The following is a 71,637-nucleotide window of genomic DNA, read 5'->3' as shown; positions in this document are numbered from 1 at the left end:
CCCGGCCAACCCGCGAGCGCCACGTGGCCGCCTCCGGCCTCGCCCCGCCGCCGGCCCGCGGGGCCCGACTCCGGCCCCCGCGGCCCACGCCCGCCGCCGCGCGCCTGCCCCGCCGCCGGGCGCCGCCTCCGCCGTGCGCCTGCCCCGCCGCCGGGCGCCGCCTCCGCCGCCGCCGGCCATCGCCATCGCCACCGGTCGCCGCCGCCACGAGCTTCCCCGCCGGTCCCGCGCGCTCGCCGCCCGCCGCCGGCCACCTTCCCCGCCGGAGCAGCCCCGCCGGCCTCGTCCTCCCCCACCGGCGCCGCCGCTCCCTCTGCCTTCCTTCCTCCTCCCGCCGGCGACGAGCTCGGGATCGAGCAAGCCTCCTCGATCCGATCTGGTATAGCACTGTTCCCGTTGACTTTCCCCGAGCTCCGTTTTTTTCCCAAGTCTGTGAATTCCATCAGCAAGTGCTTGTGTTCCCGATGCGATAACTTTGTGCATGTAGCTCCGATTCGCGCGTATAATATGTCAAATTGTTCGTCTAGTGATGCTCTTCATTTTGTTGAATTGCTGAATTTTCATTAGAGGTCATCTTGATGCCCAAATCTTCGTTGGAAGAGGGCTGGTTGCTGTTAATCTCTGGTTCTTAACAGAACTTGGAGATTTGTCATTTTTGTATCATTTATTCTGTGCACCTTTTGAGCATGAGCTCTACATGTGTTTTGAATTATGCCATGCCATCTTTCCAGTGGTATAGTCCATCTATTTTTGTGATCTATATGGTGACTAGCACAAGCATGCAAAGTAGGTCCCGTAATATTTCTGATTTCAGGGACTTAGTGATTTCTCTAAGTCCTAGTCTGCTGTAATTTTGTTGCCATGAAAGCTTGATGCTACAGAGAGATCCATGCATATTTTGGAGATGTTAAGTAGGGATGTTTTGTAGCTATAGTTGTAATTGATCCATTCCTGCAATGTTTTGCAATTTTACAGTACCATATCATGACTCAATCTTGCTCTACTTTTGCTATAAAATATTTCTGACAGATTCTTAACATGACATGCATTTTTGCCAAGCTTATTGTAGTTGATCCATACATGCTATGCAATTGTTCTTGCCATGGATAGCTTCATAAACATGCCATCTTTCTGTAGGTATGCTTGGGTTGTCATGCATTTCTCTGTAGTGAGTGCATCAAGCTCACAAAGAGTCCTACATATTAATATTTCTGCCATGCTCTGTTTTCTGCTAAGTCTGAAACCTGATAACGAAACTTGCTATGTTTACATGCTTGCCATCATATCTTCTGGCCCTTTTTGGCTTATCGTCAGTAAGGGACTTTTGTAATGTGCATTTAGTATAACACTACCATGCCTTGTTTTGCTATGTTAAGTTCCTGTAGCATGTTGATTTCGTGCTCTGAACATTGCTACCTGATGCTGTTTTCTGCCATGTCCAGTTTTCCACCAAGTCTGTGAACCTGTAATCTTTTACACTTTTGCCATGCTTGTTTGAGCTTGATATGTTATGAACTAGCAGTAGCTCAGTGTTCATCTTTTGTCAAGCATCTCCTGTAGATTACTGCCATGTGCTTTGTTGCTATGTTGGGGTGCTGTAGCATTGTTACTTGTTGTATTTTAAGTGCTATCTTGCTGTTTATCGCAGATTAGTGTCATTCTTGTTTTGCTCGCCATTTGCAAACCGTGCATCCGATTCCGGTGATCTTTATATCGATTTCGACCGAAATCATCTCATCTTTCCAGTGGCATGCTTGGTTTGCCAAGTTACTGCCATGTTCATCATTTTCCTTCCGGAGCACGCATACGCATCGCATACCATATCTTGCATATCATACATGTCTTGCATCATGTTGCTTGTGCATTTCTCGTTGTTGATTGTGGTTCCGTTTGTTTGTGTTCTTGTCTTGGGTAGAGCCGGGAGACGAGTTCGTGAACGAGGAACCTGTCGAGTACGCTTACGAGGATCAAGCTTTCGACAATTCTGAGAATCTTGCAGGCAAGATGACCACCCCTCGAAATCACTTCTATCTTTGCTATGCTAGTTGTTCGCTCTATTGCCATGCTCGCTACCTATCACTTGCTATATCATGTCTCCTATTTCAGCCATGTCAGCCCCTAACCATCTTTTCCTAGCAAACCGTTGTTTGGCTATGTTACCGCTTTTGCTCAGCCCCTCTTATAGCGTTGCTAGTTGCAGGTGAAGTTGAAGTTTGTTCTATGTCGGAACATGGATATGTTGGGATATCACAATATCTATTATTTAATTAATGCATCTATATATTTGGTAAAGGGTGGAAGGCTCGGCCTTATGCCTGGTGTTTTGTTCCACTCTTGCCGCCCTAGTTACTGTTATACCGGGATTATGTTCCTTGAGTTTGCGTTCCTTACACGGTCGGGTGATTTATGGGACCCCCTTGACAGTTCGCCTTGAATAAAACTCCTCCAGCAAGGCCCAACCTTGGTTTTACCATTTGCGACCTATACCTTTTTCCCCCGGGTTTTCTAGAGCCCGAGGGTCATCTTTATTTTAAACCCCCGGGCCAGTGCTCCTCTGAGTATTGGTCCAAACTGTCAGTCGCCGGTGGCCACCAGGGGCAACTCTGGTCTGGCCTATCGGAAGCTTGGACAATCCGGTGTGCCCTGAGAACGAGATATGTGCAGCTCCTATCGGGATTTGTCGGCACATTCGGGAGGCTTTGCTGGTCTTGTTTTACCATTGTCGAGATGTCTTGTAAACCGGGATTCCGAGACTGATCGGGTCTTTCCGGGAGAAGGTTTATCCTTCGTTGACCATGAGAGCTTATGATGGGCTAAGTTGGGACACCCCTGCAGGGTATTAACTTTCGAAAGCCGTGCCCGCGGTTATGTGGCAGATGGGAATTTGTTAATGTCCGGTTGTAGATAACTTGTCACTTGACCCAATTTAAAATACACCAAGTGCGTGTGTAGCCGTGATGGTCTCTTCTCGGCGGAGTCCCGGGAAGTGAACACGGTCTGTGTTATGTATGACGTAAGTAGGTGTTCAGGACCTCTTCTTGGTCATTGCTAGATGACGTCCGCTCCATTGCTTCTCTTCTCGCTCTCATTTGCGCAAGTTAGCCACCATATATGCTTTTGTCGCTGCAGCTCCACCTCTTTGCACCACCTTTTCCTACAAGCTTAAATAGTCTTGATCTCGCGGGTGTGAGATTGCTGAGTCCCCGTGACTCACAGATACTTCCAACACCAGTTGCAGGTGCCGACGATGCCAGTGCAGACGATGGCGTCGATCTCAAGTGGGAGTTCGACGAGGAACGTGGTCGTTATTATGTGTCTTTTCCTGATGATCAGTAGTGGAGCCCAGTTGGGACGATCGGGGATCTAGCATTTGGGGTTGTCTTATTTTCATCTGGATTTTGACCGTACTCGGTCTATATGATTGTATTTTGGATGATGTATGAATGATATTTATGTATTGTGTGAAGTGGCGATTGTAAGCCAACTCTTTATCCCATTCTTGTTCATTACATGGGATTGTGTGAAGATGACCCTTCTTGCGACAAAACCACTATGCGGTTATGCCTCTAAGTCGTGCCTCGACACGTGGGAGATATAGCCGCATCGTGGGCGTTACAAGTTGGTAATCAGAGCCATCCCCGACTTAGGAGCCCCCTGCTTGATCGAATCGCTGGCGTTGTTGAGTCTAGATTAAAAAATGTTTTGAGTCTTAGGATTATATATATCGGAGAGTAGGATTCTTTTACTCCTCAGTCCCTTCGTCGCTCTGGTGAGGTCTCCTGGCGTAGAAGTTTTGACTACTCTCTCCTCAAATTTCACTAAAAATTTTTTTTAGGATCACGCGGGTATCTTGGAATCGTTCCGATCGATTTGTAACGAGAACATTGTTCTTGGTGCCTCCTGTCATTTAGGGGTTGTGGCAGTGTCCCGGGGAGTTGAGCTCCGAGGTGTTGTCGTCACAATTTTATCGTTGCAGTTCTGAAATACCTGAGTTTCGCCGACATCGAAATCTCTTTTATGCAGTTGTTGGTGAGATCACCTCGACGCCACCCAGTACTGGGGCGGGAGTTCGGGAGTATTGCCATAACTTGCATAACGGATGTTTTTCGAAGGTTGAGGTAAACGATTTCCGAAGGGTTCTTGGTTATGTGTTGACGGATGGATACAGCTGGATCTAGGGATTGCTAGTTTGGGTGATATATATTTGTGTCCCCTGTATCCCCTACACCAGATTGCATAACCAGAAAGTTTCGGGAGTTTATAAGTGGGAATTCAAGTAGCCTTAGGATTTCTTTTCGACAGATGCATGATATGAGATTGGGGTTCGACGTCTAGTGGTCCGCCTGTATACGGTTGATTTTACAGTGGTCTCGTTGTGTCTTAAAGAGTCCATGGCTTTGCCGACTCGGGGACGCTTCGTATGTCATGTGCACAGCCTTGTACATGATGGTGCTGTACGATTGAGCCCGTGTGGGCCCCACCACGAAAACTTCGGACGAAATTTCTATCATATGTTTGTTCCGGCTTATTCTGCAAGCCAATACTTTGTTTTATTTTGTGTTTTGGTATTCGAGTTGCTTCGAATTCAGATGCTCATTCCATATCTTTTTCAAGTGGCTTCTCTACTTATGGAAATGTGACGATTTACTACAGAACTCATTCGTTCATCTTCGTGCGAATGTTATTATGAAGACTATATGTTGCAATTTCTATCCGTTTGATTCTACTTATCTTTTGTCTATCAAGATGCTAACGGATGTCACCCTCTTCAGGATGGCTCCGCCAACGCGTCAGAATCCGGATCGAAATGAAGGGAGTCAAGCGATCCCTCCGCCACCACCTCCACCTCCGGAGGCATGGCAATCAATCATGGCAGCCACCAACGCCAATGCTCAGATGATTCTGCAACTCTTGCAAGAACGTACTCAAGGGCAAGGCAATCAAGGCAATCAAGGTCAAGGCAACAATCAGTTTCGAAAGTGTTCTCCCTGAGTATGCACCGTTGCGAAAGTTCTTCGTGCTAAGACACCACGTGATGATCGGGTGTGATAGGCTCTACGTTCAAATACAACGGGTGCAAAACAGTTGCACACGCGGAATACTCAGGTTAAACTTGACGAGCCTAGCATATAACAGATATGGCCTCGGAACACGGAGACTGAAAGGTCGAGCGTGAATCATATAGTAGATATGATCAACATAGTGATGTTCACCATTGAAACTACTCCATCTCACGTGATGATCGGACATGGCTTAGTTGATATGGATCACGTGATCACTTAGAGGATTAGAGGGATGTCTATCTAAGTGGGATTCTTAAGTAATATGATTAATTGAACTTGAATTTATCATGAACTTAGTACCTGATAGTATTTTGCTTGTCTATGTTAATTGTAGATAGATGGCCCGTGCTGTTGTTCCGTTGAATTTTAATGCGTTCCTTGAGAAAGCAAAGTTGAAAGATGATGGTAGCAATTACACGGACTGGGTCCGTAACTTGAGGATTATCCTCATTGCTGCACAGAAGAATTACGTCCTGGAAGCACCGCTGGGTGCCAGGCCTGCTGCAGATGCAACTGATAACGTTAAGAACGTCTGGCAGAGCAAAGCTGATGACTACTCAATAGTTCAGTGTGCCATGTTTTATGGCTTAGAACCAGGACTTCAACGACGTTTTGAACGTCATGGAGCATATGAGATGTTCCAGGAGTTGGAGTTAATATTTCAAGCAAATGCCCGGATTGAGAGATATGAAGTCCCCAATAAGTTCTACGGCTACAAGATGGAGGAGAATAGTTTTGTCAGTGAACATATACTCAAAATGTCTGGGTATAACAATCACTTGATTCAACTGGGAGTTAATCTTCCGGATGATAGTGTCATTGACATAATTCTTCAATCACTGCCACCAAGCTACAAGAGCTTCGTGATGAACTATAATATGCAAGGGATGGATAAGACAATTCCTGAGCTCTTCGCAATGCTAAAGGCTGCGGAGGTAGAAATAAAAAAGGAGCATCAAGTGTTGATGGTCAACAAGACCACCAGTTTCAAGAAAAGGGGCAAAGGGAATAAGAAGGGGAACTTCAAGAAGAACATCAAACAAGTTGCTGCTCAAGAGAAGAAACCCAAGTCTGGACCTAAGCCTGAGACTGAGTGCTTCTACTGCAAGTAGACTGGACACTAGAAGCGGAACTGCCCCAAGTATTTGGCGGATAAGAAGGATGGCAAGGTGAACAAAGGTATATGTGATATACATGTTATTGATGTGTACCTTACTAGAGCTCGCAGTAGCACCTGGGTATTTGATACTGGTTCTGTTGCTAATATTTGCAACTCGAAACAGGGACTACGGATTAAGCGAAGACTGGCTAAGGACGAGGTGACGATGCGCGTGGGAAATGGTTCCAAACTCGATGTGATCGCCGTCGGCACGCTACCTCTACATCTACCTTCGGGATTAGTTTTAGACCTGAATAATTGTTATTTGGTGCCAGCGTTGAGCATGAACATTATATCTGGATCTTGTTTGATGCGAGACGGTTATTCATTTAAATATGAGAATAATGGTTGTTCTATTTATATGAGTAGTATCTTTTATGGTCATGCACCCTTGAAGAATGGTCTATTTTTGTTTAATCTCGATAGTAGTGATACACATATTCATAATGTTGAAGCCAAAAGATGCAGAGTTGATAATGATAGTGCAACTTGTTTGTGGCACTGCCGTTTGGGTCATATTGGTCTAAAGCTCATGAAGAAACTCCATACTGATGGACTTTTGGAATCACTTGATTATGAATCACTTGGTACTTGCGAACCATGCCTCATGGGCAAGATGACTAAAACGTCGTTCTACGGAACTATGGAGCGAGCAACTGATTTGTTGGAGATCATACATACTGATGTATGTGGTCCAATGAATGTTGAGGCTCGCAGCGGGTATCGTTATTTTCTCACCTTCACAGATGATTTGATCAGATATGGGTATATCTACTTAGTGAAACATAAGTCTGAAATATTTGAAAAGTTCAAAGAATTTCAGAGTGAAGTGGAAAATCATCGTAACAAGAAAATAAAGTTTCTACGATCTGATCATGGAGGAGAATATATGAGTTACGAGTTTGGTCTACATTTGAAACAATGTGGATAGTATCGCAACTCACTCCACCCGGAAAACCACAGCGTAATGGTGTGTCCGAACGTCGTAATCGTACTTTACTAGATATGGTGCGATCTATGATGTCTCTTACTGATTTACCGCTATCGTTTGGGGTTATGCTTTAGAGATGGCTGCATTCACGTTAAATAGGGCACCATCGAAATCCGTTGAGACCACGCCTTATGAAGTGTGGTTTGGCAAGAAACCAAAGTTGTCATTTCTTAAAGTTTGGGGCTGCGATGCTTATGTGAAAAAGCTTCAACCTGATAAGCTCGAACCCAAATCGGAGAAATGTGTCTTCATAGGATACCCAAAGGAAACTGTTGGGTACACCTTCTATCACAGATCCGAAGGCAAGACATTCGTTGCCAAGCATGGATCCTTTCTAGAGAAGGAGTTTCTCTCGAAAGAAGTGAGTGGGAGGAAAGTAGAACTTGATGAGGTAACTGTACCTGCTCCCTTATTGGAAAGTAGTTCATCACAGAAACCGCTTCCTGTGACACCTACACCAATTAGTGAGGAATCTAATGATATCGATTGTCGGGTGGTTGGTGCGACATATGCCAAGGGATGGCTTATCATTGTGGGAGCCAATAAAACGTCGCCGGTGCCTGGAAACGGGATGAGGCGAAGACATGCACGCCGGCGGATCTTACCCAGGTTCGGGGCTCTCCGAGGAGATAACACCCCTAGTCCTGCTCTGCGGGGTCTCCGCATGATCACTAGATCGATAAAAGGTAGCTACAATCGCTCCTAGAGCTGTTGAGATCAAGGGAGAAGAAGAACAAGGCTAGCTCTTTCTTCTCTCTATCTATGGTGTGTGCTATGCTTAGAAGGCAACTCTATGCTCAGAGGCCAACCCTTTGCATGGGTGCTCCGGGGGGTTTATATAGGCCTACCCCCCGGGGGTACAATGGTAATCCGGCTGGGCTCTGGTCCCAGCCGTCAGTGTCTACGCTCGCCGGCCTCTCCGCCGGCTGGTGGGTCCCGCCGGCTGCCGGCTACTTGGTCAACAGGCCGGCCCCACCGCCTAGGGTCTTGTTGGCGGCTGCTTACTGTAGCTGCGCCTCTGATGACGAGGGCTTTGTCGAGGTAAGCGTGGCTACAGTGGGCCGCCTCGGGGGCTCTCACTGTAGCCTTACCTCGTCTTGTCTCCTTAATGGGGCTCCTGCTTCGAGGAAGGGAGTAGCCGGCTTCTGGAGGCCGGGTACGCTCTTGGCCGACTAGGAAAGGCCGGGCCGCCTTCGCGCCTCTCTCTGGCTGAAGGGGCCCGCCTCCCGCGGGCCGTACGGGAGTCGGTCGTGGGTGACATCGAGGCCAGCATGGCTACAGTGCCGAGCCGCACGGGAGACGTCCGTCCCGTACGGCCTCCTGTAGCCACGCCCGCCTCGGGCTTCGGGGGTAGTGGGCGGCACTGTGGCCACACCCCGTCATGTCGCCGTTATGTGGGAACAGCTTTGGTGGTTGTGGTCTCGACCGGCAGCTAGGAGCCGGCGTCCTTCTTGGCCGGCTTCTTGGAGTCGGCCACCCCGTAGTCGTCCTGGGGAGGAGTTAGTGAGGCTGGGTCTCCTTCCGGGAGTCGGCTTCAGAGGTAGCCGGCCAGGGAAGGCGGCCCAATGCTCGGAGTGCTTGGAGGCCCGAAGGCCTGGTAATTTTTCTGAAGAACCAGGGGTAGTCGGTTGGGCTATCCGTGGCCATTTACTCCGACAGTAGTCCCCGAAGCTGATTGGGCTTCGAGGTGGAGCGGGGATTTGAGAAGCTCGATCAGCTTCCTATCGTGACAAGCCGGCAGCTGGGAGCCGGCCTTGGTCAGGCGCGCCGCCTGAGTCGAAATCTTCTGGAGTCGGAGGGCGGGAACCCGCTGGCACGTGCACCGGGCCGCGGGCCGGCCACGGGCCGTCAGCGAACCACGTGGCCGGAAAGCCTGCCAGCCCACGCGCGTGACGGGACGTCGCTGCAGGGAGGGGGCCCGCCACGTCCGCGCCCCGGCCCAGACGCGGATCCTTTTTATCCCGAAACCGCCCGCACGTTCCGTGCGGCAGTTTCGGCTCGCATTTACGCGCAATAATCGCGAGACGTGGGGGGAGTGGGCGTAGTTAATCCCAAGTCTCCCCCCACGTCTGGCCTCTTCGGCCTCGTGAGGCTATAAGTAGGGGGAGGTGGAGGGCGGCAGGCCCTCGCACGCTCCTCCTACTTCCACCGTCTTCTTCCTCTTGCCAGTTCCTGCTACAGCGCCTCGCCGCCGCGCTCTTCCACCGCACGCTCCTCCGCCGCCGTGCTAGCTTTCGCCATGCCTCCCACCGTAGAGCAGCTTGGCGGGGATTGGGACGGCTCCAACGTCCATGACGACCACGTCGACTTCCTCCGCGACACGCGGCGGCTGCCCAGCGCGGACAAAGTGGAGGTCCGCCTCGCGCCGGCGGAGGAAATCAGGCCGGCGCCGCAGGAGGGCGAGCGGGTGGTCTTCCGCTCACACTTCTTGCGCGGCTTCAGCCTGCCAGTGAGCGCCTTCTTCCACTCCTGGCTCGAATTTTATCAGCTCCAGCCGCACCATCTCACCCCCAACGCGGTGGTGCTGCTGTCCGCCTTCGTCACCCTGTGCGAGGGCTATCTCGGCGTCCTCCCCACCCTTGAGCTCTGGGGGGAGTTCTTCCAGTCGAAGCTGGGCACGCGCACTAAGGGCGTGCCGGCTCATACTGGCGCCTTCATCGCGTCGCGGAGATCGGCTGCCGACAACCCCTTCCCCGTCATCACGCTGATCCAATCGGTGAAGAAGTGGCAGAAGTCGTACTTCTACGTGCGGAACATCGCTCCACGGGGCGACTACATCAACCTGCCGGCTTACGTAGCCGGCCCACCGACGGGCAGGCTGCCCCAGTGGTCCTTCCGGGCGGTGACGCTATCGCTGGCTGGAAACGCCGCCATCGCCCGACTGCGGGTGATGGTCCAGTCGAAGGGCCTAACGGGGCCTGATCTTCTGGCTGCGTTCGTCACGCGCCGGGTTCTTCCGCTCCAGAGCCGGCCTCATCTGATCTGTCAGATGAGCGGCCAGCTCGATCCGAGCCGAATGTGCACCAAGGAGATGCCGCGCCATGAGGTCGCCTACATGGTGAACTACCTTGCAAACTGCCAACTCACTGAAGAGTGGCAGTTCGGCAAGGAGCCATATAGCCGTGCCAATCCTCTGCCTACGGTATGCTCCCCTTGTCTCTTTTTCTCTCTCTCTCAGCCTTGTTGCCGAGCATCTCTTGGCCGACTCTGACTTAGTCGGCTTGTTCTTGACAGAGCCCTCTGCTTCGGCCGGCCGGCGGGTCAGACGCGAAGCGCCGCTTCGTCCCTGACCGGACCGAACACGACCTGGAGGACCCCGACCTGGGGGCGGTCCATATGGACGACGCCGTCGAGCCGGGCGGTGGCCAAGCCGGCGGCGAAGCAGGCAGCTCCGGGTTCACTGCTACCTTTGACGACTGGCCGGACGACGATGAAGCCGAAGCCGTCCCGCGCCGCCAGCCGGCATCTGGACGCGGCGCGGGCTCCTCCGCCGTGCAGCCTGCTCGGGGCGGCAGGCAGAAACGTCGCGCCGCCCAGGGTCTGTTCGGTAGCCGAACGAAGAAACCCAGGGGCGGGGCGGCGGCCACCAGGCGGGAGGAGGCGGCCGCGAAGGCGGCTCGCTTCCGCAAGGCGGTGAAGCAACCGCAGACCGTGTCGGCGTAAGTTCTCTTTCTCTGTGTACTCTCTTTCTTTCTCTTCTTTGGTGGTTCTTGAAACCTCTCGTCTTTTTCTTCAACGATCAGAGCTCCGTTGTCACTTGAGCGGGCGGCTGCCGGCTCCGTCGTCGAGTCACCAAGGGGCTCTGAGAGCACCACCCGCCGCGTGGACCCCCGCGCCGACCTCCAGGAGGCGACGGAAAGGAACGCGCGGGAGGTGCGGGAGGAGCAGGAGGCACGGGAGGCGGAGGCATGGAAGGCAGCCGCCGCCCAGGCGGCTCGGGAGGAGGAGGCGGCGAAGGCACTCGCCGAGGCCGCAGCCAGGGCCCAGGCAGAGGCTGAGGCCGCGGCCGCGGCAGGGGAGGTTTTGATGGTCACCCCCCTGCGCGCCATGGCGCCTGGGGACACGGAGCCCTCGCCAGGGGGAGCCAGCGGCGACCAGCCAGGGCTGGGGGGAAGCGGCGACGACGTCATCATCTTGGAGAAGGCGCCGGAGCCGACCCCGCCAACTGGGGCGGCCCAAGGCGGCCGGCCTGATCCGCCGCCCGCACAGTTGGTGGAGGGCGAGCCGGCCGCGAGGGCTGAGGTGGCGGTCCGGATTCCGCCAAGCCGGCGTGCGGGGAAGGCCGCGTCAGAGCCGCAGAAGGCCGCGTCGGAGCCGCAGCCGGCCGTAGGCTCCAGCTCGTCGGCCCGAGATGCGGAGGCGGCCAGCGCTACCTCGGGGTGGACACCAGGCGGAGGGACGGCCGTTGTGAACGTGGCTGCACAAGACATCCGGACCCGTCTCCAAAGCCAAGCCGCGGCGCTGAGGCAGTTCACCGACGAGTTCCTCGCAACGCGGGCGGCCATCCGGGTTAGTATTTCCGTCTTGTTTCTTCTTGATCTTGATTTCTCCTCTTGATCTTGATTTCTTCCGTGGGGGCGCGTCAGCGCACCCACTGGGTGTAGTCCCCGAGTTCCGAGTCGGCTGCTGAGCAGGCGGCTTGGAACTTCTTGGAGGTTTTGTCTTTGCTGTTTTTGTTCTTACTTCGGTCTTCTGTCCGTCTTGCAGGACTACCACAACCTTCGAGCGGCCGCCTTCAACTCCCAAACTTGGGAGCTGACTCAGAAGACCGCCGACCTTACTGAGAGCCGAGGTACGTGATTTGTTCTTTATCTCATGTGGGGGCGCGTCAGCGCACCCACTGGGTGTAGTCCCTGAGATTCGGGCCGACTGCTGAGCAGTCGGGTCGGATCTTCCTTGACGATTTCTTACTGTTCTTCTTCTTCTTCCGACTTTGCAGCGGCCAATGCCAGTCTGAGGGCACAGCTGGGGGAGTCCCAGACTGCTCTTCGTGCCAAGGATGCCGAGCTCGCCGCCTTGGTGCAGGAGCGCGACCGCCTGGTCAAGAAGCTGGCCGACCAGGAGGAAGGCCACAAGGCGGCGCTGAAGGCTGTGCAGGATCGCGAAGCCGCTCTCTAGGCCGAGTTTGAGACGGAGGCGGCTGGCTGGGCTGAGGCCAGGCAGACTCTGGTCTCTGGCTACGGCCAGATCGAAGATCTGGTTGACGGTAAGCCGCCTACCTCTCCGTCCTTTCTTGCCGTCTACCACTTTGGCTTGCTTTCTGATTTTGGTGTTCTTCTCTTCCTTTCTTCTTCTTCGCGCAGAGTATTTCCCTGGCTATTCGACTGCCGCCAACCAATCGAGGCCCGTCGCCAGGCGCGGAGGCAAGCCGGCTTTGAAATCTCGCCAACCGCCGGCCGCTCGCTGGAGGAACAGCTTCTGGCGATCCAGGCTCGCATCCAGCTGGCTCACCGGCTGCTCCGCCGGCTTCAGCGTGCCGGGGCGCAGGTCTTGGCCGCCCTCTGGCCCGGCCAAGCGGTCCCTCGTACCCCCAGTCGGACCGCCGACTGGCTGGAGGTGGCAGTCGGCCGCTTCGAGGCTTGGAAGGCCTCGGCGGCTCGCTCCGGCGCCAGGCGGGCGCTGGAGTTCGTCAATGCCTGGTATCCCGGCCTGAACCTGGACCAGCTGGCTACCTGGCGGCAGCAAGCCGACACGGAGCTGGAGCCGGCGCGGCCGGCCATCATTCGGCGGGCTTCGGCGATCGCCGACTACACCGACACCAGCGTCTTCGCCCCCGAGGTGGACGACAATGGAGTTGCCCAGCCGGAGGAGTGGTTCGGGCTGGACCCGGCGTACGGCGAAGACTCGGCGGAGGAGATCGACTCCAGCGACGAGGGTGAAGAAGAGGAGGAGGAAGGTAAAGACGCCGAGCCGGCTGGTGGAGCAGCCGGCCAGCCTCAGCCTGACCGCACCTCCAGCACCACGCCGCGTGCGAGTGCGTCGCCTGCCGTAGGTGGTGGCCAGGCCGAGACCCACTAGGCGGCCACTCCTTCAGCCGGCGAGGCCGCCTTCACCGTCCAGCTCGGCCTCCATGTCGTGTCCTAGTCCGCCATTTTTTGCTTTTGCTGTCTTGTTACTCTTTAGAACAATGTTTGGTTAAGTTCTGCACAATTCCACCCACTGGGTGTATTTAAACTTATGTCTGTTGCCGCCTGTTGGGGGCTTTATGTATATATAACTTATGCATTTGGTCTTTCCTTGTACTTCTGCTTTTTGTCCTTCTGCTTTTTCCTTTGCCGCCCTCCCTTGGTTGCCGCCTCCCCAGTCAAACAGTTGCTCTGCAATCTATAGCCGGGGGAGTGCCTGGCCGATTGGGGAGGGGGAAGTACTTTAGCTCTGCTGGACTAAAGCTAAGTTTTTCAGGAAGCCGGCCAGCCGGCTGTTCTGGCAGCCGACAGGCATGTTTGGAGGCCGTCTCTTTGCTATATAGGTTCGTTGTTCCTTAGCCATTTTTCGTGTGGGCGTCCTTTCTGTCTTGCCTCTTGTTAGTCGGACAGTCAGTTCTTTGAGCTGCGACTTTCAACAAGAGAGGACTCGGGAGCCGGCGCACTACTTTTCTGACTTTAGGAAGAACTTTCGATATAGCTCAAGGCGGCCAGTCCCCGGGCCGACTAGTCGAACCCGGTGCCGGACAAAAATTCGAAATGTAATAATACATTCATGGATATGACACTCGTCATTCATAGATAAATAAAAGGCAGTCCCCGAGTACTGTTCGGGGGGCCTGTTGGTTTGTACTTAATACAAAAGAGGAGCGTGATACATACTGCTTTTCAGCTGTAAAATCGTCTTAGGAGGTTTCCATTCCATGGTCGCTCCGACTCCTTGCCGGAGTCGTCTCTCTTGCGTGCTCTTGGTTTTTGCGCGTCGATCAAGTAGTAGGAGTCGTTGCCGAGTGCCTTGCTGACGACGAAGGGGCCTTCCCAAGGGGCCGAGAGCTTGTGCTGGCCGGCTGTTCATTGGATCAGCCGGAGCACAAGGTCGCCCTCTTGGAAGGATCTTGGCTTGACCTTGCGGTTGTAGTAGCGGCGCAGCCCTTGCTGGTAGATGGCGGACCGGCTGAGGGCTAACAGCCGGCCTTCTTCCAGTAGGTCGATGTCGTCTTCTCTTGCTTCTTTGGCTTCCTCCTCCGTGTACATGGTGATCCGAGGCGGGTCGAACTCGATGTCTGTTGGGATGACAGCCTCGGCACCGTACACGAGGAAGAATGGAGTGAAGCCGGTTGACTTGTTGGGTGTAGTGCGCAGACTCCAGAGGACCGCCGGCAGCTCTTCGAGCCAGCAGCCGGCCGATCGCTCCAGTGGTACAACCAGTCGGGGCTTGATGCCGGAGAGGATGAGTCCATTTGCTCGCTCGACCTGGCCGTTTGACTGCGGGTGGGCAACGGACGCTAAGTCCAGTCGGATGCCCTGCATCGCGCAGAAACGTGCCAGTGCTCCTTTGGCGAAGTTCGTGCCGTTGTCGGTGATGATGTTGTGCGGCACGCCGTACCGAGTAGTGATGTCGGTGATGAATGTCACGGCAGTCGGCCCGTTCAGTTTCTTGATTGGCTTTGCTTCAATCCACTTTGTGAACTTGTCCACAGCAACAAGTAGATGTGTCAGGCCGCCGCGGGCTGTCTTGAAAGGGCCCACCATGTCCAGTCCCCAGACGGCAAAGGGCCAGGTGAGGGGAATGGTCTTGAGTGCAGAAGCCGGCAGGTGTTGCTTGGAACTAAAAACTTGGCATCCTCTGCAACTCTTGACTATTTCTTTAGCATCCTCCAAGGCAGTCGGCCAGAAGAAACCGTGGCGGAAAGCCTTGACCACGAGGGATCTTGAGGCTGCGTGATGGCCGCATTCGCCTTGGTGGATGTCTTTGAGGATTGCCACTCCTTTTTCTGGCTCGACGCAACGCTGGAAGACTCCAGTGACGCTGCGCTTCACAAGCTCTCTGTTGATTATTGCGTATGCTGCGGCTCGTCGTTGCACTAGTCTTGCTGAGATCTCGTGAGCCGGCAGCTCTCTGCTGACTAGGAACTTGAGGATGGGCTGGGCCCATGAGGGAGCTATGACTTCTTCTTCTGTTAATGTGGCCACCATGACTCGGGTGGGTGGGTTGGGTGTTGCATTGGAGTCGGCCACCGCTTCTTGTGTCGTTGCAGTCCCCGGGCCGACTGCTGCAGTCCCCGAGCCGGGTTCTGAAGTCCCCGGGCCGGGTGCGACTACGGCAGACCCCGGGCCAGTCGTCGAAGTCCCCGTGCCGCCTGCGAGATTTCTCCAGTCGGATCCGGCTGTTTCTGGCGCAGGCGGTACGAAGATGGAATCCGACTCTGTAGACGGCTTGATGGATGGCTTGAGGAGGCGCTGGAGGGAGACGCCAGTCGGTATGGCTTGTCGGGTGGAGCCGATCCGTGCTAGGGCATCTGCTTGGTCGTTGTCGGCCCTTGGCACGTGAAGGAACTCGCACCCTTCGAAGTACCCACTTATCTGCTGGACGAGGAAACGGTAGCTCGCCATGTTCGCGTCCTTGGCGTCCCAGTGGCCAGATGATTGCTGGACCACCAAGTCTGAGTCGCCGTAGCACAGGATCCAGCGTATGCCGAGTTCTTTGGCTAGCCGGAGCCCGTGTACGAGCGCCTCATACTCGGCGACGTTGTTGGAGGCGGCGAAGTGGATCTGCAGCGTGTACTTGAGCTTGTCGCCTTTGGGAGAGGTGAGGACGATGCCGGCTCCCAAGCCGGTGCGCATCTTGGACCCGTCAAAGTGCATCCGCCAATGGGTAGAGTCGGGAGCCGGCGGTAAGTACTGGGTCTCGGCCCAGTCGACGAGGAAGTCGGCCAATGCTTGCGACTTGATGGCGGTGCGGGGTTGATAGAAGATCGTGTAGGGCGCCAATGCAATGGCCCATTTGGCCACCCGGCCGGATGCATCCCGGCTGCCTATGATCTCGGCGAGCGGGGCAGTGCACACGACCGTGATGGGGTGCTCTTGGAAGTAGGGCTTCAATTTCTTGGCAGCGAAGTACACCCCATAGCACATCTTTTGGTAGTGCGGGTAGTTTTGCTTTGAGCTGGATAGTACTTCGCTGAGATAGTAGACCGGCCTCTGGACCAGCTGGGCTCGGCCTTCCTCCGGGCGCTGGACCACAACAACAGTGTTGACGACTCGGCTAGTCGCGGCGATGTAGAGGAGCATGGGCTCCTTCTCAGTCGGCGCTGCCAGGACAGGCGGAGTGGTCAACATTTTCTTCAACTCATGGAAGGCTTGGTCGGCTTGATCATTCCACTCAAAGTGAGTGGACTTCTTCATGAGTCGGTACAAGGGGAGAGCCTTTTCTCCTAGTCGGCTGATAAAACGATTCAGGGAGGCTAAGCAGCCAGTGAACTTCTGCACTGCACATCTCGCAGCTTGGTAGGAATCTCCATCCTCTCGATGGCCTTGATCTTGACGGGGTTGCACTCAATGCCGCGTTCGGAGACCAGGAAGCCTAGCAGCTGGCCGGCTGGTACTCCGAACACGCACTTCTCGGGGTTGAGCTTGATTTGGAATCGGCGCAAGTTGGCAAATGTTTCTTTCAGGTCTTCCAGCAAGGTACCGCGCTTCTCTATCTTCACCACAATGTCGTCTACGTAGACGTGGGCATTTCTGCCAAGTTGTTTCAAGAGACATTTCTGCATGCAACGCTGAAAAGTGGCACCGGCATTTCTCAGGCCGAATGTCATTGTCAGGTAGCAGAAAGCTCCAAAGGGTGTGATGAAGGCAGTCTTCAGGCGGTCAGCCGGGTCCAACTTGATCTGATGATACCCTGAGTATGCATCCAAAAAACTTAACAGATCGCATCCGGCTGTGGAGTCTATCACTTGGTCAATCCGTGGCAGAGCAAACGGATCCTTTGGGCAGGCCTTGTTCAAACTCGTGTAGTCTATACACATACGCCACTTGTTATTCTTCTTCAGAACCAGAACTGGGTTGGCAAGCCACTCTGGAAAGAACACTTCCATGATAAAGCCGGCTGCAAGGAGCCGGGCTATCTCTTCTCCCACAATTCTTCGCTTCTCTTCTGACAGTCAGCGGAGGGGTTGCTTGACCGGCTTCGCGTCAGCTCGGACATGTAACTTGTGCTCGGCGAAATCCTTCGGGACACCCGGCATGTCCTTTGGGGACCATGCAAAGATGTCTCGATTCTCACGGAGGAAGTCGACGAGCTCGCCTTCCTATTTGCTGTCCAAGTTCGCCCCAATCACAGCGAACCTCTCCGGGTGCTCCGGGTGCAGAGGTATCTTCTTCGTCTCTTTTGCAGGCTGGAAGGAGCCCTGCGCATCACAATCCTTGGGGTTGGGGGGCAAGGCCGGCTGCTTGCCGGCCATGGCCACAACCCGTTCCAACATCTTCTTCTCTTCTGCCACCACGAGGGACTCGGCCAGCCGGCTACTGGCCATGGCGCACTCGGTGGACTTCTTGTAGTCGCCGGCTACCGTGATGATCCCCTTCGAGCTCGGCATCTTCATCTTCAGGTAGGCGTAGTGGGGCACAGCCATGAACTTGGCCAGAGCAGGTCGGCCAAGCAGTGCATGATAGGGGCTCTCCAAATCCACTACCTCAAACCATATTGCTTCCCGGCGAAAATGATCCTTGTCTCCGAAGAGAACATCCATTTTGATCTTGCCGATTGGAGAGCAAGATAGGCCGGGTACGATACCATGGAAGACGGTGCGGCTCGGCATGAGCTGCTTCGCTTTGATGTTCAGTTTCTCCATGGTATCGCGGTACAGTATGTTGATACTGCTTCCGCCGTCTATCAGGACGCGGGAAAATCTGGCAGCTCGCCTCTCCGTCGCGAGGGTGACGTCCAAGACCATTGCATAGGAGCCGGGCGAAGGCATCACCTCTGGGTGGTCGGCCTGGCTCCAGCTGATTGGCTTTTCTGACCAGTGCATGAACTCGGCGGTGCTAGAGGCGACTGCATTCACTTCTTGGTGTTGTCGGCGTCGGCTGCGCTTGTCGTCGGCTTGACTAGTGAAGACTACGTAGGCGGCGTGCTCTTCGGGGAATTCGTCTTGGATGGCGCTGACTGCCGGCCGAGCCGCCGGCTGCTGGGGGGCTGGAGGCGGCTGGCCGGGAGGCGGAGGCGGCAACATTCCCTCACCCTTGGTGATGCGGGTGAGCCAGTGGCATTTCCGGGTTGTGTGGTTGGACGGCTTCGCGCCGCTGTGGAACTTGCAAGGGGCATCGAATGCTTGTTCGTAGGAGAAAGACGGCTGCCAAGCCGGCCTTCCACCCTTCTTCTTGGGAGCGGGCCGTTCTTCAGGTTGCTCGTCTTCAACTGTGGCCACCTGCCGACTGGAGGAAGTCGGCATGGGGCCCTTGCGCTTGTGGTCGTTCTGGTAGGGGCGCCGATTAGGGTCGCCAGCCGGCGTTTTGGGAGCTGGAGCAAGTACTTTCCCTGAGGCGTCCACTCGGAGCTCGGTCTTCATTGAGGAATCGGCGGTGGCATATTTGTCGGCGATGACCAGCAATTCATCGAGGGTAGCCGGCTCGTCGCAGAGGAGTCGGTGCTTGAGGAGGGTGCCCTCTCGGCACCCGGCGGTGAAGTACTCGATGGCCTGGACCTCGTGCACTCCCTCGCAGGAGTTGCGGAGCTCGGCCCATCGCGTGAGGTAGTCGCGGGTCGACTCCTTGGGCCCCTGGATGTAGAGGGAGAGCTGGCGAGGCTTGGGAGGCCGCTTGTAGGTGCTGGTGAAGTTGCGGACGAAGACTTCGGTGAAGTCCAGCCAACTGTTGATGCTGTAGGGCTTGAGGCTGTTGAGCCATGTGCGCGCCGTGCCTTGCAGCATCAGGGGGACGTACTTCACGGCGACGCGCCGATTGCCGTTGGCTATGCTGACGGCCGTGGAGTAGTCGATGAGCCAATCTTCCGGCTTCACCGAGCCGTTGTACTTGGGCGTGTCTCTGGGAGCGAGAACCCTTTGGGGAAGGGCTCGTCGCGGATGCGGGGGCCAAAGCATGGCAGGCCGACATCGTCTTCTTCTTCTAACGCCAAGGATCGAGCAAGGCGGTCGATCCTGTGGCGGGCGTCGTTCTCGCCGACTCCTTCTCGGCGGCCGAGTCGGTCGCCAAGAGTCGGGTGTGTAATAGGCGGCGGAGTGAGGCGTCTTTCTCTTCGAGGCGGGGGAGGAGGCAGATTTCCTTGGTGCTCTACAGCTCGAGGGCGGCCATCCGCGTCGCGCTCGATGGTGATACGAGTCCGGCTGCGGCTGGCAGCCGGCTCCTTGTCTTTCTTCTGGCACGCGCCGCTCGCAGTCGGCGAGCGGGACGTCGCGGCGTGCTCCCGGCGCGGGGGATGACTATCAGCACGGGCGCCGGCTTCGTGCCGTTCTGCAGCCGCGTCGAGCAGCTGTTGGATCCGTCTCGTCATGTAGGGGAGCTCATCGGCTCCCAGCCCATTGAGCTCTTCTGCAGCCGCCTGAGCGGCTCGCAGATTCTCGAGCAGGTGGGCGTAGACGGGGCGATCTGCGCCCAGCATGCTGGCGACGGCTGCGTCGCGCTTCTGGACGAAGCCGGCTTGGCTCGGGCCGCTAGGCGGCGGCGTGCCGAAGGCGGCGCGGTCGACTTCGCGCTGGTGGGCCTTGGTGAGGCGTCTCATCGAGGCTATCTTCTGGCCCTCCGCGATGAGGGCAAGGCGGCGTGCCTCCAGGGTCTCGGCGTCGGCGTCGGCGTCGGCCGGGATGGGGACGGAGAGGTCGTGCATCGCCGCTTGTTGAACGTCGCGGGCATTCTCGCCCGAGTTGGAGACGTGGCTGATGACCAGCACTTCGGTGACAGCGCTGCTGCCGCTGTCAGCTCGAGGGAGGGGGTCGTCGAAGACCACCACGTCGGAGGGCTAGGCGTCAAGCGATGCGGTGTCGGAGTCGATGAGCATCGGGTCGGTGGAGCCGACAGACTCCATGTCCGCAGCAGGCTCGCTGGAGACGTGAAGTTGGTCGAGGAGGCTGACGAGGCAGCTCACGGGGTAGTCGGTGCCTGCGTCGGACGCAGGCTCGTCGGAGATGCGAGTCTCGCCGAGCAGATCGGCGAGGCGGCTCGCTGCGCAAGCGTCGTCGACGCCTTGCAGCGCGTCGAGGCAAACGCCATCGGGCGCAGCAGGCTGGCTGCGCTCGCGGGGGAGGAAGAGGGTTCCCGTCCAGAACAGGTCTCCAGACGACGGTGCACCTGGCCCCACGGTGGGCGCCAAATGTCGGGTGGTTGGTGCGACATATGCCAAGGGATGGCTTATCATTGTGGGAGCCAATAAAACGTCGCCGGTGCCTGGAAACGGGATGAGGCGAAGACATGCACGCCGGCGGATCTTACCCAGGTTTGGGGCTCTCCGAGGAGATAACACCCCTAGTCCTGCTCTCCGGGGTCTCCGCATGATCACTAGATCGATAGAAGGTAGCTACAATCGCTCCTAGAGCTGTTGAGATCAAGGGAGAAGAAGAACAAGGCTAGCTCTTGCTTCTCTCTATCTATGGTGTGTGCTATGCTTAGAAGGCAACTCTATGCTCAGAGGCCAACCCTTTGCATGGGTGCTCCGGGGGGTTTATATAGGCCTACCCCCCGGGGGTACAATGGTAATCCGGCTGGGCTCTGGTCCCAGCCGTCAGTGTCTACGCTCGCCGGCCTCTCCGCCGGCTGGTGGGTCCCGCCGGCTGCCGGCTACTTGGTCGACAGGCCGGCCCCACCGCCTAGGGTCTTGTCGGCGGCTGCTTACTGTAGCCGTGCCTCTGATGACGAGGGCTTTGTCGAGGTAAGCGTGGCTACAGTGGGCCGCCTCGGGGGCTCTCACTGTAGCCTTACCTCGTCTTGTCTCCTTAATGGGGCTCCTGCTTCGAGGAAGGGAGTAGCCGGCTTCTGGAGGCCGGGTACGCTCTTGGCCGACTGGGAAAGGCCGGGCCGCCTTCGCGCCTCTCTCTGGCTGAAGGGGCCCGCCGCCCGCGGGCCATACGGGAGTCGGTCGTGGGTGACGTCGAGGCCAGCATGGCTACAGTGCCGAGCCGCACGGGAGACGTCCGTCCCGTACGGCCTCCTGTAGCCACGCTCGCCTCGGGCTTCGGGGGTAGTGGGCGGCACTGTGGCCACACCCCGTCATGTCGCCGTTATGTGGGAACAGCTTTGGTGGTTGTGGTCTCGGCCGGCAGCTAGGAGCCGGCGTCCTTCTTGGCCGGCTTCTTGGAGTCGGCCACCCCGTAGTCGTCCTGGGGAGGAGTTAGTGAGGCTGGGTCGCCTTCCGGGAGTCGGCTTCAGACGTAGCTGGCCAGGGAAGGCGGCCCAATGCTCGGAGTGCTTGGAGGCCCGAAGGCCTGATAATTTTTTTGAAGAACCAGGGGTAGTCGGTTGGGTTACCCGTGGCCATTTACTCCGACATCGATCATGAAACTTCAGATCAAGTTACTACTAAACCTCGTAGGTCAACCAGAGTAAGATCCGCACCAGAGTGGTACGGTAATCTTATTCTGGAGGTCATGTTACTTGACCAAGGTGAACCTACGAACTATGAAGAAGCGATGGTGAGCCCAGATTCCGCAAAATGGCTTGAGGCCATGAAATCTGAGATGGGATCCATGTATGAGAACAAAGTGTGGACTTTGGTTGACTTGCCCGATGATCGGCAAGCCATTGAGAATAAATGGATCTTCAAGAAGAAGATGACGCTGACGGTAATGTTAATGTCTATAAAGCTCGACTTGTTGCAAAAGGTTTTCGACAAGTTCAAGGGATTGACTACGATGAGACTTTCTCACCCGTAGCGATGCTTAAGTCTGTCCGAATCATGTTAGCAATTGTTGCATTTTATGATTATGAAATTTGGCAAATGGATGTCAAAACTGCATTCCTGAATGGATTTCTGGAAGAACAGTTGTATATGATGCAACCATAAGGTTTTGTAGATCCAAAGGGAGCTAACAAAGTGTGCAAGCTCCAGCGATCCATTTATGGACTGGTGCAAGCCTCTCGGAGTTGGAATAAAGGTTTTGATAATGTGATCAAAGCATATGGTTTTATACAGAGTTTTGGAGAAGCCTGTATTTACAAGAAAGTGACTGGAGCTCTGTAGCATTTCTGATATTATATATGGATGACATATTACTGACTGGAAATGATATAGAATTTCTGGATAGCATAAAAGGATAATTGAATAAAAGTATTTCAATGAAAGGCCTCGGTGAAGCTACTTACATATTAGGCATCAAGATCTATAGAGATAGATCAAGACGCTTGATAGGACTTTCTCAAAGCACATACCTTGACAAAGTTTTGAAAAAGTTCAAAATGAATCAAGCAAAGAAAGGGTTCTTGCCTGTGTTACAAGGTGTGAAGTTGAGTCAGACTTAATGCCCGACCACTGCAGAAGATAGAGAGAAAATGAAAGATGTTCCCTATGCTTCAGCCATAGGCTCTATCATGTATGCAATGTTGTGTACCAGACCTGATGTGTGTCTTGCTATTAGCCTAGCAGGGAGGTACCAAAGTAATCCAGGAGTGGATCACTGGACAGCGGTCAAGAACATCCTGAAATACCTGAAAAGGACTAAGGATATGTTGCTCGTTTATGGAGGTGACAAAGAGCTAGTCGTAAATGGTTACTTCGATGCAAGCTTTGACATTGATCCGGACGATTCTAGATCGCAAACCGGATACGTGTTTAGATTGAACGATGGAGCTATCAGTTGGTGCAGTTCTAAACAAAGTGTTGTGGCGGGATCTACGTGTGAAGCGGAGTACATAGCTGCTTCAGAAGCAGCAAATGAAGGAGTCTGGATGAAGGAGTTCATATCCGATCTAGGTGTCATACCTAGTGCATCGGGTCCAATGAAAATCTTTTGTGACAATACTGGTGCAATTGCCTTGGCAAAGGAATCCAGATTTCACAAGAGGACCAAGCACATCAAGAGACGCTTCAACTCCATCCAGGACCAAGTCCAGGTGGGAGACAAAGAGATTTGCAATATACATATGGATCTGAATGTTGCAGGCCCGTTGACTAAGCCTCTTCCACGAGCAAAACATGATCGGCACCAAAACTCCATGGGTGTTAGAATCATTACTGTGTAATCTAGATTATTGACTCTAGTGTAAGTGGGAGACTGAAGGAAATATGCCCTAGAGGCAATAATAAAGTTATTATTTATTTCCTCATATCATGATAAATGTTTATTATTCATGCTATAATTGTATTAACCAGAAACATAATACATGTGTGAATACATAGACAAACATAGTGTCACTAGTATGCCTCTACTTGACTAGCTCGTTAATCGAAGATGGTTAAGTTTCCTAGCCATGGACATGAGTTGTCATTTGATTAACGGGATCACATTATTAGGAGAATGATGTGATTGACTTGACCCATTACGTTAGGTTAGCACTTGATTGTTTAGTATGTTGCTATTGTTTTCTTCATGACTTATACATGTTCCTATGACTATGAGATTATGCAACTCCCGTTTACCGGAGGAACACTTTGTGTGCTACCAAACGTCACAACGTAACTGGGTGATTATAAAGGTGCTCTACCGGTGTCTCCGAAGGTACTTGTTGGGTGGGCGTATTTTGAGATTAGGATTTGTCACTCCGATTGTCGGAGAGGTATCTCTGGGCCCTCTCGGTAATGCACATCACTATAAGCCTTGCAAGCATTGTGACTAATGAGTTAGTTGTGAGATGATGTATTACGGAACGAGTAAAGAGACTTGCCGGTAACGAGATTGAACTAGGTATTGAGATATCGACGATCGGATCTCGGGCAAGTAACATACCGATGACAAAGGGAACAACGTATGTTGTTATGCGGTTTGACCGATAAAGATCTCCGTAGAATATGTAGGAGCCAATATGAGCATCCAAGTTCCGCTATTGGTTATTGACCGGAGACGTGTCTCGGTCATGTCTACATAGTTCTCGAACCCTTAGGGTCCGCACGCTTAAAGTTAGATGACGATCGGTATTATGAGTTTTGTCTTTTGATGTACCGAAGGTAGTTCGGAGTCCCGGATATGATCACGGACATGACGAGGAGTCTCGAAATGATCAAGACATAAAGATTGATATATTGGACGACTATGTTCGGACACCGGAATGGTTTCGGGGAGTTTCGGACACATACCGGAGTACCGGGGGGTTACCGGAACCCCCCGGGGAGTTTAATGGGCCAAGATGGGCCTTAGTGGAGAAGAGGAGGGGCGGCTAGGGCTGGCCGCGCGCCCCCTCCCCCTCTAGTCCGAATTGGACAAGGAGGGGGGCGGCGCCCCCTTTCCTCCCCCCTCTTTCCTTCCCGTCCTTTCCCCCTCCTACTCCAACTAGGAAAAGAGGGAGTCCTACTCCCGGTGGGAGTAGGACTCCTCCCTGGCGCGCCCTCCTCCTGGCCGGCCGCCCCCTCCCCCTGGTCCTTTATATACGGGCGCAGGGGGCACCTCTAGACACAACAATTGATCTCTTGATCTCTTAGCCGTGTGCGGTGCCCCCCTCCACCATATTCCACCTCGATCATATCGTAGCGGTGTTTAGGCGAAGCCTTGCGTCGGTAGCATCATCATCACCATCACCACGCCGTTGTGCTGACGGAACTCTCCCTCAAAGCTCGGCGGGATCGGAGTTTGAGGGACGTCATCGAGCTGAACGTGTGCTGAACTCGGAGGTGCCGTACGTTCGGTACTCGGATCGGTCGGATCGTGAAGACGTACGACTACATCAACCGCGTTGTGCTAACACTTCCGCGTTCGGTCTATGAGGGTACGTGGACACACTCTCCCCTCTCATTGCTATGCATCACCATGATCCTGTGTGTGCGTAGCAATTTTTTTGAAATTACTATGTTCCCCAACACAAAGTACAGAACAGTCCGAGTACCAGCCGCATTAGTCCTCAGTCCCATCGTGGACGGGTTTCGACTTACCAAGGTCCTCATGGACGGCGGCTGCAGACTAAACCTCATTTATGAGGACACACTCCATAAAATGGAAATAGACAGGAGCCGAGTCAAGCAAAGTAACACAACCTTCCGAGGAATTATTCCCAGTCGGGAGGCACGGTGCGCGGGCAGAATCACACTTGACGTAGTATTCGGCATGCCGGAGAACTATCGGTCCGAAGAAATAACTTTCCAAGTGGCCCCTTTCAGCAGCGGATACCACGCCCTGTTGGGGCGGGATGCTTTTACACGCTTCCAAGATATACCTAATTACGGGTATATGAAGCTCAAAATGCCCGGACCAAATGGTATAATCACTCTCGTCAGTGATCCGGACATAGCACTCCGCGCTGAAAACAAAACCGCATCCCTGGACCTGGAGGCGCTATCTGAAGCCCTCGCGGCCGAAGAATTAACCGCACTATGCTCCACGGTGGACAGGGACGATGTGATCCTCGACAAACGCCCCAAATCCACCTCCTTTAAACCAGCAGAAGAAATAGTCAAATTCCAGGTCCACCCAACGGACCCCAAGAAGACGGTATCTATCAGAGCACAACTGAACTCAACAGTTGACGCTGCACTACAAGAATTCCTGCGCGGAAACTGGGACATATTTGCCTGGCACCCTTCGGATATGCCAAGGATCCCACACATGTTGGCCGAACATAGCCTCAATATATTAAAGGGATTTAAACCGGTCAAGCAAACACTGCGGCGCTTTTCCGAACCCAAGTGAAAAGCTATGGGGGAGGAGCTGGCCAAGCTTATCGAGGCCGGATTCATTAGAGAAATCAAACATCCGGACTGGCTGGCAAACCTGGTGATGGTACCAAAGAAGGATAAATCCTGGCGCCTGTGTGTCGATTTCAAGGACCTCAACAAGGCTTGCCCTAAGGATCCCTTCCCCCTTCCCCGCATTGATCAAATCATTGACGCCACCGCAGGACACGACTCACTGTGTTTCCTCGATGCATATTCCGGATACCATCAAATCAAAATGAACGAGTCCGATCAAGCTGCAACAGCATTTATTACCCCATACGGGCCATTCTGCTTCAACACCATGCCCTTCGGGCTCAAGAATGCCGGCGTGACATACCAACGCATGATTCAAACATGCCTGGAGAAGCAGATCGGTAAGACAGTAGAGGCCTACGTCGATGACGTCGTCATTAAAACTAGGCACGTCGAAACACTAATAGACGACTTACGTCTCACATTCGACAATCTCCGCTCGTATGACATTAAACTCAACCCGGAAAAGTGTGTCTTCGGCGTCCCCGCTGGAAAGTTGTTGGGCTTCATCGTTTCCAACAGAGGAATAGAAGCAAACCCAGCTAAAATTCGAGCTCTGTCACAGTTGGCTACACCAACAGACCTCAAACAAGTCCAGAAACTAGCTGGTTGCGTGGCAGCGTTAAGTCGCTTTATCTCCAGATTAGGAGAAAAGGCGCTACCACTCTATCGCCTCTTACGGCGCACCGATAACTTTGAATGGACAGACGCGGCGACCATCGGACTGGAGGAAATAAAGACCCTCCTAGCGAGCAACCCAATCCTGGCCGCACCAAACGCCGGCGAACCCATGTTGCTATACATATCGGCAACACATCAGGTGCTGAGCACCATACTCGTCGTCGAACGAGAACAGGACGGACACAAATTCCCACTTCAAAAACCAGTATACTATGTATCTACTGTCCTCACACCGTGCAAATCCCGGTACCCCCACTACCAAAAGATAGCATACGCGGTCTTCATGGCATCCCGCAAGCTATGACACTACTTCCAGGAGTGTTCAATCACGGTGGCTTATGAGGTCCCACTCAATGACATAATAAACAATCGCGATGCCATGGGACAGATCACCAAATGGTCCATAGAGCTACTTCCATTCGACATAACATACAAGCCACGTCGAGCCATCAAATCCCAAGTACTGGCCGACTTCGTTGCCGAATGGACAGAAGCTGAACTCCCTAAAGAGTACGGCGCATATTCCAATTGGGTTATGTATTTTGATGGCTCCAAAATGTTGGCAGGGCTGGGAGCGGGAGTCGTGTTAACATCCCCCATTGGAGACGTCATCCAGTATGTACTCCAGATATTATACACAGACTCCAACAACGCAGCCGAATACGAGGCCCTACTGCATGGTCTTCGGATGGCCGTATCCATGGGCATACAACGCCTGGAGGTGCGCGGGGACTCGAACCTCGCCATATCTCAAATAAACGGCGACTTTGACGCCAAATATCCAAAGATGGTAGCTTATCGCAATGTCGTATTAAAAATCTCGGCTTGATTCGAGGGGCTTGAATTACATCACGTGACCCGAGAAAGTAATCAAGCGGCGGACGTCCTTGCTTGCATCGGCGCTAAGCGCGACCCCGTCCCACCTAACATCTTCCTGGAAAGGCTTTTTAAGCCATCCGTGGTGTGGCAAGGGGAGGGCAGCAACAATAGTCCAGATCTGAATACAACTCCAAATCCCGAACACACCGATAGTATCGGGGGCTCATCCACCGAAGTAACACCGTCGGCCCATCTCATTATGGCAGTCATTGCCCCATGGACCGAACCTTTCTTCGCCTACCTTAATAGGAAGGAGCTTCCCGAAGACCAGAATGAGGCTCGCCGCATTGTCCGGCGTTCGAAGGCCTACAAGGTTCACGACGGAGAACTCTACAAGAAAAGTACTACCGGAGTACTTCAAAGATGTATCTCCGAAGAAGAGGGGCGGCAGCTTTTAGCGGAAATTCACGCCGGTCTCGGTGGACACCATGCCGCAGCTCGGGCCCTTGTTAGCAAGGCCTTCCGTACTGGGTTTTATTGGCCGACAGCCCGAGCAGACGCACAGGACCTCGTCCAACGCTGCGTCGGATGCCAACTCTTCGCCAACCAAAGCCACATGCCCCCAACTGCCTTACAAACTATCCCCATTACTTGGCCTTTCGCGGTCTGGGGACTAGACATGGTCGGACCTCTTAAAGGGGGAAGCCATAAGAAAAAATATCTACTGGTCATGGTGGACAAATTCACTAAGTGGATAGAGGCTAAGCCGGTCAAAATGGCTGAGTCCGGCCCGGTGATAGAATTCATATCTGGTGTGGTGCACCGTTATGGTGTTCCACACATCATCATCACCGACAACGGCTCTAATTTCACAGCCGACGAGGTAAAAACCTGGTGTACTAATCTTGGCATTAAACTCGGTTACGCCTCCGTCTACCACCCGCAAACCAACGGTCAAGTCGAACGGGCCAATGGTCTTATTATGAGCGGCATCAAACCTAGACTAGTGCGGTCTTTAAAAGAATCAGACAAGCACTGGATTGAGGAGCTCGACTCCGTACTCTGGGGGTTGTGGACCACGCCCAAACGTACTACCGGATACACACCTTTCTTCATGGTGTATGGTGCAGAGGCTGTGTTGCCCTGCGATATTATACATGACTCACCTCGAGTGCGTATGTACGAAGAGAAAGAGGCCGAGTTGGATCGGCAGGACAGCCTAGATGCCCTGGAGGAGGAGCGCGACGTCGCCAAAGCCCGTTCAGCATTTTATCAACAGCAGGCTCGAAGATATCAAAGCAGAGAAGTACGGGCCAAGACTTACAACGTTGGCGAACTCGTTCTACGCTTGCCGGAGAAGAAAAAGGACAAACTCAAGCCCAAATGGGAGGGTCCCTTCATAATTGACGAAGTTCTTACCTGAGGAGCATACCATCTTCGTGATGCCTCAGACAATCGCCTAGAGCCGAACCCCTATAACGCGGCCAGACTCCGAAGGTTCTATGCCTAGCGCCGAATTCTTTGTTCGTCTCCTTCTCCTCTATAGTTTCCATTACTTTTTCTCTCTTTTCCACCTTTATTTTTTCACTTTAAAGCTCTCATACGGCTCGACCGTGCAACGCTGACGTACACATCTTCAAATTTGTACGCCCACCATACCTGGGGGCTTCTTGGATAAGCTTTTTTATTATTCCTTGAGCATCAAGCTCTTTGCATATGCGTTTTCTTCCATATGCAACTTTTCTTCGCCATTATATGCATCGATATGACTTAAGTTTTGGCCAAGCTGGGTTGCCTGGCTCCTGTGCTTATGCCCTACGTTCCCGTTAGTTCGGCTAGGGCATAAAGGGAGCACCTCTGCGATTGTTACTGCCGGGTCATCCGAATGTGTACCTCAGACTGGGTGAAGCCGAAAGCTAGTGTTCTTAAGGGAATATTCGGTCGATGAATTAAAGACGTTTTTCATTCCATTACGAACCCCCAGAAGTTACATACACTGTGATTTTCCCATCACAATTCGGACATGTACATTAAATGCATGCATACCCAGGGAAAGGAACCCTTAACGGAACTATTCTCTCTCGAAGATGTTTCTTACAATCTCAATGTAATATAACATAGCTAGCCGGATACAACTTGTCTGTTCAAGCAACTATGACCCCTACGCCTAGTTTTCCATGCATACCCCGGCCTATTCGGCCGCGATGGTATTCGGAAACACTCCGCACCTTCGGGTCCGGAGGTTGAAGCGAAAAGGTCTGCCATGACAAATGATATACAATTCAGCTAGAGTTCCACATGATGAGGCAAGTACATAGTCACTTGGACTCAAACACTTCCTCCTCTACACCGTCCAACAGGCAGTCTAACTTACAATCCTGTTGGGAATATTTGGCGGCCACCTCTACTTGGTCATATACTAAACTAACGGGAATTTCTTCCCCATTTGACCGTAGCGGTCCAACCCAGTCCATGTGATTCGGATCCATCTTCGTATATCGCGTTTTCACCATGGCCCAAGCCTCTCGCGCACCCTCTCGGCAGGCCGATATCTTCCATAGTCGAATACGCCGCCGCGCTCCCTTGAACAGCTCTACAAGCTCCTCCATACTTCCTAGAGGGGAGGCGGATGGCCATAAGGCCTAGAGGGCATGCTCGTGCACTTGCGACAGTCTTTGCAGCAGATCACTTGATGATCCGGACACCTCCTCTTCGGGACGGCCCATCAATATACCTGCAAATATAACTATACCAGTTCCATTTATCTCTGAGCTACTTTAAAAATAGTTCAGACACATACTGAATATGCCGCCCCGCAGCTTCTTGTTCTCCTTCAAGGAATTGGCTAGCTGGGCTCGAACATCTTTCAATTCTTCACCCAATGTAGTGTTGGAATCCTGTAGCTTGTTTTTCTCATCTCTGACGCGGGTCAGCACACGCTCGCCTGCGGCGTGTTGCCTTTTCGCCTCTTTTTCTCCCTCTTGGGCGATCTTCAACTTCTCTTCAAGATGATCAGGCGACCCTATTATGCGATCAGCAGCAGAATTAGCACAGTTGGTATACAATTATTGTTCCTCGATGGAGGGGAACGTTACCAGAAGACGACTTCTTGAAGTTTTCCAGTTCGGCAGTAGCAGCATTTAGCTGCGCCCGGCACTGCTCCAGCTCTTGGGCTAGCAAACCATTCTTCTCTGTAAGGACCTGGTCGTACAACGATCCTTAAATCAGTTGTGCCAACTGCTTTCAGTCTCGAGGGCTACGGGCATATGGTTATCCTTTTTTGGACAAAGAAAACTTACCTACACATCTGTCAGATATTGCTTCGTGGCTCTTCTAAGCCCATCTCGAGCAGCTCGGATGTATGCGTCGCCCGAGCTAAAGGCATTAAATGCCTCATCCGAGAACTTGGGGTCTCACAAGACAGCTCTGCAGCGCCGATGGTTCATGGCGCTCTCTACCTCCGAGTTGGTGACGGACATATTCTCCGAACCCTCGGCCGAAGAGCAGTCTGGCATTGTTCTTACACCGGCCCCAGTCTCCCCGATTGGATCTAAATCCCGGTTGTCGGGAGCACGACCGACCGGGCCCCCGGACACAGTTCGGCGAACCTTTTTCCTGTAACCAAACAAACACACAAGTCACAGTCGGATGCGGCCGCTGAAAGGCATATTTATCCGTACCTCCTCGATGAAGGCCTGGCTGTGTCTTCACCGGCCTTCCTCTTTAAAGCCTTGCCCGGCGCAGGAGCCGATCTCTTCGGAATCACCGAACGTCTCTCCTGTGGAGCACAATACAGTGCGGTGGGTGAGGCAGAATAAGAGCACTCTTTTAGAGAAGGTTGTTTCTTGATTATTTACATGTGAAGCAGGAAGAAGGCCGGGGTAGTCGGCGGTGATGGCCACTTCTGTGCCGTCATAGGTTTGTCTGGTAAAACACTCCCTCCGCGAGCACCACGGATATATCCGATCCTCTTCAAATCTAGGATCTAGCTCCTGGTTGTGGTTCTCCGGCTGTGGGGAGGACTATGTAGTCCTTTGGTGACCTTCCACCAGTGTTGTCATAACAAACAGACTTGAAATCTATCAAAAGTAATCCGGAAGTGGAATGAGTGAAGTAGAGGGGTTGAGGCTTACCCAACTGGGAGGATCATACATAGAATACCCATCTCTGCGCTTAATGCAAAGAAACTCCTCTTCCTCCCCTTTAAACAGCTCGGCCAATATTTTGGCCAGAGCGGCGGGGGTATTCGGACCCTTCTGGCCACAGCGGGAGGCATCATCCTCTCCATTATAGTGCCACATTGGCAGCCCTCTGTATTGTAGCGGCTGAACCCCTCGCACTATGGAAGTCGCCATTACCTCGATTATTGTGAGTCCGGACTGAGCGAGCGTCTTTATCTTGCTCATGAGCTGACGAACTTCTGCGCTGTCATCCTCTTCAAGACTCCGGGGACGCCAACTGTGGTGTTTCTTCAACGGAACGCTCACAAATTCAGGAAGACCCTTTTGAACTGGGTCAGGAAGCCCAACGTCCTCGATATAGAACCACTCGGAAGGCCATTCTTCGGATGCCTTCCATGGTGTGCCGAACAGATATCCGGTATCGGCGATACGCCATACTTCGGCTCCGCCCACTTCAAATATTGACCCCTCATGATTACGCAGGACAAGACAGAACAACTTCCTCCACAGCTCGAAATGAGCCTCGATGCCCAAAAATAGTTCGCATAAAGCGACATAACCTGCAATGTGCAGAAGGGAGGCAGGGGTGAAGTTGTGCAGCTGGAGGCCATAGTATTCCAAAAGCCCTCAGAGGAACGGATGGATTGGAAATCCGACGCCTCTTAGTAGGTAGGGGACGAAACACACTCGCTCCCCCCGGATGGATTGGGGGAGGCCTCTGCTTGGGTCTCACCGTTGAAGGAGTCTAGCCCCGCTCGAACAGGGACTAGATCTACGGGGGGAAGAAATCCCTATGTCTGCAGCTTCGCTAATTGACTATGGGGCACAGAACACCTCTCCCAATCGCCTTTCTCTGGGACGGAACGGGAGGAGGAGCTGGGAACGCTGGCCATGGTGGAATGGTCTCTCCTAGCAGTCTTCGGGGATTTTCTCTGCATGGTGCCGAATGGATCTAGGATCTAATCTCTTTAAATAGGCGCTCTTCCCTGCATGGACGGGGTGTTATTCGCAAAAATGCCCTGACCTTCCACATTCGCCCGACACGTGGAAGACGAAGTTATTTGACGCGCAGAAGCCGAGGGGAGCGACGTGGGGTCAATAGCTGGATACATTACTTGGAAATCATTAAAGGAGGAACCCGCCTTGCAATGCCGAAGACAATTTGTGTGCCGAACACCTCGCTATTGAAGACTGTTCGGGGGCTACCGAGGGAGTCCTGGACTAAGGGGTCCTCGGGCGTCTGGCCTGTTATCCATGGGCCGGACTGATGGGCTGTCAAGATGTGAAGGCCGAAGACTGTACCCGTGTCCGGATTGGACTCTCCTTGGCATGGAAGGCAAGCTTGGCAACCGACTATGAAGATTCCTTCTTATGTAACCGACTCTATGTAAACCCTAGATCCTCCCGGTGTCTATATAAACCGGAGGAGTTAGTCCGGAAAGGATATACACATTACCATAGTCATACAGGCTAGGCCTCTAGGGTTTAGTCATTACGATCTCGTGGTAGATCAACTCTTGTAATACTCATATTCATCAAGATCAATCAAGCAGGAAGTAGGGTATTACCTCCATAGAGAGGGCCCGAACCTGGGTAAACATCGTGTCCCCCGTCTCCTGTTACCATCGATCCTAGACGCATAGTTCGGGACCCCCTACCCGAGATCCGCCGGTTTTGACACCGACACTGGCACCGAAGTCAATGTCGATGCAGGGCATCGGCGTGATGCGGTAAAGGCGTGGCAAAGCATGAATTCATAGGTCAGTCCGAGTTCCGGATGCGGCGTTCACCGAACTATGTACGGAAACTGATCGAACCACCACGCGACCATCGTTAATGCGGCCACCATTTGATAGACCTGTGTGCAGATGATGGAACAAACCAGAGTACTAATTCCTTGGGAAAAATAAACCCAAACAAGCAAACATTGCTGGGATTAATAACACCTGGTTTATTTGTTGTAGCAGAACGAAGAAAAGTGACTCCCAAAATTGGGACTCGATCCGCACACCCATTGCCTGATGGGCGGTGAAGCGATGGCATGGTGATGCTGGTAAAGGTTGGCTCACCGAGGCAAAGCCCCCGGTCCAACTAACGTGGCGAAGCTGGTCAGCTGACGACGCCGAAGTCTCCAGAGTAGGTTGATGAAGAGATGGTGAAGCCCACGGTCTAGTCGAGGTGACGGAGCGGGTCGGTAAGAAGACGTTGCAGCTGCCATGTCAGACGAGGTGTTGAAGCAGTTCGGTGTGATGGACATCGGCTTGAAGAAGCAACAGTGCGGTCATGCCGACGCTGTTCATAACTTGTGACGTGGTCAAAGTCGGATTGATGAAGTTCCGAACGGCGATGCCGGTCTGCCCGTTCCGTGTAATCCATGGGGCGGCGTTGTTGGTGATGATTTATCCTTCGCGATGCCGAACTCTTTTTCGGCTCGCCGAGATGATGATCCGAAGAAGATGAGCTCGGCTCAACAAAGCGACGGCGTGTCTAGCGCAGGTCGGCAGCCGTGGAGCAATGTTACCGGACTGGTTTGACACCAGCGCGATGGTGAAGAGTACCTCAAAGAAGGCTTGAAATTTTATGGGCACGTGTTAATAACAACGCACAATACCCTAGAAGAAAATTCTTTTAAAAAGTTTGTCCAATATCACGTTCATAAAGAAACATGAATTCGGGTCGGATCCGTATTCGCGCACAAAACAGATCAGAAAATTGGTCCACTCATCGGAAGGTTCCCGGACTTTGAACCGTCGGATCGAGCTGAAATTTTGAGGGGTGGTAGATATGTGAATTCCGCAGCAGATGAACGGTTAGATCTTCCAAAGGACCTCCGAGCTTGGCTCTGGAGACCACGCCCTAAACTCGTCCAGATTCCTGTCCAGATTTGACGGGGCTCCAGTATATCGTAGATTGCCGGAGATTCCTCCATCGGAACTCGATGAAATTTTTCATGATTGTTGTAGACTTAATTCCGCACAATTCCATCGAAGCAATCGTTAAAACGACACTCGAGGAGGTGGTGGCGGCGGATACAAGTTCGCTGTCCAGAAAAACAGCACGGTCGCTCAAGGGCAATGTTGACGTTGAGCCCCCGAGCTCCATGGATGATTCCTCCATGATCTTGATAGAGATCAGAGTTGATGTTGATGAAGGCCCTCGTTCGAACATGATGATTGGAGGTAGGGCACAGTCCTCAGTCAAGCCAAGGTGACCAGTCGAGGCGGCGACGAAGACGCCGACATCGCAGTTGATCTGAAGGCGAGCCATTGATCCTATTGCCGACCACGCAGCAGAACTCTCAATGAAAGCACCATTGTCGGTGTCAAAACCGGCAGATCTCAGGTAGGGGTCCCAAGCTGTGTGTCATGGATCGATGGGTAACAGGAGACAGGGGACATGATGTTTACCCAGGTTCGGGCCCTCTCTATGGAGGTAGTACCCTACTTCCTGCTTGATTGATCTTGATGAATATGAGTATTACAAGAGTTGATCTACCACGAGATCATGATGGCTAAAACCCTGAAGTCTAGCCTGTATGACTATGATTAATGTCATAATGATCTATCGACTAGCCTGGCCTTGGCTTATATAATGCATCAGAGGCCTAGGATAACAAGAGTCCTAGCTGAATACGTTGGTGGAGAGGAGTCCTTGTCTTGATCACCAAGTCTTGTGGAATACTCCTTGTATGCGGCATGGACTGCCCGAAGTGGCCCATGAGTGAACCGCCATGGGGGTCCTCGGCCTGATCCACCTGATCGGGAGACGATGTGGTGAGTCCCCCCTAGTCCAGGACACCGTCACCAACCACTGTTCAAGGCGGTGTGTACGCGGTTGGAGCAGTTGGCTATGGAGATTTTTACCCAATATGGGTGGCAGCATAACCTCCGGATCGGTCCATCTCACCTTTCGACATAGGCACAGTGTCAGTCTATAGGACTCTACTATTGCTTATTTGTTGGTTTTTGCTTTCTTCTGGTTGTCAGACTTTTGGTGTTCGGCTGTGTGCATCCTAGTTATGCAGAGGCCGGGTGTTGCTCATAATGCTTTGTATCCACTTGATGCTACATTTTGAGTTAATAAAATCGACCTTTATCGAAAAAATGATATTGTTGTCCGATTACAAAAATAAGAGTGTGGGACAAGCAGGATTAGCCACTATGTTGCATAGAATCTTTATGAACTCTTCTTTAACTCAATGACCAATTTTGTGATTTTGTAGTGATACAGCGAAAGCATTATCTGATAGGCATTCAAATATTTCCTTTCGTATAGAAAGTTTCAATTTAGATCTTGAGGATTAAAGTGGACATAAAATGATGTTTTTGGATCTGCAGATGCGATCAAGTGCTCCCTCCGTAAAGAAATACTTTTTTGCAAGAAAATTTTCGATCTATTCATCTTCAATCATGGCAGTACAACAAATACCAGAAATAATAGAAATTACATCCAGATCCGTAGACCACCTAGCGACAACTACCAGCACTGAGGCGAGCCAAAGGCGCGCCGCCGTCATCGCCCCTCCATCGCCGGAGTCGGGCACAACTTGTTGTAGTAGACAGTCAGGAAGTCGTCGTGCTAACGCCCCATAGGACCAGCGCACCAGAACAGCAACCGCCGCAGATGAAGAATAACGTAGATCAGAAAGATCCAATCCAAAGACACACGAATGTAGACGACCAACAACGAGATCCGAGCAAATCCACCAAAGATAGATCCGCCGGAGACACAACTCCACACGCCCACCAACGGTGCTGGACGCACCGTTGGAATGAGGGCTAGGCGGGGAGACCTTTATTCCATCTTCACGGAGCATTTAGATCACTAATTGCTCTTATATTTCTTCACACAAGGAATAATATTCTTGAATTTTCCGTTCAACAGTTTTCTTGTATAGTTACTGAAATTTAACTTACTATCCTCGTTATCTATAGGGCTTAGAAGATGGTTACGATGCTTCATCATAAAGAAAAAATCTTATCAAGAAGAATATGTATAAGGAGGCATTGGATATGTTGGCGGAGATATGCTCTACTACCTTATGTGATTGTTGTTTCTAAAAAAAACTTATGTGATTGTTTTTGGCCTACTATAAGAAGCATATCCATTTTTTCTTGAGAAAAGCATGCTCGTATTTTAGATAGATACATATATTGGCCAAAAACTATGTGAGGTATATAAATGTCCCAAGAGAGGTCTATATTAAGGGCCCCCCGGTTATGTTTCGTAGGCTCCGATATCTCAAGACCGACCCTGACTAAACCCCTCGGTTTATACAGGCACCGGGGGTACCTAAGGTTACAAGCATGTCGACTACAACTAGGGATAACGTGCCGATCATTTAAATACACCTTGAAGTGTACGCCAAGTCTTCGGAGGATTTCATCTTGTGTACGCCGAGGGCCAGGACATGTGTGACCCATTCTTCGGTTGGTGGTGGATCCTCAGCCCGGCCCATGACTGGCAGGCCGACGTGATGTGCACCCCCAATCCAGGACACCGTCAGTAGGTGTGTGGAGGACACCCGAGTATCATGTCCAAAAATGGCAAATTTGACAAATTTGACCTATGGACGAAATCAAATCACAGAATGAACTGTCCGTGAAACTATTTCACGCGGCTGACCTTTTTGTGTGACGCCTGACACGAAGGTGTCACACTACACTGTGCAACGCCTCACAGATAGGCGCTACACGCCTGGCCAGCGTCGCACCCGTGTGATCCGAAAATTACTAAGTCAGCGTGCAGCGCCTGAGAGCTAGGCGCCACACTATACAGTGTAGCGCCTAGCTTCTAGGCGTTGCACTAATGGTTGCTTCATTTTGTAGCGCAACCACTAGTGCAGCGCCTAGCTCTTAGGCTCTGCACAATGACTTAACAATTTTTAGGCAGTTTGAGGTGCAACGCTGGCCAGGCGTGTAGCGCCTATCTGTGAGGCGTTGCACAATGTAGTGTGGCGCCTTCGTGTCGGGTGTCACACAAAAAGGTCAGCCACGTGAAATAATTTCACGGGCAGTTTATTCTGTGATTTGATTTCGTCCACAGGTCAAATTTGTCAAATTTATCTCAAGAATGAAGAGCGCCTCGGAGACACGATGTGGCGACGAAAAAACAACGGGCCCCACCATCAACGCATGGGGCGGCTCACATGCATGACGAGGCAGTGGGTGTTGGACGAGGTGGCCCCAGGCGCGCCATCGGCCCACACGTTGGGGACCCATTGCTCGTCGGCTCCACGACTTATTTGGTTGTTCGTGCGCGCCAGGTTGAATTGTTCTGGGCAACTCTCATGTTACGATATCTAGTAAGATATTTCCTTCGTGCATACCGTACCCGACTCTCTCGGCTAGACAAGTGTGTGTCTTACGTACTTTCTTTTGGTGCATACCATAGCCGACCAGCAATACGTCGTTCCGAACAGATTGAGTCCACACTCTCATGGTCGTGATGATGCCCAACGATGATAGCGTGGACGGAGCGCCCGTCATATCCGACCAAACAAATATAGGAGACCTCCAACACAGTGAGGTCCCGAACACCTATCAATGATCACGCCAATGACATATGGTGCGAACCGGCACAACCGACCAAAGCATGTCCGGCTAGCAAGGGCGATTAGACCTCTGCCCAAACCAAAAGCACGGATAGCTGAGCTATAACTGTGTGAAAGAGTGAAAGAGAGCTTCGACATGAACAACAAGCGCAGATGTGTGTATGTCCTACGTACTTCCTTTTCGTGCATACCATAGCCAACCATAGATACGTTGTTTCGAATAGATCAAGCCCGCACTACCATAGTCGTCATGATGCTCAACGGTGATAGCGCCAACAGAGCGCCCGTCATACTCGACACAAAAATAAAGAGGGATCCTCGCACACAATGAGATCCCGGGCGTGTATCAATGATCATGTTAATGACATATGGCGTGAACCCGGCATAGCCGACAAAGGCATGTCTGGCTAGCAAGGCAGTTATGCCTCTACCCATACCAAAAGGTCAGGTAGCTGAGCCATAAGATGTGTTGCATGTCCCATCCTATGCCAGGCCGCCGTCTATAGACAAAGGGGCAACTGCCTCGGGGTATGATGTAATAAGCAAGCTCTCTTGGATAATCATAAAATGAACACTTAACGTGTTGCCATATGTTGCTTAATTTCCTGGTTGCGGTTGGACTTTGCATCAAGGGCGCAACGGATATGGATTGACCGCGTCAGTTGTTTCGAGTAGGAGTCTCTGTTTCCAATGGTTCAGGTCATGTGCCGTGGGGGTGCGATTGGCCTTTCTATCTTTTTTTTTCGGGGGAAAAAGGATTTATATTAATCAACCTGAATCAAGTTGATCCAGTACACAAAGATTTACAATCCCTTCAAGGCCAGAACCCAGCCAAACTGCAGTTTTTATGTCTGTACGAGCTATACGAGCAAGCTCGTGACTAACCTGATTCCTCTCACGTTTAATAGCCTTCACCTGGACCCTCCTATCACCCCTGGTTAGCATTTTGATCTCCTGGACTAGTGCAGCATCCTTAGATCGATCAACAGCAGCTTGGCTGATCATCATTGCAGCCACTGAGCTGTCCGTTTCAATGATAAAAGGCAACGAAGTCCATTCTAGCGCAAGAGAAATTCCCTCTTTGCACGCCTCCAACTCAGCTCGTAGTGCATTATCACATGCAAACAAGTGTCTGCATGAAGTGAAGATAATGTTGCCGTTGCTGTTCCTCAGGACCATACCAGCTCCACCATTACCCGCGTGCTCGGAGAAGGGACCGTCGACGTACAGCTTTAGCCATCCAGCAGGGGGAGGCTCCCACTTCTCTGTTGGTCGCGGGTCTGCGCCTCTCGTGCTTGGCGCCGGCGCAGCAACTACACCAGCTAGGCATGCCAGGTCTGTGAGCACCATTTTGCCTTTTACAACGTCTCCCATTGGGTGCTGCTGAATGCAGAGAAGCGAAGAAATATAGCTATGCAAGAATCTGCAGGAAACTTCTGTGGGGGGCGGTTCCTTGTTATGAATGATCTCATTACGAACGTGCCATGATCTCCAGAATATCATTAGGGCCACCATGCGAGAAGTATCCGAGAGGGGCTCCAGAACACCGAATAACCACTCCGGCCCCGTGTTCTGGATCAAACTGATGTCTGGAAGAATCCAGTCCTTCGCCATCACGCCCCATAGGTCCTTTGCCCGTGGACATCTGCACATAGCATGAAAAACATCCTCGCGTTCCACACCACAAAGTGGACACATATCATTAGGCTCCAGAGTTCTAGAAAATTTATTAGCCCAAAGTAGCAAGGGAGTTTGAGATCAACCGCCATGCAAACACTCGTACCTTTGGGGGAGCAGGGCACCCCCATATGGTCTTCCAGATGACACGACGACCATCCGGTGCCCTGCTCGAGGCGCTTGCCGATGGACGCTCGCGCTCGTCCATGGCAGAGCGGTAGGCTGACCGGACAGAGAAGACACCAGATTTCTCCGGAGCCCAGGCTAGGATATCCTCCGTGGCGCGTGGAGTGGTCTTGATGCTCGTGATGATGTCGATGTCAACTTGCAGGAAGTGACGACGAAGAAGGTCCAACCTCCAAGCACCTCTCGCATCCAGTAGGTCCGAGACCCTCCGGAGTCTACACGTGCCTTGCGAGGTAATGAGGTGGCCTGAGGGTGACCGAGGCAGCCATCGATCCCGCCAAATGCGAATTTGTGTCCCACTGCCGACCCGCCACACCAGCCCCTTTTTGAGGAGTTCGAGGCCCTGTTGGATCGCTTCCCAGGTAATAGATGAGTTCCCAGAGAACACTGTGTCCTCTAGTCACCCGTCGGGGTAATAGCGAGCTTTTAACACCTGCGCACAAAGACTATTGGGTTTAATTAGAAGACGCCAAGCCTGCCTCGCTAGCAGGGCCTGATTAAACACCCTGAAGTCACGGAATCCCAGACCACCGCATTGTTTATGCCTTTGGATCTCTGGCCAAGTCATCCAGTGTGTTTTCCGCTTACCCTCCTTCGAACCCCACCGGAAATTTCTAACCATTCTGTTCAGGTCATCACAGACGGACATGGGCAACTTGAAGATCCCCATCATATAAGTGGGAATAGCTTGGAGAACAACTTTGATCATTGTTTCCTTCCCTGCGTATCTCCCCATGCAATAATCGTTTTCATTAAGCAGGCCTGTAGGTTTTGGAATTTACCCTTGGACATCCTACCTTCAGGTGTCGGCAACCCCAAGTACTTTTCTTCAAAAGTGGTGAGCTAAACCTGTAGAGTCATACGCACATTTTCCTTATTGATCTCAGGACAATGCTTCCCAAACAAAATGTTGCATTTAGCCGGATTAATTAGCTGCCCCGTGGCCCCTTCATAAGCCAAAATAATATTGCAGATATTCTCCGCTTGTGGTGCGTCGGCCTTGAAGAAGAGCAAGGTGTCGTCCGCGAACAGCAAGTGAGATATTCCTGGAGCTCTTCTGCATACCTTCAGGGATGAGAGTTTTCTCTTTTCCTCTCCATCCTTTAACAAAGCAGATAACCCATCAGCAATAAACAGGAACAAAAATGGTGAAAGGGGATCACCTTGTCGTAGCCCGCGCGACGGTGCGAACGAATCCAAGAGGGTGCCATTAAATTTGACAGTGTATCTAACCGAGGTGACACAAGTCATAATCCAGTTCACCCATCGGTCAGCGAAACCCAACTTTTGCATCGTCCCCCTCAAGACACTGGTAGAAAAAGAGGCTTCCATACGCCCCCATTAGTCCCCAAAACAATCGAACCGCGACCAAAGGGGTCTTTAGTCGCGGTTCGGGAGGAGACCCGCGACCAACTATCTGGGTCCAGCGCGCTCGGTCGACAGCTGGCGGACGGGAGGGGCTTTAGTCCCGGTTGGCCTGGCCAACCGGGACTAAAGGTCCCCGAAGGCCTTTAGTCGCGGTTGGCCAGGCCAACCGGGACTAAAGGCCCATCCAGCTGGCGGACGGGAGGGGCTTTAGTCCCGGTTGGCCTGGCCAACCGCGACTAAAGGTCCCCGAAGGCCTTTAGTTGCGGTTGGCCAGGCCAACCGGGACTAAAGGCCCATCCCTATATATAGGACTCAGCTCACTTCACTTCACTCAGCTCACTTCACAATTTTCAGAAGGGGGTGGTGGGTTTGCTTTTGGTTCCTCCTATGCACACAAGGTGTTTGATGAAATGCCCGAGAGCCTGAAACAAACATGATATGAAGTGTCCGAGCCACACTTGAGCTTTCTCATTTATTTTTCCTCCGCGATCGCGGTTAGCAACTTGAACCTTTCATGTGTCATTGATAAAATATGCATGTGTGTAGTTCATTGTTTAATTTGTATTATTTCTAGCTAGTTAGTTTAACAAATGCATGATGGTTAATTATATACTTTATATAATAATAATGCAGATGAATCGGCAATGGATGTACGGTCCCCGAGTCTCCGGCGAGTTCACTACGGGTTTGAAAGATTTCCTCGTAGTGGCAAATGCGAACAAGCAGCAAGGTTTTATTATTTGTCCATGTGCTGTCTGTAAGAACCAGAAGGGTTACTCCTCCTCAAGAGACGTTCACATGCACCTGCTTCGGCACGGTTTCATGCCAAGCTATAATTGTTGGACCAAGCATGGAGAAAGAGGGGTTAGAATGGAAGAAGATGAAGAAGGGGATGATATCGATGACAACTATCATGATCATTTCAGTGATACTTTCATGGAGGATGATGCTGAAGGTGGGGAAGGGTTAGGTGAAGGTGAAGAAGAGGCACATGATGAGCCCGCTGATGATCTTGGTCGGACCATTGCTGATGCACGGAGACGCTGCGAAACTGACAAGGAGAGGGAGAATTTGGATCGCATGTTAGAGGATCACAAAAAGTCGTTGTATCCAGGATGCGATAATAGTCTGAAAAAGCTGGGCTGCACACTGGATTTGCTAAAATGGAAGGCACAGGAAGGTGTAGGTGACTCATCATTTGAAAATTTGCTGAAAATGTTGAAGAATATGTTTCCGAAGAATAACGAGTTGCCCGCCAGTACGTACGAAGCAAAGAAGGTTGTCTGCCCTCTAGGTTTAGAGGTTCTGAAGATACATGCATGCATTAACGACTGCATCCTCTACCGCGGTGAATACGAGAATTTGAATGAATGCCCTGTATGCACTGCATTGCGTTATAAGATCAGAGGCGATGACCCTGGTGACGATGTTGAGGGCGAGAAACCCAGGAAGAGGGTTCCCGCCAAGGTGATGTGGTATGCTCCTATAATACCACGGTTGAAACGTCTGTTCATGAACAAAAAGCATGCCAAGTCGTTGCGATGGCACAAAGAGGACCGTAAGTCCGACGGGGAGTTGAGACACCCCGCTGATGGAACACAATGGAGAAAGATCGACAGAGTGTTCAAAGATTTTGCATCTGACGCAAGGAACATAAGATTTGGTCTAAGTACTGATGGCATGAATCCTTTTGGCGAGCAGAGCTCCAGCCATAGCACCTGGCCCGTGACTCTATGCATCTACAACCTTCCTCCTTGGTTGTGCATGAAGCGGAAGTTCATTATGATGCCAATTCTCATCCAAGTCCCTAAGCAACCCGGCAACGACATCGATGTGTACCTAAGGCCATTAGTTGAAGAACTTTTACAGTTGTGGGCCAGACCTGGTGTACGTGTCTGGGATGAGCACAAAGGAGAGGAATTTGACCTACGAGCGTTGCTTTTTGTAACCATCAACGATTGGCCTGCTCTCAGTAACCTTTCGGGACAGACAAATAAGGGATACAATGCATGCACGCACTGCTTACATCAGACTGAAAGTGTACGTTTGGTTAATTGTAAGAAGAACGTGTACCTGGGTCATCGTCGATTTCTTCCCCGAAATCATAACGTAAGAAAGAAAGGCAAGCATTTCAACGGCAAGGCAGATCACCGGCCGAAGCCTGCGGAACGTACTGGTGCTGAGATATTTGATATGATCAAGGATTTGAAAGTCATCTTTGGAAAGGGTCCTGGCGGACAATCAGTTCCGCGGGGAGTTGACGGGCACGCACCCATGTGGAAGAAGAAATCTATATTTTGGGAGCTAGAATATTGGAAAGTCCTAGATGTCCGCTCTGCAATCGACGTGATGCATGTTACGAAGAATATTTGCGTGAACCTGCTAAGCTTCTTGGGCGTGTATGGGAAGACAAATGATACAAAGGAAGCATGGCAGGACCAGCAACTTTTGAAAGACCCAGATGACCGGCATCCGGAATGGTTTCAAGGTCGTGCCAGCTACGCTCTTACCAAAGAAGAGAAGGTCATTTTTTTGAATGCCTGAGCAGTATGAAGGTCCCGTCTGGCTTCTCGTCGAATATAAAGGGAATAATAAACATGGTGGAGAAAAAGTTCCAAAACCTGAAGTCTCACGACTGCCACGTGATTATGACGCAATTGCTTCCGATTGCTTTGAGGGGGCTCCTACCGGAAAATGTTCGAGTAGCCATTGTGAAGCTATGTGCATTCCTCAATGCAATCTCTCAGAAGGTAATCAATCCAGAAGATCTACCACGGTTACAGAACGCTGTGGTCCAATGCCTTGTCAGTTTCGAGTTGGTGTTCCCACCATCCTTCTTCGATATTATGACGCACCTCCTGGTCCACCTAGTCGAAGAGATTTCCATTCTCGGTCCTGTATTTCTACACAATATGTTCCCCTTTGAGAGGTTCATGGGAGTATTAAACAAATATGTTCGTAACCGTGCTAGGCCAGAAGGAAGCATCGTCAAGGGCTATGGAAATGAGGAGGTAATTGAGTTCTGTATTGACTATGTTCCTGACCTTAAGCCGATTGGTATTCCTCAATCGCGGCACGAGGGGAGACTAAGTGGAAAAGGCAAGATCGGAAGGGAATCCACGATATGTATGGACGGTCATTCTATGACTGAAGCACACCACACAGTTCTGCAAAATTCCAGCTTGGTGGCTCCGTACTTCGAGCAACACAAGAATATTTTACGCTCGGACAACCCGGGGAAGCCTGAATCCTGGATTAGAAAGGCCCACATGGAGACTTTCGGCAGTTGGTTGCGAAAACATTTAATGAATGACAATGATGTTGGAGATCAGCTGTACATGTTGGCCAAGAAACCATCTTCGACTATAACGACTTTCCAAGGGTACGAGATAAATGGGAATACATTTTACACCATCGCCCAAGATAAAAAGAGCACCAACCAAAACAGTGGTGTCCGCTTTGATGCAGCAACCGAGAATGGGCAAAAGGTCACATATTATGGTTACATAGAGGAGATATGGGAACTTGACTATGGACCCTCCTTTAAGGTCCCTTTGTTCCGGTGCAAATGGTTCAAGCTAACAGGAGGTGGGGTAAAGGTGGACGAGCAATACGGAATGACAATGGTGGATTTCAACAATCTTGGTTACCTTGACGAACCATTCGTCCTTGCCAAAGATGTCGCTCAGGTTTTTTATTTGAAGGACATGAGTAGCAAACCGAGGAAACGGAAAGATAAGAAAACGATCAGTACATCATGCGATGATCCAAAGCGCCACATTGTTCTTTCAGGGAAAAGAAACATCGTGGGAGTGGAGGACAAGACAGACATGTCAGAAGATTATAATATGTTTGGTGAAATTCCGCCCTTCAAAGTGAACACTGACCCAAGCATTAAGTTAAATGATGAGGATGCTCCATGGATACGGCACAATCATAAGCAAGCAGGGACACAAGGGAAGAATTGATGTGTAATAATTTATTGTACCAAACTTTGTATTTGGTCAATGAACTGAATGATGTATCAAACCTTTTGTCAAACCTTCAAGGGATTTTAAAATGAATTAGATTTATTTTTCTGATTTTTTTGATATATAATTGTATTTTTAAGATTTTAAAATGAATTAGTTTCATTTTTCTGATTTTAAAAGGAAAAAGGAAGAAGAAGAAAGAAGGGAAAAGGAAGAAAAAACAGAAGAAGAAAACAGAAGAAAAAAGAAAAACAGAAGAAAAAACAAACAGAAGAAAAACATAAGAAAAAAACAGAAGAAAAAAACAGAAGAAAAAACAGAAGAAAAAAGGAAAAAGGAAAAAAGGAAGAAAAAAAAAGAAGAAAAACAAGAAAAAGGAAGAAACAAACAGAAGAAAAACAAGAATAAAATAAACAGAAGAAAAACAAAATAATATAAACTTTAATAAAATATATAAGTACAAACAAAATAAAATAAATTTTAATAACATAAATAAATAAGTAATTAGAAACTTTAATAGCAAAAATAATTATCATAAAGTAAAATAAATAAGTAATTAGAAAGAAAATAAATAAAGCAAAAAAGAAAACAAAAAACAGGCAAAAAATAAAAAATATGCCACCTACTGGGCCACCACGGCCTGAATACGACTAGAAACCCATTAATGGGCCAGGATTCAGGCCCGCAGAAGGCGAAGTAGGCCCACAAGCACATAGTGACAGAATAGGCCCGTAAGCCTGCATTTGAGAGGAGCTCGAAGTGGTGAGCGCAGCCGCGCTTATAAACCACTGTCGAAGCCTCTCGGCTAGCGAGGTGGGACTAAACATCCCACCGCACCGCGCCAGTTCCAGCACAGACCTTTAGTCCCGGTTGGGGAGGCGGACCGCGACTAAAGGGTACCCTTTAGTCGCGGTTGTTGTCCCCAACCGCGACTAAAGGGTCTTTCTGCGCGGGAACGAAAGCGGCGCCAAAACCCTTTAGTCCCGGTTGGGGAGGCGGACCGCGACTAAAGGGTACCCTTTAGTCACGGTTGGTGTGGCCAGCCGCGACTAAAGGGTACCTTTAGTCGCGGTTCTCCTCCCCAACCGCGACTAAAGGTGCGTCTATAAATACTGCGCTTAGCAGTTTCGCCATTTCCCATTCTCCTCTCTCTCGACGCCGAAGCGCTGCCCCGACGCCGATCGACGCCGAAGCCCTGCCCCGACGCCGACGCCGACGCCGAAGCCCTGCCCCGACGCCGACGCCGACGCCGAAGCCCTGCGCGCCGCCGCTTCCGTCCCCAGTGAGCGCCGCCTCCGCCCGTGCCCTACCCTTGCCCGCCGCCCGTGCCCTGCCCTTGCCCGCCGGCCGCCGCCCGCCGCCCGCCGCCCGACGCCCTGCCGCCCGCCGCCCGCTGGCCCTGCCTGCCGTCCTCCGCGCGCCGGCAGAAGAAGAAGAAGGAAGAAGAAAAAGGAAGAAGAAGAAGAAAGAAAAAGGAAGAAGGAAGAAGAAGAAAGAAGGAAGAAGAAAACAAAAGAAAAACAGAAGAAAAACAAGAAAAAGGAAGAAAAAAGGAAAAAGGAAGAAAAAAAAAGAAAACAAAAGAAAAAGGAAGAAAACAACAGAAGAAAAACAAAGGAAGAAGAAAAAAAAAGGAAAACACAAGAAAAACAAATAGAAGAAAAAACAAAAGAAAACAAAAAAACGGAAGAAACACAAAGGAAGAAGAAAAAAACAAAAGAAAACAAAAAAAACAGAAGAAAAAAACAAAAAAAAGGAAAACACGAGAAAAAAGAAAAAGGAAAAAGAAAGAAAATAGAAAACAAAAGAAAACACAAGAAAAACAAACAGAAGAAAAAAACAAAGGAAGAAGAAAAAAAGAAAGAAGAAAGAAAGAAGAAAAAGGAAGAAAAGAAAAAAAGAAAGAAGAAAAACAAAGGAGGAAGAAAAAAAGGAAGAAGAAAAACAAAGGAAGAAGAGAAAAAGAAAGAAGAAAAAAAAAGGAAGAAGAAAAAAAGAAAGAAGAAAGAAAGAAGAAAAAGGAAGAAGAAAAAAAGAAAGAAGAAAGAAAAAGGAAGAAGAAAAAACAAGAAAGAAAAAGGAAGAAGAAAAACAAAGGAAGAAGAAAAAAAGAAAGAAGAAAAAGGAAGAAGAAAAAAAGAAAGAAGAAAGAAAAAGGAAGAAGAAAAAACAAGAAAGAAAAAGGAAGAAGAAAAAAATGAAAACCAAATGAAAACCAAAAGAAAGAAGAAAGAAAAAGGAAGAAGAAAAAAGAAGAAGAAAGGAAGAAGAAGAAAGAAAGAAAAAAGAAAAAGGAAGAAGAAGAAAGAAAGAAGAAAGGAAGAAGAAGAAAGAAAGAAGAAGAAAAAAATGAAAACCAAATGAAAACCAAAAGAAAGAAGAAAGAAAAAGGAAGAAGAAAAAAAGAAGAAGAAAGGAAGAAGAAAGGAAGAAGAAGAAAGAAAGAAAAAAGAAAAAGGAAGAAGAAGAAAGAAAGAAGAAAGGAAGAAGAAGAAAGGAAGAAGAAGAAAGAGGAAGAAGAAAGGAAGAAGAAGAAAGAAAGAAGAAAGAGGAAGAAGAAAGAGGAAGAAGAAAGGAAGAAGAAGAAAAAAAGAATTTTTACTTAAAGAATCTTATTTTTTAATTCCTCCTCAGGAAGAAGAAAAAAATGAAAACCAAATGAAAACCAAAAGAAAGAAGAAAGAAAAAGGAAGAAGAAAAAAAGAAGAAGAAAGGAAGAAGAAAGGAAGAAGAAGAAAGAAAGAAAAAAGAAAAAGGAAGAAGAAGAAAGAAAGAAGAAAGGAAGAAGAAGAAAGAAAGAAGAAGAAAAAAATGAAAACCAAATGAAAACCAAAAGAAAGAAGAAAGAAAAAGGAAGAAGAAAAAAAGAAGAAGAAAGGAAGAAGAAAGGAAGAAGAAGAAAGAAAGAAAAAAAGAAAAAGGAAGAAGAAGGAAGAAGAAGAAAGGAAGAAGAAGAAAGAAAGAAGAAAGAGGAAGAAGAAAGGAAGAAGAAGAAAAAAAAGAATTTTTACTTAAAGAATCTTATTTTTTAATTCCTCCTCCTTTATGTCCCCTTAATCTTATTTTTAATTCCTTTATACTTAAAAAAATTTTACTGCATGCAGGAGTGACATATGGCGGACGATAGAACCGAGCCGCTTAGGGATCCGAAGGCTGAACGTTATTTAATGGACATCATCAACAACGAGATTCCTTATGTGCCGGGCTCAGAATATGAGCAACAAGAGGATGTAGTCTCTTCTTTTCTGAACCTTGACGGTGGAACAGAGATTGTCGATGATCAAGAAGGTGAAGGAACGGACATTGTCGACGGAGGTCAACCGTCAACAACCGACGATCTCGAATTGCAAGTAGCAACCACCTCCGGCGAGGTATATATATACATTGAGCCTCTCGTGATACAAACTTACTGAAATGTGAATACATATGTATTAACGCGAGCGACTCTCTTTCTTTTTTTAGCCCTCCGGATCGAGTACGACAAAGCGTGGCAAATCCAAGGCGATGAAAACAAGAGAAACATATGCCATTGAGTTTGTCAGTGAAACCGGCAAGCCCCTACAGCACACCTCAAAGTTTATCAACCAATGCGGAGTCGTTGTTAGAGACAACGTCCCGATCACCGTCCAGGAATGGAAGGAGCCAAAGAAGGCACGTCTTGGTTTCAGTTTTGTCGACAAGAGAACGAAAAAGGATTGCTGGAGAAAGCTTATGGAACATTTCATTCTACCTCCGGAATACAACAAAGTCGATGAATTCGATAACGAGGTTCCGGGTGGACGTCAGAGGAGGAGGCTAGTTAAAGAGTTCGCTCTTCAGAAGATGGGCGAAGCATTCCGGAACTTCAAGAAAAATTTAACCCTTGACTATGTCAACAAGGGCAAGACTCCGGATTTCAATGGACAACATGAGAAACTGAAAGATGATTGGCCAGAATTTGTGAGGCAAAAGCAATCGGAGCATTTCAAGGAAATATCGAAAAAAATAAGGATAATGCGAGTAAGAAAAAGTTCCATCATATTATGGGGCCAGGAGGATACCGCCTTTCGGAGCCTAGGTGGCAGAAGATGGAGGAGGACCTGAGGGTGCGAGGAATCCCTCTAGGTACAGAGGGATGGGACCCAAGGGCCAAAAGCTGGTGGTACGGGCATGGGGGATCGCTAGACCCGGAGACAGGGGTTTGTGTTCACCGGCAGAGACAGTTTGCTCCCACCCAAGCCCTTATTGACGCAATGACCCAAGCTCAAGAGGGCTTGATCAAGTTCAACAGAGAGAAAGACGCACTGACAACAGCCCTCGGGAATGATGAACACGGAGGACGTGTACGAGGCAAAGGCAAAGTTCCGTGGAAAGTAGGGTTTTCCCAGGACAATGACCCGTACTGTTACAGAAGCCGTAAGAGAAAGACGGACCGGGATGCAGATCTTATGACGAAGTTTGCATCGGAACTCCATGAGTTGAAGCAGACCGTGCATGAACTAGTGAAAGAAAAATCGGCTGTAGGGCCGCATGAAGATCATGAAGCGGATCACGGAAGCCAGCAGCGGAGAAGCAGCGTGGCTTCCACGGATGCCCCGCCTGCTGCTAGTGCACCGATGATCGAGATTCGTGCACCGGAGCCTCACTACCCCGTGGATGATGTAAAGGAGATGAAAGAATGTGATCTGCATTATCCCGTGGGGAACGTTTCCACGAAGGTAGCTAGCGGCAGTGCTTTACCCTGTACACCTGGAGCACTCCACCACAACAACCCCATTGCATATGGCTATGCTCGTGTCACGGTGGAAGACATAGTCCAAGGGTTTGAGGACTTGGAGATTGACAAACCTACACCCGAAGGGGAGAGAAGACTTGGAGATGTCAAGCGCCAGTTCATTCTATGGAAAAAGAAGTACATAGTGTTTCCAGGCGAGGCACCAAGGCTAGCAAGTCCACCCCCCCCTCCAATGGTGGTGGTGGTGGTGGCGGTGGTGGCGGTGGTGGTGGTCGTGGTGGTTCACCTACACCTCCTTCACGCCATTCGACGCCGTCCCCCGATCCACAACCTCCGGCGGGTACGACGCCCCCCAATCCTCCTCCGGCGGGTACGACGCCCCCCAATCCTCCTCCGGCGGGTACGACGCCCCCCAATCCACCTCCGGCGAAGAAGCAGAAGCAGGCGGACAGCAAGGAAACCCGCTCCTGGACTATTAACCCGGACCCTTATGTACCTAAGACCACAAGGGTACCGGAGCCATCACTGAAGCCTCTCCTCCCAAGGCCTGGGGAACTTAGTGAAGCTGAAACCAAATTGGCCGCGTCTGCTAATTATGAGAAATGGAAGGCGGATATGAAGGCGAAAAAAGAGCCTGAGCCCAAGCAAGTATTCACTGAGAAGCAAAAGAAGTGGGCTAAGGATTTTTTGACGACACCGTCCCAAGCCGAGCTGAATATGCCTGACGACTATGGACATGAACTTCGTAGGCAAGCAAAAATATTGAAGGAGGAGAAAGAAGAAAGTAAAAAAAGCGGGAAACAAGTTGACCAGCTCGGGATGCAGAAGAAACAATCGATCCCCCCGCTCATAGTGAAAGCCGGTCCGGAAGAGGACCCCGAGATCATAGCAGCTGCGGCAGCACTTGGATTGACTGTAGCGAGTGCCATGAAACAAGCGTCCGAGATGGGTTTGACTCTTCGTGCCTTCTTAGGCCTTGAGGATGTGCCAGTATGTGAGATAGCATTACAATATGTGCGGAATGGGCCTCTCGTCGAGCCTGCGCGGGAAAAGAGTCTACCACCACAAATGCGAAATCTGCTACGTTGGTACAAGCAATTCATAACATGGGCCGACAAAGAATATATTTATGCGGATGTTATAGATGAGCATCACACCAAACGGTACTTTGTAGAAGTTCATATGAGTGAATTGTTCCAGCTGTTCAATCTGCGCGACCTCGACAAATCTATGCTGAGTTGCTACGTTCTGTAAGTGATTTATTTCTACCTCATCTCGTTCTTCATTGCCTGCACTATATATATATATTGTCCTAACTATATTGTTGCGTACGCTATTATGCAGATTGAAGATTTGGGAATGCAAAATAAGAAACATCCATGATGTTGGGTTCATTGACCCACATATCGTTAATGGACATGTGTTACAACATCACCCCGAAGACGTGGAGAAAGACTTGTACAAGTTTCTTAGAAAGCATCAACTCAAAAGTCATATTCTATTTCCTTACCATTTTGGGTGAGTGTTTCTCTCTTGTGCCCATTCTCTTTTGTTTACTCCATGCATGGTATGTCTAATCGATGAGTTATGCATGACTGTGCATGTAACGTGTCCGCAGGTTCCACTGGATTCTGCTAAATATTGAACTTCACACCTCCAGAGTTCTAATCATGGATTCTATGGATTCGGATCCAAAGCGTTGGGCCGACATGAGAAAAATGCTGCAAAAGTAATTATTTTCAATCATTTGAGCTCTATATCGATCGGTCTCTTTCGTTCATTTCCTAATATCAAGTAACTAATAACTCCCTTGTTCATCTAATTTCTTTGCCCTGTAGGGTTTGGAGACGGTTCTCAGAAGAAATTGTCGGTGAATTCAAACATGAGCTAGATTTCAGAAGGTTAGTTAATGTGGATAAGCAGCCACCGGGGACCAATCTATGTGGATACTATGTTTGTGAGAACATCCGGAGACACACCTCTGAGCGGAAGGCATCGGATAGCGTGCGGAACGCGACGAATAACTTGCGGAGGAGGCTTAGTCCAGAAGCTCGCTTCCGACCAATTCAAGAAGAATTAGCAGGATTTTTCATGAGGGAAGTCATCAATCCTAAAGGAGAACACTATACCGAGGACGAAGAAATTTATATGCATACCCGAGATTGAAACTTGTACGAAGTTGTATATGGTCATCCATCCTAATTGTGTATGGAAACTTGTTCGAAGTTGTATATGGTCACCCGAGATTGAATATATATTATATATTCCTCTTGAATTCTTCTTGTTTGAAATTTCATATGCATGTATATAGTAGCGTAGAATATGTGTACTGAAACTTTATCAAAATTAAAATAAAACACAAAATATAATATAAAAGAAATAAAACACTCCAAACTAAAAAGAAACCAGGTTTAGGGGGGCTAAAACCCTAAACCTGCGGAGGAGCCCTTTAGTCCCGGGTGGCCACGAGAACCGGGACTAAAGGTCCTCCGCCCCGACGGACCACGGGCGTCCACGTGGACGGGCCTTTAGTCCCGGTCAGCCACAAGAACCGGGACTAAAGCCTTTAGTCGCGGTCCGTAAGAGGCGCGACTAAAGGGGGGGGTCTTTAGTCGCGCATATTTAGTCCCGGTTGCACAGCCGGGACTAAAGGCTGTTGCGAACCGGGACTAAAGGGCTTTTTTCTACCAGTGAGAACCCCCAATCAACCGTGTCATAAGCTTTAGACAGATCCAGCTTATAGGCGCAGAAACTTTTCCTGGGTCTTTCTCCTGCTGAATATGGTGAATGCACTCAAATGCAAATGAGAACATTATCTGTAATCAGTCTACCTGGAACGAAAGCGCTCTGTTCTGGTGATATGATGTCCTCCAACATAGGTCTTAGCCTGTTCACTAGGCACTTCGACACCACTTTATAAATAACATTGCATAAACTTATGGGCCTAAAATCAGCCAGCTTTACCGGATTATCAATTTTTGGGATGAGAACAATGGCAGTGTCGTTCACCCCCTCTGGCATAATCCCTGACCGAAAAAACTCCTTTACAGCGGCAATGACTTGGGCCTTCATGACCAACCAGTTTTTCTGGAACACATGGGCTGGGAAGCCGTCTGGCCCTGGCGCTTTCAAAGGACCAATCTGAAAAAGCGCATCTGATATCTCCTTATCAGAGAACTCTGCACATAGTTTGTCATTCATACCATTAGCAACACGAGTGCCACTAGGAGTAATTATTGGATCTGCACAAAGGGATGGATCAGCCGTAAAAAGCTTGGTAAAATAATCAGTGACCATATCATCCATCTTGGTGCTCTCCTTATGTACTTCCCCAGACTCATCAGCAAGAGATTTAATACGATTTTTCTGTGCCCGCCAAACCGCCTTACGATGAAATTTTTTTGTGTTCCGGTCGCCTTCTCGTAGCCAGTCAATACGAGACCGTTGCATCCAAATCATTTCCTCCCTATAGAGTAATTCATTCAGGCGGTCTCTGGCTTCCGTGATGGTTCTTTGATCTGCATTCATATAGCCATTAGTTCCTCAAGACAGGTACGGGATTTATTAATCTCTTTTATCACGTTACCAAAAAAAATTCTTACTCCACCCTTGCAACGCATGCATGAGCTCCCCTAGGGCCGCCGCAACGTCGCCCAGGTCCCCCATACTACAAGCCACTGTCCAAGCCTGTAGGATCACCTCCAGCAGTGCGTGGTCACGTTCCCACGCCACCTCATAGTGGCGACACCTCCTGCCCGCCTTCTCCCTAGGCGGTTCATGAATCCACTGAAGGAGGATCGGGGCATGGTCAGAGGTTGGTGCCACCAAGTGTTGGACTTTCGCCTCCATGAATAAATCACGCCATAGATTGTTTGCCACTGCCCGGTCCAGCCGCACCTTGACATTTGCTCGTCCGGACCGCCGGTTATCATGTGTACGGCAGTCCTAAAAAACCAAGATCGCCTAGTCCACATAATTCCAATACATCACGAAAATCAATCATCTGACCTGTCGGGCGAGGAGTATCAGAGAAGTGCTCGAAGCCCCACATGGCCTCGTTGAAGTCACCAATCACCGCCCATGGCATGTCTACCCGAAGGTGAAGATCCCGAAGGAGCGACCACATGTGGTGTCGGTGCTCCGTCCGGGGCTTGCCGTAGACACAAGTGAGCCTTCAAGGTGGCTCACCTGCTAAAGAAGTCACATACGCATCAATGTATCATTCATTCATATCTTTTACATCAACTTGCACAGATTCGTGCCAATATAGTGTGAGACCTCCACTAAGACCATTGCTATCAACTGCCTCGAAACCACTCAAGCCTGATCGAGAGCGATCTTTTCATTTTTTCTTTTGACTGTCTAGTTTCGCATAAAAAGACAATACAAGGGGAATGAGTTTGCACCAAACTCACGAGATCCCGAAATGTCCGAGAGTTCCCTCCCCCTCGGTAGTTCCAACTTAAGGTACTCATTGCTCCTGACGAGTTGCCTCCATGGTGTCATCCCTCTCCTTCTCCAAAGCGACAGATGCCGCACAACCTCCCATCTCACCTAGCCTCTGCTTTTCTGGCGTCCCCTCGGGTTTATCCTTCACGCTCACCTTGGCGTGCACTACCAAAGCAGTGCCCAGAGTATCCTGTCAACCAACATCCAGAAGGTCACTAGCGTTGTATTTATCAAGAGTGGATGTGTCCTCTGACATCTCTGCATCTGCAGCGCGGGCGTTCGACAAGAGGTATTGCAAGGCCAGAATCATACTGGACCTCCAGGGGACAAGTGAGTTGTGCCCCTGCTGGCCCGCTGCATACGACTCAAGTTGGATAGCACGAACGCCTCCTGCACCCGTGTTGCAGCTACACTTGCCACACTGGTAGTACTAATCTGCTGTAGCATCTCTGTTAGTCAAGTCCACGAACTCAGGTTGAACAGCAACGAACGCCCCCTGCACCGAACAGTAGCTGATCTGCCAAGTCCACGCATCTCCTGGTAAGCCGTATTGGCTTTGTGAACACCTTGCCGGCCTTCTCTGCGGCTGCTCCTACTGAAGGTGGAGTCCGCATCAGAGGCGAAACTGAGGCCCCTGTACACCGCCACGGCGGCCGGCACGCATGCACTACCTGCCAGGGCAACCCCGGTTCCACCATCAGACGGCTTCGGGCGGGCAGCGTCCACTAGGGGAGCCCCATAATCGCCCCCACCGCCTTCCGGTTTCTCCATGGTTGCATCCGGCAGGATCGCAAAGGGGGACGCAGCCGGCGACATTGCAACGCATGGAGCTAGTTTGTCCGACGACCTGCCTGTTGGAGTGGTGCGATCCGGTGGCTTCCTGACCTTAGGGAAAACTGTGAACCTTGCCTTCAATCTGGCTGCATATACGGTGTTGCTCCGATGTGTTTCCTTGGCAAACGGGTTTAGGGTTGTGCAGCCGCCAAACTCTATCATAGATGAGAGTTGCGGACCGAGCCGATCAGGGAGTCCCGACGGCAAGCGCGCGGACGGGGCCGCAAGGTGTCCATAGGGTAGACGTCGTCTGCACATGGGACGGCAGCCGGCAGGGGCCGAAGCCACGCCGGACAAGGGCGGCGGCGCAGCCGCCGCCATGGTGTCGCCAGGGTTACCTAACCCTAGAGCCATCTCGCATAGTTTCACCGATTGGCCTTTCTATCGACCCATTTGTTGGGGTTGCCTGTTGCCCTTGCCGATCGAAGGACATGGGCAAAGATTGTCGTTGTTTGTCGTGAGTCGTTAGTAAATATACAAGGTAAATACAAACGAAAAACAAACATAATAATTTACAGACAATTCACGAGAAACATCATTCACATGTAGTTCTCCTAAATTTTTAGTTGCAGTAGTCGCTCCATTTCTTGGGTGCAATTAGTCTTTACGCCAATAACAAAAGGAGTCATCTAGTAGGAGTGATAAATAAGGCCTTCACCCCAACCTGCGTAGAGAATCCAGGTCAAAATTGGCGGCTCCTCCGGCGTCTCAAACGGCATGGAAACCTGTACACCCCGTTGTAGCCACGAACCAGTCGATGGCTTCCAACCGGAGGCCACAAGTCTGGAACAAAAGGTAGGAATGTCTCCACCTGCCAGTCTCCAGAACCTTCCCGCGCTCTCCAGAACCCAAACCCCACACCTGGAGTCGAGTCCAACCCCGCCACGACTCGCCCGTCCCCACTCCCGCGACGACGCCGCGGTTTCCTCCTGTCCGTCCAGATCGCATCCGACGGCCGCGGCCATCCGAGGAACATTCTAGAACCCATCCGTGGCCGCGGCACCACAGCCTTTTAAATCCAACCCCGTATCGCCTCTCTGCCTCGTACACCACCTATTCTCCCTCCCTTACCCGCGTGCTCCGCTCCAAAATCCAACCAATCCCGCAATTCCCTTCGAGGTTGTTTTTTCCGCTCGACAAGTCGACGAGATCATGGCCGGAAAAGGAGACGGGCCGGCGATCGGCATCGATCTCGGCACGACCTACTCCTGCGTCGGCGTCTGGCAGCATGACCGTGTGGAGATCATCGCCAACGACCAGGGCAACCGCACCACGCCGTCCTATGTCGCCTTCACCGACACCGAGCGGCTCATCGGCGACGCCGCGAAGAACCAGGTCGCCATGAACCCGATCAACACCGTCTTCGGTAAGCACATCCCTCTGTTATGCTCTGATCTGCTCTAGTCCTCTGTTTTCATGTCGTTGGCAGATCGAGATCCGTGTGGCACAGATCTAAACGAGCCCGTGTCCTGTTTGCTTGCAGATGCGAAGCGGCTCATCGGCCGGCGTTTCTCGGACTCGTCGGTCCAGAGCGACGCCAAGCTGTGGCCGTTCAAGGTGATCCCCGGTCCCGCTGACAAGCCGATGATCGGGGTACAGTACAGAGGCGAGGACAAGCAGTTCTCGGCCGAGGAGATCTCCTCCATGGTGCTCAACAAGATGAAGGAGACGGCCGAGGCCTACCTCGGTACAACCATCAAGAACGCAGTCGTCACCGTCCCTGCCTACTTCAACGACTCCCAGCGCCAGGCCACCAAGGATGCAGGCGTCATCTCTGGCCTCAACGTCATGCGGATCATCAACGAGCCTACCGCCGCCGCCATCGCCTATGGTCTCGACAAGAAGTCCACCAGCGTCGGCGAGAAGAACGTGCTCATCTTTGATCTCGGCGGCGGTACCTTCGATGTCTCCCTCCTCACCATTGAGGAGGGTATCTTCGAGGTCAAGGCCACTGCCGGAGACACCCACCTGGGAGGCGAGGACTTCGACAACCGGATGGTCAACCACTTCGTGCAGGAATTCAAGAGGAAGAACAAGAAGGACATCAGCGGCAACCCGAGGGCGCTCCGGCGGCTCAGGACAGCGTGCGAGAGGGCGAAGAGGACACTCTCCTCCACCGCCCAGACCACCATCGAGATCGATTCCCTCTTCGAGGGCATCGACTTCTACACTACCATCACCCGCGCCCGGTTCGAGGAGCTCAACATGGACCTCTTCCGCAAGTGCATGGAGCCCGTTGAGAAGTGCCTCCGGGACGCCAAGATGGACAAGAGCACCGTGCACGACGTTGTCCTCGTCGGAGGATCCACACGTATCCCCCGGGTGCAGCAGCTCCTCCAGGACTTCTTTAACGGGAAGGAGCTCTGCAAGAGCATCAACCCTGACGAGGCCGTCGCGTACGGAGCTGCCGTTCAGGCTGCCATCCTCACTGGCGAGGGCAACGAGAAGGTGCAGGACTTGCTCCTGCTTGACGTCACACCGCTCTCGCAGGGCCTGGAGACGGCCGGAGGTGTCATGACCGTGCTGATCCCAAGGAACACGACAATCCCCACCAAGAAGGAGCAGGTCTTCTCCACCTACTCTGACAACCAGCCCGGCGTGCTCATCCAGGTATATGAGGGCGAGAGGGCGAGGACCAAGGACAACAACCTGCTCGGCAAGTTCGAGCTCTCCGGGATCCCACCGGCGCCCAGGGGTGTCCCCCAGATCACCGTGTGCTTTGACATTGATGCCAATGGTATCCTGAACGTCTCTGCGGAGGACAAGACCACCGGGCAGAAGAACAAGATCACAATTACCAACGACAAGGGGCGGCTGAGCAAGGAGGACATCGAGAAGATGGTGCAGGAGGCCGAGAAGTACAAGGCTGAGGACGAGGAGCACAAGAAGAAGGTGGACTCCAAGAACGCCCTGGAGAACTACGCTTACAACATGCGTAACACCATCAAGGATGACAAGATCGCCTCCAAGCTCCCAGAGGCCGACAAGAAGAAGATCGAGGATACTATTGATGGTGCCATCACCTGGCTCGACAACAACCAGCTTGCCGAGGCTGAAGAGTTTGATGACAAGATGAAAGAGCTGGAGGGCATTTGCAACCCCATCATCGCCAAGATGTACCAGGGTGCCGGCGCTGAAATGCCTGGTGGCATGGATGAGGATGCTCCGGCCAGTGCCGCAGGCGGCAGCAGCGGCCCAGGGCCCAAGATTGAGGAGGTCGACTAAATGATAGATTTAGATCGCCTACTATTCTGCTTGAATAATGTGTCTCTCATTGTACGGTGGATTCTATTATCGTTCTGCAGTTTTTCGTTCGGGCATATATACATTGCCCCATCTTATGTTTAAGTTGATATTGAAACATGATTATTTAGTACTAGAAGACAGTATACTTGGTTATCTGCAGTTATTTCACATTTATTTATCTTTGATTGAATGTCTGGTTGCTCAACTTAACCTGTCATGAATCTCTAGTTGCTACAATCGCTTTACGAGAGGTTTAATTGCAACTAGTGTGGACTGTGGAGCAATTGTTTCTAGATGATGTCAAATGCCTTTCTGAAACATTCGGGCTGGGTATTATTATTTTTAGAACCAATTTCTTCATTATTTATTATCGACCGCAAGCTGTTTATTATTCTAGCATTGCAAGATATCCCGTGAAAGTAAACATTTGTCATGTGAAATAGATGTTGGAAGTTTAGCTCAGCACGTACATGATTACCATGTTGATATATTATTGATGTTCTTTATTAATTTGTGCACTTTGTATTGGTCAGACAACTTGCCCATTCAATTTTACCACATAACTATCAAATGCCCACAATTTTCAACTGTGTTTAAAGTAGGTTATATTAGTAGGGGATAAGAACCAAGTAAATTAAGATTTTTTTTCCTCTGTTAGTCGATGGTCAAAACTTGGAAAGCTGCTTTCTAATTGTTCTGAGTTGCAGACAATGAGAACTGAGAAGTTATAGTGTTCTTTTTTGTTTATTTCGACCTGTGTTGCTGTCTGTAAAAAAAAATCTTACATCCCGAGATAGTTGGAATGAGTATTGTTGCTAAATTTCATAGAAAGGTTGTTGGCTGCCATTCTTCGGACCAATGCATCTGTTTCTTGTGCTCGAGCTCTTTTACCTGATGAAATTCTATCAAGTGGCGGCTCCCCGCTCCCGTGTCGCTCCGTAGGTCGACCCCAACCCTAGCCGCCAGATCCACCTCCACCACTCTGCTGCCGGCGTGGCGCCGGCGGCGGCGAAGGCCGGCTCCAGAAACCGGGCAGCGACCTCTCCCACTTCAATCCAAGCCACCACCGCAAGATCCATCGGGGCTCGGTCCAGGCAACCTGTCGTCTTTCGATCCACCGGGGCGCCGCCGCCCAGGCCTCACTCGTCCGCTGCTTCCCCGCCGGCCCCTGTCACCACGCACGAAGCACCCATGCCAACCCCTGCCTCACCGTCCGGTACTCCCCTCCGCATCCACCATCGCCAGATCGAGGCGGCCCCCCACATCGCCGGCGCCGGAGGAGGCCGTCGGGCCGGTCCCGCGGCGGCAAGGCCATGCTCTGCTCTTCGCCCGCGACATCAGCCTCCTCCCAAGATCCAAAATCCGCCTCCCAAATCTTCCTTCCCGGAGCCGCCAGTGCCCGCCGGCCGGCGCGTGCTGGCCCTCCGTCGGTGGCTGCTGCTCACACAGCTCGTCGCCGTCGATGGGGGGTTGCTCCCGTGCTGCTCGTCAGATCCGGCCGACGCTGCCCTTTTCGTCGCGGATCTGCTCGTCTGGGGGTGCCCCTTTCTCAGGCTGTCGGATTGAATCCTCTATGTCCGGTCAGTCGGAGTTTGGGTGTGGTGGTGGTGGAGGGTATGAGGAGGCATGGAGAAATCCGTGCCGGCGGCCGCCGGCTGCCAGCGGTGACGCCTGCGGGCGCCACGTCCCACCATGGTGGCGCTGTTCTACCTCCTCCTCCTTCTCGTTGGACTTGGGGATGGGGAGAAATCTCTACCGGTTCGTCCGGCCACGACCGCGGCGGCGCACTCACGCCGCTCCTCCATGTTGATGGCGCGGTCTGCATCCCCTTCATGTCCGTATGGTGAATTCCTTTGCCCTCTGTTTGACCTCTCGAGTTTGCTTCAATTCTCTCATCGCCTCCCATCCACCTCGTACCACATTCGACTTCGCCTCTTCGCCGAGCCCTTCGCTGCCTTTCATCCGCCCCTGCCCATCGTCTGGTGTGTCGTCCATGTTGCTGTGCATGCTCAAGACCCTTCCATGGATGCCATTGTGTTGCGGCGAGCTTCATGCTCTTGGTGTTGTCTCGGTTCATCTTTGCTCAACGACGACGTAAGATGCCTCCCCAACTTGCTAATCGTTCCGAATTCCTGTGGCGGAGCTCCCGGTCAAGGTTCGTGTCCAGCTGTGGCACTCGTTGATTGTGGATGCTCCTGTGTTGCGCCGTGGGGCTTGGTACGCACGCCGGTGCGGTGCGTTAGGTTGCTTGCAAAGTCTTGGTATTGTGATCCCTCGATGGCACCCCACATCTACTTGTGTCTCTCATGGTGATGGTCCTTCGGTCTGCTAGCTAGGTCGTGACATGTCTCGGGTGTCTTTAATTTTTTTCTTTCTTTCTCATCTTCTGTAACTGTGTTACCTGTACGGTTTTCGGCCCGGTTTTCCTCATAAACGGGGTCAACTTGTTTAGGTTTTTGATCCGGTTTCCCTTATAAACTGGATCAGCCAAAGCTTAAGGGGTGACTCTTGGCTTTGCCAGCTTTTTGAGCAATATATTCAGGTGAGGAATCTCTCCCCCCCGGTGACCATTCAAAAAAAAATTCTATCAAGTATTCTGTGGATAGTTGGGAACACAGACAATTCTACATTACTTGAAAAGGTATTGTACTGAATTTGTATATGCAACTTGTTACTAATCCATAGAGTTGGTCCTCACAACTTCAGTGATCTCTGTTCTTCTAAAATTAAATTTAAATTTTGACATATATGGAAACGTTATGTTTCTTTTGTAGGGCTTGTGTAACAAAAATTGTCGTAATCATCTTACTCATTCTTCTATACATGATGGTTAGGCATATGAGTTGGGTTTGTCTGCTCAACTCTTTTACCAGTTTACCGTATCCTGACTTGAATAATTTCTATTGACTGTTTCATCTTCCCAAACACTTAGTTGTATGGTCCAATCTTATTCATTGCTACCATATCCAGGTTATCCAAACAATGTTAGAATTATCCTTGGTCAGAGTGAGGTCCAATTTTTTTTCATGGCAATTGCTTGGTTCTCTTAGCAATTTTATCAAAATTTTAGCTGCAGAGGCCTAATGGTCTTTGTACTAGCATCTACTCCCGAGCATACTGGATGTAATAACGTCATATATTATGGGACGGAGGGAGTATTTGCTTATCATCTACAATAACTTTTATTTTCTGGATATTCAATTCGTGCTCAGGCTCGTCTGCACTGAATTTTTTTAGATGGAAGATGTTACAACGCGTGATGTTCGTGCCAAATTTCAGCTTGTTTGAACATGTGAGGAGTTCATAGCAAAAAAGAAAAAATCGGTCAAAACAACATGTGAACAGTAAACTTTCTTACTGCCCTAAAATTTGTCTTTTTTTGCTGAGAGCCACTGAAATGTCCAAACTCTACAAAATTTGGCACGAGCTTCATGCACATGAGCATCTAGCATCACAAAAAAAATCAGATTTTTTTGAATTCTTTTACTATTTTAAACGAATTTATTGATCACCTCGGGTGCAGATGCACCCGAGAGCCAGAACACCGCGTCTTTTTCCTTTATTTTTCTACAATCATACTGTAAAACTATTGTTGCATGTTGTTATGTGTAATATGATTCGGTTGAAATTGTCAGCCCAGCTGAACTATCACAACTACTTTCATCTTATTATACTATTGTCCAGCTGAAAATTTTCCATCCTTTACATTTGCATATGTTCACCTGTTTGGCGGTTTCTTATGTGAGTTACTGGGTGCAGAGCATTGACTTCATATCAACTGTCATCGATGATCAAGATGTGATTGCTATGCTTATCAGCCCTTGCTTAAAGTGGGTTTAGTTGACCGTGCTATTGGGTTACCAACAACTAAGATTGAAATATCACCAATGAGAAGCTAGACAGGTATGGTGAATTCATGAATTGAAATTCGGCAAGATTTTCATTTTATAGAAGTTATCTGTTGCAGATTTTGAACTGTTGTCGTTCAAAGGTATCATGGAAGCTTCTTATGTGCATTTTGACAAATTTTCTCTAGTTTAAGAATTTCCAACTGTCAAATCTAATGAAGCTCATCAACCTATACGCATTTAGCTCTGTAATCTGTTTAAGTAGTGCCTCTTTGATTCACAGGATTCTGAAATGCAACAATAGTTAAAGGTACATGTTAGTGTCATGTCATCTTGAATCATATAGGATCGTATACCTCATGAATTTGCACCAAAGGCTTTTGGTTTACACCATATGATAGGATCTTTCCAAGAGGTTGGAGTCAATGGAAAGTGTCCTGTAAAATATAGTGCAAAGAAATCCTTAGGAGTTAGGAAATATTCCTATGGATTGCTCAATCATACGTATAAAATCATAGGAAACACACTAAGGGCCTGTTTGGATATGCGGTATTTCTCTAGAGATTTATGGGTTGAATGCTGAAGCTCCCAAGACAGCTGTGCAAGCAATCTTCAAGGATTTGAATCATTTATAGTCCCTTTAAGGTCCTTGTTTTAAAGGGCGTGCTACGCGTCCGCCGGCTGATCTTTTTAAAAGATCGGCCGGGTTGCGAGCTGTCAGATCTGACGCATCGAACGGCCGAGTGACACCTTCACCATTGCAACACAGGTCTTGTTACAGAAATTTTACAACAGAGGTCCAGTTGCAGAAAAGCTTTGCAACAGAGGTCCTGTTGCAAAAAAAATTGCAACAGAAATCAATCTTGTTGCATATATTTTTTGCAACAAAGGTATTGTTACAGATTTTTTTTGCAAAGGAGCTCTTGTTGTAGTTTTTTTTCAACAAAGAGCTTGTTGCAGAAAAACACCTGAGAAGAGAATCAGAATGAGGGCCATGGGTGGAGAGAGAGGTGCATAAGGAGAGAGAGGAGGGAAGGGGAAAGGGGCTCGCAGCGGAGTGCCATGGGAGATCGTTTGGGGGAGAGAGGAGGACGGAGAGAGGAGGACGGAGAGAGGAGGACGGAAGGAGAAAGGGGGCCGGTGGCGGTGTCCTCTGGCGCGGCGGAGATCGTGCGCGCATCTGTTGCGTGGCTGAGTGGTGGCGGCTCTAGATGGGAGTCTGGAGGGAGAAAGTGAAGATCAACTGCTAAGAAACAAGTAATTGGTTGCTGAGAGAGAAGATCGACGAGATAGATTTCCTGGAGACAGACGCCTGAGGAGATAAGGTTCAGCAACGATGTGTGACTCACGGGGACATGCGTCAAGCAGCCGAAGCGGTCGGCCCACAGGCGTAATCAGCCGGCTGACAGGAAGCTTTTCCCTTGTTTTGAAGAGATCCTTGCAGCTTCAAGAATATTTGTTATATTCCATGTCTCTAGGCAAAGTTTAGGTCCTTAACTATCTTCTGAGATGCGGCCATTTTTTTTCTTTCAATAATACGGTCTAAGCATTATAAATTTCTTACATTCCCCACTTCCTATTTTTTATTTAATAGGATTGTGGCTGCATCTCTCTCTCAGTGCCATAACCCATTCTTAGTTTTCTGAATTTTGAATTGATAACCTGGGACGGTAATGTTTACCTTACCTTCTTCTGAACACGTTTCAGGTCGGATTCTCTTGATTTGGTCTTCACTTTATGGAAGAATCATCATCAGCTATACACAGTGTCTCAGAGGCAACGCCATTGAGTGACCAGCTGATTAAAGTGCTACTCCCTCCGTTTGGAAATAAGTGACGCTGTTTTAGTAAGGCAGTAGTTAGCATGATCAAGTCATCTGATAAACATATGGGCGCTTATAGGCGCCGGTCGACCGGCGCCAGGTTCGACCGGTCCATTGCCCGCCGCATGATTTGCCCCAATAATAACCATTGGATCTCGTCTTCAACCTCCAGCCACGCAACCCCCATCCTCTATCTCTTCTTCCTACGACCACCAAACAGCAAAAAATCCTCTCACGCCTCTCCAACTCGCTGCCCCTCGGTGCTCATGCGCTCGTAGCAACTACGGCGCACGTCCCCTTTGCCGGCTGCTTGCAGCACTGCGGCTCGCCCCGTCACTCCAAAGGTCGCCGTTGCAGCAAAATGCCTCGTGCCCCTCCAGCTTGTTGCCCCCTGCTCCGCGCCGTAGTAACAACTACAGCGCACGTCCCCGTCACCGGCTGCTTGCAGCACTACGGCTTGCTGCGCCACTCCAAACGGCCGTCGTTGCAGCAAAACGCCGTTGCCGCTGTCGGTGTTTTCTTGAACGGTTGTAGCAATCGTCAAGACCGGTAGTAGCAAAAATCGACACTAGTTGCAGCAAAAAGGCTGTCGTTGATGTCGCCTCCGTCGGTGTCCTCGTGAACAGTTGTAGCAATTGTCAACACCGGTAGTAGCAAAAAACGACACTGGTTGAAGCAAAGTGTCACCGCCGTCGGTGTCCTTGTGAATGGTTGTAGCAATCGTCAACGACAGTAGTAGCAAAAATCAACACCGGCTGCAGCAAAAAATCGCCGCGGGTCTCGGCGTCGCCATGAATGGTTGTAGCAATCGTCAATGTACGTCCAACAGTTGCAGCAAAAACCTCGTCGCCGGCGGCATGTCGTGGCGTCACCGTGATTGGTTACAGCAGGTGTCCATCGCTGGTTAGCATCCTTGTGACGCCCGGATAATTAAGCTACAGTAATCCCACGCAAATGATGCCACGTCAACCTCGCGATGTTTCGAAACCATTTCAAAATTCAAATTCAAATTAATGTCAACAATAAAAAATTTCAAAAGTTAAAACAAAAATGTTCGGGAAGTGCCATATTTTGCATATGTAAATATAGTGCAATAAACACATTTTTATAAAATGCCTAGATATATTATAGTGGATGGAAACAACAAAGCAATAAATAAAAAGAAAAGTAAAACAAAACAAAACAAACAAACAAACAAAAAGGAAAAGAGAACCCCCCCACTAGGCTTCGGCCTAGTAGGCCACCGGCCCAGCTACCGGCAAGCCCAGCCGGCGCTCCCATATCCCCTCACCCCCCGCAAACCCTAACCCACGCACCCACTTCCCCCCACTCTCCCTCTCCCCCGATCCAATCGGGCTCGGGCTCGACGGCCCGGTGCTGCCCCGCCGCCGCACCGACGCCGCCCCGTCCTCACCTCCTCCCCGACCAGCGACCCAGGGCAACGGCGCCCCTCGCCGCACGCCCGACGCCGTGCATCCCCGGATCCTGTCGCCGGAACCACGCCGCTCGCCTCTCCGTCGTCGACGCGTCCCCGTCCTCCCCGCCTGCCTGCCTCCCGCCCACGCGTCGTCCCTATCGACCTCCCCGAGCCCCGCTGCCTTGACCCTACGGATCCGCGGTGAGGCCCCCGGCCTCTCTTCCTCTTTGCTCCTCGCGCCGTCTCGCAGTCGTGCATGCGCCGCCCGGTGCTCGTGCTCGCGGTGAGCACGCGCGCACCCGCGCGTTACCCGCGCGCCAGCCTCGCTTCGCTGTCAACGCCGTCCGCACGCCGCTCGCCTCCCGCGCCGCTACCCCACTGCTACGCGCCTGCTCCGCTCCCGTCTGCAGCACCGCCGCGCTTGGAGCTCCGCTCCCTGGCCCCTGCCCGCTGCACCCGCGTCTACCTGCCGCTACTGCCCCCTATTGTGCGCTGATGTTGCTGCTGCCGCGGCCACTGCAGCTGGCGCCCCGCCCCACTCCCTCACTCGCTACATGCCCTGGCCGCGCCGGCTTCGCCCAGCCGTGCCCGCGCTAGGCTAGCGCGCGCCCCAGCCGCCTGCCTCGGTCGCGGCCACCTCCACGGCTGCCGACGCCAGGCCGCGCACCCCCCCTTTCGCCTGCTGCCCCGTAGCGCCCTGCCGGGCGGGCAGGCGCTCGTCGCCCGGCTCCGCCCGAAGCCCGTATCCGCTGCCCGTCGCTCGCTATGGCCTCCTGGCCAAATGACCAACGAGGCCCACGCCCAGAACGAAAATTTAAAAAAAGATTTAATAAAAATATAATAGATAAATAAATAATTAAAATATTAATTAATTAAAGAATTAGTTAACTTAATTAATCTTGATTAGATTAACCTAATGACTAAGTTTAGTTAATTAATCTGTTAGGTTAGTTAACAGTCGATGACAGCTGGGGCCCACACGTCAGATTGACTCAGTCAACGCCCTGTTGACTGCTGATGTCATGATGATGTCAGCAAGCACTATTCTGCATAATGTTTAATTAAAATAATTAAATAAATGCTAAAAATGATTTAAATATTTTAAAATTAATATAAAATAATCCGTAGCTCGGATGAAAATACTTTGTACATGAAAGTTGCTCAGAACGACGAGACGAATGCGGATACGCAGCCTGTTCGTCCGCCACACATCCCTAGCATATCGAGCTCGCAACTTTCCTCCTCCGGTTCATCTCTCCGAAAACACGAAACACCGGGAACACTTTCCCGGATGTTTTCCCCCTTCGTCGGTATCACCTCCTACCGCGTTAGGGCGTGCCTGGCACCGTTACTTGTCTTGACATGCATTGATATGCATATGTTTGCATTATGTTTATTGTTTCTTCCCCCTCTTCTCTCGTTAGACACCGAGACCGACGCCGCTGCTACCCAGTACGACTACGGTGTTGACGACCCCTCCTTCTCGGCTGAGCTTCCAGGCAAGCCCCCCCCCCCTTTGATCACCAGATATCGCCTATTCCTTCTCTCTACTGCTTGCATTAGAGTAGTGTAGCATGTTACTGCTTTCGCTTAATCCTATTCTGCTGCATAGCCTGTCGTTGTTGCTATAGTTGTTACCCTTACCTGCAATCCTAAATGCTTAGTATAGGATGCTAGTATTCCGTCAGTGGCCCTACATTCTTGTCCGTCTGCCATGCTATACTATTGGGCCGTGATCACTTCGGGAGGTGATCACGGGCATATGCTATATACTTTGTACTGTTACATTACTTATGATACTGTTCTGAGATGGGGGCTGAAGGGGCAGGTGGCTCCATCCCGGTAGAGGTGGGCCTGGGTTCCCGACGGCTCCCGACTGTTACTTTGTGGCGGAGCGACAGGGCAGGTTGAGACCACCTAGGAGAGAGGTGGGCCCGGCCCTGGTTGGCGTCCGCGGTTACTTCAAAATAACACGCTTAACGAGATCTTGGTATTTGATCTGAGTTGGGTCGTTGACCTTATACGCATTAACCGTCACGTGGGACAAGATATGGGCAACCAGCGTCGTGGTATCACCCGAAGCTCTTTTTGACGTCAGCGACTGAGCGGCGCGCGCCGGGTTGGACTGGAACGCCTTCTCATGTATAAGGGAGGCTAGGTCTGCTCACCGGCCGCGTACGCAACGTGCAGGTGTGCAATGGGCGATGGGCCCAGACCCCTGCGCGCATAGGATATAGACCGGCGTGCTGACCTCTCTGTTGAGCCTAGGTGGGGCTGCGACGTGTTGATCTCCCGAGGCCGTACATGACCCAGGAAAGTGTGCCTGGCCAGAGGGATCGAGCGTGTCGGGTAATGTGGTGCACCCCTGCAGGGAAGTTTATCTATTCGAATAGCCGTGATCTTCGGTAACAGGACGACTTGGAGTTGTACCTTGACCTTATGAAAACTAGAACCGGATACTTAATAAAACACACCCTTCCAAGTGCCAGATACAACTCGGTGATCACTCTCTAACAGGGCGACGAGGAGGGGATCGCCGGGTAGGATTATGCTATGCGATGCTACTTGGTGAACTTACCATCTACTCTCTTCTATATGCTGCAAGGTGGAGGCTGCCAGAAGCGTAGTCTTCGACAGGATTAGCTATCCCCCTCTTATTCTGGCATTCTGCAGTTCAATCCACCGATATTGCCCCTTTACACAGATACCCATGCATATGTAGTGTAGATCCTTGCTTGGGAGTACTTTGGATGAGTACTCACGGTTGCTTTTCCCCCTCTTTTTCCCCCTTCCCTTTCTTCCTGGTTGTCGCAACCAGATGCTGGAGCCCAGGAGCCAGACGCCACTGTCAACGACGACTCCTACTACACCGTAGGTGCCTACTACTACGTGCAGGCCGCTGACGACGACCAGGAGTAGTTTAGGAGGATCCCAGGCAGGAGGCCTGCGCCTCTTTCGATTTGTATCCCAGTTTGTGCTAGCCATCTTATGGCAACTTGTTTAACTTATGTATGTACTCAGATATTGTTGCTTCCGCTGACTCGTCTATGATCAAGCACTTCTATTCGAGCCCTCAAGGCCCCTGGCTTGTATTATGATGCTCGTATGACTTATTTTATTTTTAGAGTTGTGTTGTGATATCTTCCCGTGAGTCCCTGATCTTGATCATACATGTTTGCGTGTATGATTAGTGTACGACTGAATCGGGGGCGTCACAAGTTGATATCAGAGCCAACTGCCTGTAGGAATCCCCTTCCACGCTCCTTGGCCGAAGTCGAGTCTAGACATTGCAAAAACTTTTACTAACATGGCTGTGTGTCTTACGTGCCCACGTCGCCATTTGGGTGGTATTAGGATTTTTTATTCCTTGACTATACTCTCGGACTCTCATCTCTCTTCTATTCGGGTTAAATGAATTTTGATAAATCTAACATTAGGATCTCGTGATCATTTTCACCCGGAGAGCCCCTTCACTCCAGATGATGGCTTGATTCATTAGAAGACCTCAAAGATACTCTCTGATGTTATCTCGAGAACTTGTGTTCATCGCGTTTGCAATTCCCCTTCCACCGTCAACCCTTACGGATAAATACATGCACATGCCATTCTAACACTCATCCCCAGTTGGTCTTGTTATTACAAGATACCCTGTAATACTCGTCGTTGTTCCAAGAATCCCTTGTGCCACTGCCTTGCGGTTCCTTGCCGCAAAAATTGTTGGGGATCGTAGCAGAATTTTAAAATTTCCTACGCATCACCAAGATCCATCTATGGAGTATACTAGCAACGAGGGGAAAGGAGTGCATCTACATACCCTTGTAGATCGCGAGCGGAAGCGTTCCAATGAACGAGGTTGATGGAGTCGTACTCTCCGTGATCCAAATCACCGATGACCGAGTGCCGAACGGACGGCACCTCCGCGTTCAACACACGTACCGCGCAGTGACGTATCCTCCTTCTTGATCCAGCAAGGGGGAAGGAGAGGTTGATGGAGATCCAGCAGCACGACGGCGTGGTGGTGGATGTAGCGGGATCTCGGCAGGGCTTCGCCGAGCTTCTGCGAGAGGGAGAGGTGTTGCAGGGGAGGAGGGAGGCGCCAAAGGCTGTAGTATTGCTGCCCTCCCTCCCCCCCTTTATATAGGCCCCCTAGGAGGGGGGCGCCGGCAGGAACCCATCTGTGGGGGGGCGGCGGCCAAGGGGGGGAAACTTCCCCCCCAAGTCAAGTGGGCCCCCCCCACCCTAGGGTTTCCAACCCTAGGCGCAGGGGGGAAGCCCATGGGGGGCGCCCCAGCCCACTAAGGGCTGGTTCCCTTCCCACTTTAGCCCATGGGGCCCTCCGGGATAGGTGGCCCCACCCGGTGGACCCCCGGGACCCTTCCGGTGGTCCCGGTACAATACCGATAACCCCCGACACTTTCCCGGTGGCCGAAACTGGACTTCCTATATATAATTCTTCACCTCCGGACCATTCCGGAACTCCTCGTGACGTCCGGGATCTCATTCGGGACTCCGAACAACTTTCGGGTTTCCGCATACTCATATCTCTACAACCCTAGCGTCACCGAACCTTAAGTGTGTAGACCCTACAGGTTCGGGAGACATGCAGACATGACCGAGACGCCTCTCCGGTCAATAACCAACAGCGGGATCTGGATACCCATGTTGGCTCCCACATGTTCCACGATGATCTCATCGGATGAACCACGATGTGGAGGATTCAATCAATCCCGTATACAATTCCCTTTGTCAATCGGTATGTTACTTGCCCGAGATTCGATCGTCGGTATCCCAATACCTTGTTCAATCTCGTTACCGGCAAGTCTCTTTACTCGTACCGCAATGCATGATCCCGTGACTAACTCCTTAGTCACATTGAGCTCATTATGATGATGCATTATCGAGTGGGCCCAGAGATACCTCTCCGTCATACGGAGTGACAAATCCCAGTCTCGATCCGTGCCAACCCAACAGACACTTTCGGAGATACCCGTAGTGTACCTTTATAGTCACCCAGTTACGTTGTGACGTTTGGCACACCCAAAGTACTCCTACGGTATCCGGGAGTTGCATGATCTCATGGTCTAAGGAGAAGATACTTGACATTGGAAAAGCTCTAGCAAACGAACTACACGATCTTTGAGCTATGCTTTGGATTGGGTCTTGTCCATCACATCATTCTCCTAATGATGTGATCCCGTTATCAATGACATCCAATGTCCATAGTCAGGAAACCATGACTATCTGTTGATCAACGAGCTAGTCAACTAGAGGCTTACTAGGGACACGTTGTGGTCTATGTATTCACACATGCATTACGATTTCCGGATAACACAATTATAGCATGAACAATAGACAATTACCATGAACAAATAAATATAATAATAACCATTTATTATTGCCTCTAGGGCATATTTCCAACAGTCTCCCACTTGCACTAGAGTCAATAATCTAGTTACATTGTGATGAATCGAACACCCATTGCGTCCTGGTGTTGATCATGTTTTGCTCTAGGGAGAGGTTTAGTCAATGGATCTGCTACATTCAGATCCGTATGTACTTTACAAATATCTATGTCTCCATTTTGAACACTTTCACGAATGGAGTTGAAGCGACGCTTGATATGCCTGGTCTTCCTGTGAAACCTGGGCTCCTTCGCAAGGGCAATAGCTCCAGTGTTGTCACAAAAGAGAGTCATCGGGCCCGACGCATTGGGAATCACCCCTAGGTCGGTAATGAACTCCTTCATCCAGACTGCTTCCTGTGCTGCCTCCGAGGCTGCCATGTACTCCGCTTCACATGTAGATCCCGCCACGACGCTTTGCTTGCAACTGCACCAGCTTACTGCTCCTCTATTCAATATATACACGTATCCGGTCTGTGACTTCGAGTCATC

General features: G+C 50.8%; 2 protein-coding genes across 2 annotated transcripts; one reads left to right on the top strand and one right to left on the bottom strand.

Moving 5' to 3' along the window:
* Positions 1-38,980: 38,980 nt before the first annotated feature.
* On the bottom strand, positions 38,981-39,826 carry LOC141021891 (uncharacterized). The gene has a single exon (XM_073497745.1). The coding sequence runs from the start codon at positions 39,824-39,826 to the stop codon at positions 38,981-38,983; it is 846 nt and encodes a 281-aa protein (XP_073353846.1).
* A 16,462-nt stretch (positions 39,827-56,288) lies between these two features.
* On the top strand, positions 56,289-58,793 carry LOC109763346 (heat shock cognate 70 kDa protein 2). The gene is made up of 2 exons (XM_020322186.4): positions 56,289-56,777; positions 56,895-58,793. Exons 1-2 carry the CDS (start codon positions 56,564-56,566, stop codon positions 58,634-58,636), a joined length of 1,956 nt encoding a protein of 651 aa, XP_020177775.1. The 5' UTR covers positions 56,289-56,563; the 3' UTR covers positions 58,637-58,793.
* The last annotated feature ends 12,844 nt before the right edge of the window (positions 58,794-71,637 follow it).

The sequence above is a fragment of the Aegilops tauschii genome, chromosome 4 (assembly GCF_002575655.3).
Source record: "Aegilops tauschii subsp. strangulata cultivar AL8/78 chromosome 4, Aet v6.0, whole genome shotgun sequence".
Taxonomy (NCBI): domain Eukaryota; kingdom Viridiplantae; phylum Streptophyta; class Magnoliopsida; order Poales; family Poaceae; genus Aegilops; species Aegilops tauschii.
The sequence above is the reverse complement of the archived record's forward strand: the minus strand, read 5'-3'. Positions and strand labels throughout refer to the sequence as shown.

Bases quoted from the DNA above. Each gene is read 5' to 3' on its own strand.
- LOC109763346 (XM_020322186.4), top strand. From the start codon at position 56,564: ATGGCCGGAAAAGGAGACGGGCCGGCGATCGGCATCGATCTCGGCACG. The intron at 56,778-56,894 runs GTAAGCACATCC...GTTTGCTTGCAG, and splicing joins CCCGATCAACACCGTCTTCG to ATGCGAAGCGGCTCATCGGC.
- LOC141021891 (XM_073497745.1), bottom strand. From the start codon at position 39,826: ATGGCGAAGGACTGGATTCTTCCAGACATCAGTTTGATCCAGAACACG.